Below are 71,278 nucleotides of genomic sequence, written 5' to 3'. Positions count from 1 at the left end.
GTGAAAGCCCAGGCCAGCTAGTCCTATCCCTTCACCCAGGGTTGGTGCCCAGGCAGGGAGTGCCCAGCTCCAGCCACTGGCGTCTTGGTCACTGCCCCACTCCCCTAGAACCTCCCTTGCCCGGTAAACGGGGAGTAGAAGCACCAGGACAGTGTTCCTTTGGGCAGAAGAGAGGATTTCCGCACCTGATTCCAGGCACCGGCAGCCTTCTCCACAGCTGCCTGCCAAAGGGGCACAGGGCACAGAACCCCAGGCAGGTGAGGCCATGCCCTCCACACTCGGGCTGGACAGGTGCTGGCTCGGCCCTCAGCCTTCGACCCTCAGACCTGCCTCCCTCACAGCCCTAGCCACCAGGGCTGGGACAGGGCGGCAGCTTCCCTGAGCCCTGAGGCGTTAGGGCCTGTAAGGACCCAAGGGCTCAAGTGGCCAGCAACCTTTGGAGGGCTTTCATTCATGCAGACTCACTCACTGCTGTATGCTGCATCATGGACTGGGGACACGGCCTGAGTGAGATGCACAAGTTCTCAGCTCTCAAGGAATATACAGCCTAGCACAAGAGGCACAGAAGTGGGTGGCGTCGGGCCTGGCGTGGGCTGTGATGGGGGCATGGACTTGGGCATGGCGGGGCACGGGAGGAGGGCAGCACTCCTCGAATAGTGAGAATGAGTGAGTGAGGCCAGTTGGGGAGATGGCGTTCCAGACTCCAGACGGGGAACAGCAAGTGCAAAGGCCCCGAGGAGGGGAGGAGCCCATGTGTTCTGGAGCAGCTTGGCTGGACTGAGGCCAGAGAGGTGGTGGGGGCAGGTGGGATGCACCGGGAGCCACTGGAGCCTTAGCAGGGCGGCAGGGCTGCTGTTTGCTTTCAGGAGCTTGCCCTGGTGTCTGTGTGCAGATGGCAGAGGCGGGAGAATGGCCGTGAAGCCTCCTGCTCCCCCTGGGATCCCCAAGGGGTGGCCTAGGCTTCGCTAAGGCCACATCTGCCTACCACGATAGATGGCGGAAGGCAAGCCTTGGCTGCCCTCAACTTATCCCAAAGGGCTGGCCCCTGCCCTGTTCTGCAAGATGCTCTGATGACAGCAGATGGAGCCCTGGGAAGCAAAGTAAAAGCGCTGGGCGGAATGTTTGCGCTGGGCCAGCGTGGGAGGTGGAGCAGTGATCAGGCCCCCGACCACCGAAGCACAGAGGGGAATGTGTCGGAGGAGTCAGGACCTGCTGAAAGGGAAGATGCGGGCCCAGGAGGGGAAGGCGCTGCCTCGGGAGACCCCATCTCTGACTCCTTACGGGTCTGTTTCCCTTCAGAGACAACCTGGTCAGCCTGGCTTGGGTCGAGAGTCAGGCCAGGTCCTGACTCCACCCCCGTCACGCACAACCCCCCACCCTACTCCCCCATTCCCCACACCGGCTGTTCTTAGCAGTAGCCCGCTGCCCAGCAAGGCCGCACGGGTCTGCGCTTTCCTCCCCCACCTACCCAACGGCACGTGTTGTCCAAGACTCTGGAGTTGCCCTCAGTCAGGGCCACGTGGCTGGCCCTTGCCCTTGGCCACCATGCTGTCCCCACACGTGGAGGAGGTCAGGAGTTCTCAGGCTGAATCAGTGCCTGGCTGTTTGTGGATGTTCCCTTTCCCCCAGGACGATGCTTAAGGTCTGGCAGCAGGGCTGGGTCTGCTGGGCCTGCGTCTAGGTCCTCTCAATCCCTCCTGAGGCTTCACTTGCAAGGCCTGGTAAGGGCACGAGAACCAACTGTCCTGCCAGCCAAGTGCTCCTGTTCACCACCCAGGAATCTTCCCCCTCAGCTGGGCGTGGACTCCACGGCCCTGCCAGAGGCTAAGCCTGCTAACAGGCTTTGGACGCTGGGAGGGGCCTGCCTTGCCCCTCCTTCTCAGAGCTGCAGATGGACGAGGGTCTGAGGACCAGGCCCAGGCGTTTGAGGGGCACTGTGGAGCCCCTACCACCTTAGCACTGCCTGAGGCACCCTTGCTGGAATCAGCCCAGACGGAAGTCTGAAGTCGCTCCAGGTGGAAAGTCAACTCACAACGGCGACCTCAGGGCATTTGGGGACTGACTGACAGGCAGGCCTCCCTTTAGAGTTTAGCCCACTCCTAGGCAGGGGTGCTATGTTCCTACAGGACTCAGCTATGAGGGGAGGCCTCCTCAGGCCTCCTCCAAGTTTTGTCTGTTGGGGTTTTTAGATGCTGAGTTTTCTTAAATAGGGCCCACTGCATGTGTGCTGATAACATTTGGGTGCTTTCTGCCACAGGCAGGCAAGGGATTCACAGGACCCAAGGAATCTTATCCCTCCTGGATGATGATGATGGTGGGTAGTGGTGCTGATGGGAGCTGTGGCTGCCACTTACTGAGACCCATCTGTGCACTGGTCCCAGAGAGGCAGACCCAGGTCACACAAGGCCATCCTAAGGCCCTCAGCACAGCTGTTTGATCAGGGAGGGCTTCCTGGAGGAGGTGGTGTTTGGTTGAGCCTCAGAGGAGGGCAGGACTTTATCATAGAGGGTGGTAGTCTCCATGAGGCCTGGGAGTCTGGGTCTTTTTGTTAACCATCCCCTCCTGTCCCTGGCATTAATTTGTTGACTGAATAAATGAATCAAGTAAGAAATAGGCTGGGGGCACTGGGGCAGAGGGGATGACAAGGAAACGGGAATTGGGCCTCACTCCTGGAGCCCCCAGTCAAGGCGCTGGATGAGAACCCTGGCCTCTTTCTGGAGGGTTGGAGACCAGCCCCTCCCCCAAGACACTGATTGTTGCCCTCTCAGGCAGGGCAGGAAGTACCCATCCACCCCCACCCACTCAGGCAGAGCTTTCTGGAAAGGTGTCATCACACCTGTTTGCAGGGTTCCAGTGGCTCCCTTGGGGATGGCATCCAGGTTGTCATCAGAGGATTTCTGGTGGCCTGGCCTCTTTCCTGCCCCAGCCTGTTCTCTGGGACACGGCCACAGAGAGGCTGCAGGGGGGGTCAGGGCCACTCTCGGGCTCAGCCACTGGGCAGGGTGAGAGTGGGTGCGAGGCTGACCCAGTTCTCAGCCAGGACCCAGGGTCTCTCAGGCCACAATTGCAAAGCAAGGCAGCTGCTTCCTCTGCCCTGGGCCTGCAGGAAGTGGCCTTGAGGGCTGTGGGCAGGGGAGGGGCCGCCTCTGTGTCTGGGGCTTTTCGCACCTGGCTGGCAGGCTCTGGGCTGCCTGAAGCCTCCCTCCTCAGTGCTCACCGCCTGGCCCGTGCCTCTTTCTGTGCCCAGGCCTGCAACTGTGACGGGGCCCCTGCCCTCCACCTAGGTGCCCTGCTTCAGCCCTGAGCAGACTCAGTGGGACCTGTGCTCAGGTTGCAGAATGTGGGGTGGGGGCCAGAGGTGGGGGAGAGGGGTCTGCCTCACTAAGACCAACAGAGCCAGGCTCTGGGCTTCTCTGGGCTACTTGCTATCTCTGTGCTCACCATTCCACCTCTGCCCATGAACTTAGCCCTCCTGTGAACGCCAGTGCAGCTGCCACCTCCACTCTGCTGCCTTCCTGGGATGCCCCAGGTCAGCATAGCTGTCCCATTTATGCTCCCAGAGCACCTGCAGCCCTGCTCCAGCTTCCCCACCCTCTGTCCTCCCGGAGGTGCCTGAGTGGGCCTGTGCCCATCAAAGCTGGCCCTCAAGTCTGAGCCACTCAAGGGCAGGGGGCAGCTCAGTCATCATTCATCTGTGGCCCCCACAGCTCCCAGCACAGGCCCAGTGCCCTTGGCCATTCCACAGATGCTTCTCTTCTAGGGGGAGGTAGCCTTGTGACTTCCCCTAGCTCCCGGGGGCCATTGGCAAGATGCTGGGTTCACAAGGACAGCCCCTGCGGTCACAACTGCCCCCATCGGCTTGGCCTAACCTGCTTGTCTGGCCTGCATTGGCGCCTGCACTCAGGCCTTCTAGCCAGACACTGGGGTGTCTTCTGGCCCTTCCCTTGCCTGTCCCCCACCCTTTTGCCCTTCCAGGCCACCCGGGTCTGAACTGATGGAGTCTGTGGTGCACTGAAGCACCGAAGGAGCTTCCTTAGGGCCTTGGAGGGAGCAGTTCACACAAGGCCATGGCGCTGGATGTGGACCAGGCTGGGCGCCCCCGTCCCCAACACAGACACCTCCAGCCCCTCTCGGCCTGCCTCCTCCTTTTCCCCTCCTGGACTCCCCATCTCAAAGCCTCAGACTGGCTTTGGATGAGTCTAGAAGGGAGGAACAGACAGTGAGGGCGCAGGAAGGAGAGGAGAGTGAGGCCCATGGGAGGCCCTTGGGGCTCCTCCCCGCCCCCTTCACAGGCCCCCAGGGCAGGCGTGTCCCCGACACTCGCGAGTCAGGGTCAGTGCCGCACGAGAAGCAGTGGCCAGATCCCATCTCCTGCTGGCTGCTCTCCACACCACAGAGCCCAGCTCTGACCGGAATGTTCCAACACTAAAGACAGAAAGGCAGGCGGGCAGGCGGGGGTAGGGGGGACAGAGGGAGGGCAGGCTGAGCCAGACGTTTCTGGGCAAAAACAAGAGGAAATTTCAGTCCTTGGAACGTCAGCTTAGGGATCCTGCCAGACATTCTGACCCCAAAGAACAGGCTTTCCAGAGACCGGTTCCTGCCCACCGTGGCTCCCAAGCAGGGAGGGGTGGGAGTGGGGGCCTGGGGCTAGCCATCCTTGCCACCCATTCTTTCTCAGTACAGAGGGTCCTCTGGCTGCCCACAGCAATGCCCAGGGCTGAGGAAATCAGGGTCCCAGGATTCTGGCACACACACACACACACACACACACACACACAAACTTTATGTAGTTTGTAAATTACCAACATTCTAAAATGCCAAAATGCCTTCCTTTGTATCTCAACCAAGGCTCCTGGGGTCCCCACCCCCCAAGTCAGGAAGTGGAAGAACCCGTCAGCCTTGGTCTTAGACCAGCCACTAGCTGACAATTTCTTTCCCCAAGACCTGAGCTGGATTAGAAGTCAGAGTTGAAGCAAAGGCACTCAGTGAGAGGGAGGGGGACTGGGGGGCCACAGCGGAGGCAGGGCTCAGGGGGCCCAGCACTGAGTGGGGCTGGCGTGCAGATCGTCACCCCAGGACAGACCCAGGATCCCCGTGCCCTTTCTGTTCTGCACTCATGCTGTCTCCTCACCTGGAAACACCACTTTGCTTACTGCTCCCTACCCCCTGCCGCTAGAGCGAGTTCACGGGGTGGTGGGAGCCCGTGGCTTACCTGAGTGCATGTTCCTCCCTCGGGCGGTCACACTCTGGTATTCCCTGGTGTGAAATAATACAAAAAATATATATTCGTCTCTGCCCCCAGTTCCTGGCACAGAGCTCCTAAAACCTTTGTAATTTCCCAAGTGATAAGAGCACTAGGAACATTTCTGACACAGAGCTCCTAAATCCCCTGGAATTTCCTGCATGAGAGCAGTGTCTCTTTTTCTAATGAAGCAACACTTGTAGAAAGACTCAGCCATGATTAGAAGCTTGGAACTTGCAGTCCCCCCCTACCTCCACCATCCACCCAGACGGGGAGAGATTGAGTTAATGATCAATCATGATGAAAGCTCTGTAAAAATCCCACAAGCGCAGCGTTGGGAGAGCTTCCAGGCTGGTGAACACGTGGAGGTGCTGGGAGGGTGGTGCACCCGGAGCGGGCACCCAAGCTCCACATCCCTTCCCACTCATCTCTTCATCTGGCTGTTCATCTGTATTCCTTATTATATCCTTTATAACAAACAAGTAAACAAGTATTTCCCTGAGTTCTGTGAGCTGTTCTAGCAAATTATCAAACCCAAGGAGGGGGGTCACAGGAACCCTGATTTATAGCCAGTCTGTCGGATGTACAGGTGACAACCTAGGACTTGGGATTGGCATCTGAACCGGGGGCAGTCTTATGGGACTGAGCCCTTAACACCAGTTAGTGCCAGAATGGAACTGAATTATAGGACATCCAGTCGGTGTCACAGAGAATTGCTTGGTGCAGGGAGGGGCGGGTGGGGTGAACCCCTGCACATCTTGTATCAGAAGTGCTGCGAGTGTGGTACTAACATGAGAGAAAATGAGATCACGGAGTGTTTTTCCCACGCCCCTGGGGAAGCCCTCTTCCTTACCTTTAGCCACATGTTTTGCTGCAGCTGACTCACCCACACCCTGGCTCTAGAAATGGGCACAGGACACGGGTCCGGACAACCAGTGCAACCGTGGGACTAAGTGAGGGGACCTACTGAGAGCTGCGAGGGTCCATAGCCACTTCCTCCACCTGCGCAGAGAGAGGAGTGGTCCTGAGTCATGTGACGGGGGTCTCAGCCCAGCTCTCAGGGCAAAGGACCAAGGAGTCTAGGGAAAGGGACCAGGTGAGGGTCTTGGGGCCCATATTCACACCCAGAATGAGGCCGTTGCCAAGACACTGTGCAGATTTCAATTCAGTTAAGGAGAAATCCACCCAATGATGAACAACTCCAAGATATGAAAAAAGAACATTCACAGTGATTGTTTCCTTTATTCAAGTCAAAAACAATGCGACATCTCACTCAGTCTGTCTCACAAGCTGATTATCACATGAGTGGAGGAACAAACATAATTCAGATGAAAATCTGATTTGGGGAAACAAAGCCTGCCCAGCCCTCCTCAAGTTAGGAGAGCAATGATGCAGAGAGACCAAGTTCTTCAAGGATATACTTTGTGGAAGCACCCGTGTCCTCCAGGATTAGGTCCTAGGTATTTCGGCACATCGACCTCCTCTCCAAAGGTCAGGTAGTGAGCAGGTAGGAAAATCAACAGGTCTTCAGAGCATTACAAGGATGAAATTAGCACAGGGTCGGATATAAGACAGAGCAGTCATCTGTCTGGGTTACCACTCTGGGACTTTTGTTCTCTTTCTTTTCTTTCTTCCTTCCTTTCTTTCTCTCTCTCTCTTTCTTTCGTTCTTTCTTTCTTTTTCTTTCTTTCCTTCTTTCTTTCTTTCTTTCTTCCTTCCTTCCTTTCTTTCTTTCGTTCTTTCTTTCTTCCTTCCTTCCTCCCTTCCTCCCTCCCTTCTTTCCTCCCTTCCTTCCTCTCTTTCTCTCTCTTTCTCTTTCTTTTTTTTCTTTCTTTCTTCCTTCCTTTCTTTCTTTCTTTCTTCCTTCCTTCCTCCCTTCCTCGCTCCCTTCCTTCCTCCCTTCCTTCCTCTCTCTCTTTCTCCCTCTCTCTCTTTCTCTTTTCTTTCTTTCTTTCCTTTCTTCCTTCCTTCCTTCCTCTCTCTCGTTCTCTCTCTCTTTCCCTTTCTTCCTTCCTTCCTTTCTTCCTTTTCCTTTCTTCCTTTCCTTCTTTCCTTCTCTCCTTCTCTTTCTTTCTTTCTTTCCTTCTTTCTTTTTTCTTCCTTCCTTCCTTCCCTTCCTTCCTTCCTTCTTCCTTTCTTCCTTTCTTCCTTCCTTCCTTTCTTCCTTTCTTCCTTTCTTCCTTTCTTTCTTTCTTTCTCTCTTTCTCTCTTTCTATCAAGGTCTAACCTTCATTCAGAAAAGTGCACAAACTTCAAGTGTGCAGCTCAGTGAGACTTTGCACACTCTCACACACACCTATAAGCACCACCCAGATCAAGATATAGAGCATCTCCAGCACCCAGAAGGCTCCCTCAGTCCCTCCCAAGCAGTACCTGCCTCCAAGGGTAACTGATGTTCTGCTTTCTGTCACCACAGATTTTTTCCTATTTTTTTAAACTTCATATTGATGAAATAAAATTCATACTTTATGGCAAGACCAGAAAAATTTAAACATAAAATTTTTCTCTGCCCATTTGGGCCTCCTCCCTTTAGTGTGTGTTGTGCATCTGCATTAACCAGACCTCCTTAGGAGATAACATTCCTCCTTAATCTCATCAAGGGTCACAACTCTTTAGGCGATAACCTTCTTTCTTAATCTTGCAAGGGGCCATGACGACCCATGACCCACTACTCGCTTTGTACTCAGAGATCTGGATTGTGTAAACTGTCAACAATACGTCATTTAATACACAGCCCTTTGTCTCAAAAACTTACGTAACTGTGCTTTGATCTCTAACAAGTGGAACAGTTCTTGGAGCTTTCTGAGAGGCTGTTCCTGGGTTATAATCCACAGTCTGGTTCGAATAAAATTTTCTATTTCTTTCTTAGATCGACTGATTAACTTTTCTTCGACAACATGAATAGAATCACACTGTATGTCTCTCCTTTTGTTCAGGCTTCTTTGCTCAACACTGTGTCTGTGAGATTCCCCTCTGTCTCTGTGGGTGATGTGGTTGTTGTTTTTCATCGTAGTAGAGTACTCGACTCTGGGAACCCTCCACAATTGTTTATTCATTCTGTCGCCAGGCATTTGGGTTGTTTGCAATTGGGGTTATCATGAATGAGGGTTCACGACCAATCTTCTAGATGTCTGCTGGTGGACGTAAGCCCTCATTTCTCTTAGGCACGTAACTAGGAGTGGAGTTGCTGGGCCATAGGAGAGATGTATACACGGCTTTAGCAGATGGTACCCAGCAGTTCTCGGCAGGAGGCAAACCAATTGGCATCCCCACCGGCAGTAGGTGAGGGCTCCAGTCGTCCCACGTTCTCACCAGCAGTTGGTGTTGTCTGTCTTTCCCACTGCTGTCATTCTGGAAGGCTACTTGGCACGTAGGCCTCAGACACTGTGCTGATGTTGAAGCCAGCCTCACCAGGCGCACGGGAGGCTGCCTTTTCTCTCACACTTGGGTGGAGTGGATGTGTGAGATGGAGATGGTATGGGAATTAGGCCTGGCCCGCGAGAAGCAGTCAGCCTGCATATGGGATGCAAAATGAAATGGGAGAAAACCTGCCTGCTAGCTTTTAAATTTGTGTTTATTCATTCAACAAGTATTGATTGAGTACCTGCAAGCACTGGGAATATAGCTGTGACCAAATCAGACAAAAATCCCTCCCCTCCTGGAGCTCACACTATAGTGAAGAGAGACAGGCAAATACAATTTTTTAAAGTATGTTATACTCTCTGTATCTCAGGTGTCTTTTCCAGCACTAGGGTGATTTCCAACCAAGAGGGACCACACTATTTGGAAATGCTCATGCCTGTCCCTTGTCAGTTCAGCTCTGCTGATGTGCTTTTTCTTTTGTTTTCTGAAAAGATTATCTCAACACTCTTCTTGATATAGATGGTCTCTATATCATCTGGGAAAAAAAGTCCATAATGGAGTAAATTTGTAGGTATCGAGTGCTGTAGATGATAACAAGGCAGGGTAGGGGACAGTGAGGGCTGGACAGCCACAGTTTCAGATCCAGTGGCCAGGCAGGGCTTCACTGAAGAGGTGGATTTAAGTTAAGACCTGAAGGAAACGAGGCAGATATTCAGGAGAGGGAAGAAACAAGTGCAAATGCCTTGGGGTGGGAAGGTCCCTGCCCTGGTCCAGGAGCATGGAGGAGGCCAGTGTGGCTGGGGCAGAGCCAGTGGCCAGAGATGAAGAGATGAAGAAGATGAGGGGTAAGGGGGAGGGAGGCGAAGTAGGGGCCTGGAGGCACTGTAAAGGCTCTGGTTTTTCTCTGGAGTCAGACAATGGGAGTCATGGGAAGGCTTTCAGCTGAGAAGTGGCACAAGCTGACTCATCTTTTAGCAGGATCACTGGCTGCGATGAGCTTGACTAAGAGGGCCAGGAGGGCAGCTGGGAGATCACCGAGGAGGGAGAGATGATGGTGACATGGACCAGGGCCCAAGTGGATGTGCTGAGAAGAGATTAAATTACGGATCTACTTGAAGGAAGAACCAACAGAATTTGCTAATGAGATGGATGTAGAATGTGAGAGAAAGAAAGACGTCAAAGCAACTGGAGGCATAAAGCCCTTTGTTTCTGAGATCCAGAAGGCTGAAGGAGGAGCCGCTTGTTATTGTTGTTGCTTGTTTGTTGTGGGTTTTTTGAGGAGTGGGGAGTATGGTATCAGGAACTCAGTTTTGGGATGTAAAGTTGGGAAGATTGAGTGGGCAGTTGTACTTAAGGGACTGGAGTTCAGGAAGAAAGTCTGAGCTGACAAACACACTTGGGAATCTTCAGTGAGTGAGCAGGCTGTGCACAGGATGAGATTTCCAGGGGGGTGCTATAGATAGAAAAGAGAAGGGGTGAGCCCAGACGTGGCAGCAATGTAACTGTCCATCGATGGATGAATGGATAAAGCTGTGGTGTACATATACAATGAAATACTACTCAGCCACGAGAAAGAGTGAAATCTTGCCATTTGCAACAACATAGATGAACCATGAGGATAATATAAGTGAAAAAAGTTGGAAGGTGAAAGAAAAAAAATCATATGGTATGATCTCACTCGTATATGGAATCTAAAAACAAAAACCAAAAAAAACCCACAAGACCCCCAAAACAAATGAATAAACAAAAAACCAGAAACAAACTCATAGACACAGAGAACAGACTCGTGATGACCAGAGGGGAAGGGAGTTGGGAGGATGGGCAAAATGGGTGAAGGGGGTCAAGTGTAAGGTGATGGATGGTAACTAGACTTTTGGTGATGACCACTTTGTAATGAACACAGATGTTGAATTATAGTGTTGTACACCTGAAACTTATATAATGTTATATACCAATTTTACCTCAATAAAAAGACAGAGGGAGCGATAGTGAGAGGCCCGCGCAGCGCGGTGAAGAGTGGCCCCCACTTGCCGCAACTAGAGAAAGCCCTCGCACAGAAACGAAGACCCAACACAGCCAAAAATAAATAAATAAAAATAAATTAAAAAAAAAAAAGTAAAAAGCTTGAGATATAATTTACATACCATACAACTCACCTATTTAAAGTGTACAATTCAATGGCTTTAAAAAAAAAAAAAAAAGAGAGAGGGAGGGAGAGAGAGAGGAGGGGTCAAACAATGAACCTTGGACATTTCAGTGTTTACAAGTCAGGACTGGAGGTGAAAGCAGCAAAGATCAAGAAAGAGCAGCCGGGGAGGCCAGAGGAAACCAGGAGAGCACAGGGTCGGGGAGGCCAAGCGGAGAGGGGTGGTCAACTGGGCCAAATGCTGCCCACGGGTCGGGTAAGATGAGGACTGAGAATGACCACTGGGTTTAGTAACATGGAGGACAGTGACATTGACAGGAGATCATTTAGTGGGGTAGTAGGAGCAGATGCCTGCCAGAAGGGGAAGAGACAGACTGGTGACAGTGAGTGTGGAAAACTCCTGTGAGGAATTCCACTGCAAAGAGAAAGAGAGAAATGGAGTGGCGGCTAGAGGGGGCAGCAGTGCCAAAGAGAGTTTTTTTAAACAGCTTTATTGAGATATAATTCACATCGCATAAAATCCACCCTCCCTCTTTAAAGTATACAGTTCAGTAGTTTTTAGTATATTCACCATATTGTGCAACCGTCTCCATTATCTAGTGTCAGAACATTTTTGTCACCCCGAAGAGAAACCCCATGTCCGTGAGCAGCCATTCCTCCTCTTCCCAAGCCCCTGGCAGTCACTGATCTACTTTCTGTCTCTATGGATTTGCCTATTCTGGACATTTCATATAAATGGAATCATAGAATATGTGGTGTTTTGTGACTGGCTCTTTCACTTAGCATATTTTCAAAGTTCATCCATGTTGTAGCATGTGTCAGTATATACATAATATAATTCTTCTTTATTGCCGAATAATATTCCATTGTATGTTATATACAATGTATATGCCACGTTTTGTTCATCCATTCACCAAGTGATGAACATTTGGGTTGTTAACACTTTATGGCTATTATAAAAAATACTGCTAATAAACATTCGTATACAAGTTTTTGTGTGGCCATATGTTTTCAATTCTCTTGGGTATATACCTAGGAGTGGAATTGCTGGATCATAGGATAACTCTATGTTTAATATTTTGAGGAACTGTCGAACTGTTTTCCAAAGTGACTGCACCATTTCACATTCCCAACAGCAACATACAAATGTTCCCATTTCTTCCCAATCTCATCAACATTTGTTATTGTCTTTTTTATTTTTGCCATCTGAATAGTGGAGAAGTGGTATCTCATTGTGGTTTTGATGACAAATGATGTTGAGCATCTTCTCACGTGCTTATTGGCCATGAATATCTTCTTTGGAGAAATGTCTGTTCAAATCCTTTATCCATTTTTAAATTGGGTTATTTGTCTTTTTATTGTTGAGTTGTGAGAGTTCTTTATATATTCTAGATAGTAGTCCCTTATCAGATACATGATTTGCAATTATTTTCTCCCATTCTGTGGATTGTTTTTTCACTTTCTTGATGGTGTCCTTTGAAGCATGAAAGTTTTTAATCTTAATGAAGTCCCATTTATCTATTTTTTCTTTTGTCACTTATGATTTTGTGTCTTATCTAAGAACCCATTGCCTAATCCAAGGTCATAAAGAGTTATTCCTATGTTTTCATCTTAGAGTTTCATAGTTTTAGCTCCTACATTTAGGTGTATGATCCATTTTGAGTTAATGTTTTATATGTTATAAGGTAGGGGGTCATCCAACTTCATTTTTTTATGTGTTGTTCCAGAACCATTTGTTGAAAGGACAATTATTCCCCACTGAATTTTCCTGGTACCCTTGCTGAAATTTTTGTTGTTTTTTTAATATGGGAGAAATCATGCACATGTGCACGCTGATGGGACAGGTCTGTGCAGCTGGGGACGTGGCAATGAGGGGGAAGGAGGAGAATGACTGGAGCAGTGCCCTCAGGAGGGAGGGGGTGGGATCTGGTGTCCAGTGGAGGGGCTGGCCTGAGTCAAGAGCAAGGGCGGTTCCTAATACCAGGAGGAAAGATGGGCACAGATGTAGGGAGTGAACATTCTCTTCTGGTTAATTCCTTTTCTCAGGGAACGAAGGTCATGACCTGAGGGAAGACACAGGAGGAAGGGTTGGGAGCTGAGGAGAGGAGGGGCAGTGGGAGAGGAAGTGAACTAGGAAAACACAGCGGTGCTGAGTGAGACCAGTCATTGTGGACAGGTGTTTTCTTTAGCCACATTCAGCTTGGCAGGTGCAGGCAGAGAGGGGGTAGAGATTAAGGGGTGCCATCCTCCAAGGCCTCTGAGGGCCACCTGTGCCTGGGACAGAAGGCTGGTTCTTAGTGGATGAGGATGTTCATCCAGGGGGGTCTTCACCCACACACCAGGTCGAGTTGTCATCTCAAGGCAGGGAGAAAATGCTGTTGCCCCTAAATCAGGTTAGAGAACAGGGATCTGGGAGGTCCCCAGTAAGCCTCCCCCTTCCAGCTTCCCACCTGCCGCAGTCTGCTCAGGCTGCCATAACAAAGCGCTGCAGACTGGCAGCCTAACCATGGACATGTATCGCTCGCCGTTGTGGAGGCTGGAAGTCCAAGATCAGGGTGCCGGCATGGCTGGGTTCTGGTGAGGGCTCTTGGCTTGCAAATGGCCCTCTCCTCCCTGTCTTCACATGGCAGAGAGAGAGAGAGAGAGAGGGAGCTCTCTGGTGTTTCTTCTCACAAGGGCACTAATCCCATCGTGGGGATGGGGGTCCCCACACCATGGCCTCACCTAACGCTTATTACCTTCCAAAGGCTCCATCTCCAAATGCCGTCACATTGGGGGTTAGGGCTTCTGCATGTGAATTTGGGGGAGAAACAATTCAGTCCATAGCACCATCCAACCTGATCTTGACCTCTAACAAGGACCACAAACAAGCCCAGATGCTGAACTTCAGAACAGAGAAGGGACAGAAAGAGGTTCCTGGCCCTTAGAGGGACATGTCTGTATCACTGGCAACCCACGGGGAAAAGAAAAATCTTTCATCTTTATGTTTTCTATTATGTATCTTACAGAGTGGTGATGCCTGATGTGGTAGCCACTGGCCACACGTGGCTTGACACGTGGCTAGTCAGATTTGAGATGTGCTATAATTGTGACATATACACTGAGTTTCGAAGAGATAATATAAAAATTTGGAAAATATCTCAATAATCTTTTCTATTGATTACGTGTTGAAATGATAATATATGTTGGCTATATTGGGTTAAAGTATACTACTAAATTTATTTTTTACTTTTAAAAAATGAGGTTACTAGAAAATCTAAAATTGTGTTTGTGGCTTGTATTATATTTGTATTGGACAGACCTTAGAGGGAAGACTCTGTATCCAAACAGCTCCCAACATGGCTGGCCCTCCTGCCTTGGTCAAGGGGCACATGTAACACCCCTCAGGGCTGTGCTTTGGAACCTTGCGCTGCAGTGGGACCTCGCCTCTGTGGGGGCAGGCTTGTGAGGACGCTGCTCGTGAGGTGGCCTTGAACAGTTCCTGGGAGAAGCAGCCCCAGGGAGCTGGGGACCAGGCTGGCTCTTGCCTGGTTTGCGGATAGGTAAGTAATTCACATTTTAAAACACTAGAATCCCCTCAGGCACAAGATGCCCACACTCTGAGATTCTCATCCACCTGTGCCGCTTCCCCTGAGCCACACCCTTGAGGCATTGGAAGCCCTTGGGGTCACCAGCACTGGTTACAGCTTGTCTTTTTCTTTATTCCCCCCAAGCACATAAGTATGAAGTTGCTGTAAGGCAAATAATGCGCATGGAGCAATTCCACTGACTTTCATACACCCATCCCCATTTACTACTTATTAAAATTGGCGTTAGTATTCCATTATATTGCCCACATACACAGTTTAACTATTTCCCTGTTGTTCAACATCGGAATTGTTTCCCTTTTTTCCTGCCATCATAAACAGCAGTGCTATGAATACCTTTATCTTTTTTCTGTTTGAATTATTTTATTGTAATGTTTTCCCTGAAGTGAAATTGGTTGGCTGGAAAGTATATACAATTTTATGGTTCCTGTGACTTTTTTCCTTTAAATCACTCTCCCAGAAGACTGTATCACTATGTATTTTCTCCAGTGGAGTGTATGTATGTGTATACATTGGTTTCCCACAGCCCTGCCAGCTCTGGGTTTGATCATGTGTATTCATTAATACTAACTAATTGGTGTGTAACAGATAACTCCTAGATATTATCCTTTCATTTGTAGAACGAGTAAAGTCCTCCCCTTAAGACCCACAAAAATTAAATAGCTTCCACCTCAATAATTTAGAAAAACATTTTTTAACTTCTTCCATTTGCCAGCATTTGGGGTACCTTAGCAGCCCTGAGGCTGCGATGCAGCTGGCCAGGCCCAAGCTTTGCCTCCTGACCCGCTGTCATCATAATGGTCCGAGATGCCATCTCCAGCGAATAAAGCCATTTATCTCCTCCCAACAAACTGAAAATATATCAGAGAGTCCTTCTTCCCTGTGTGGTTTAGATGAATCCTGGCATTGCTTAACTGCCATATGTTGACTGTTCAGGACTGAGAGACATTCTGGTTTATATGCAAAAAGGTTGCAGCAGACATGGCTGATCTTCTGTTCATGGCTTATTAAAACCGCAGGAAGGCCCCAGCCCCCTCCCAAGGGGAACTCACAAAACAGCATATCCTTGTGGAGCCACATCCTGGCCTGGCTGGAGACTCCGAGAAGGCTCGACAGGACTGGCTCAGAGGGAAGAAGAGAAAGGATGCACCCGCTTGCCCACTAGATGGCACCCCTCAATGAGTAACGGGGAGAGGACCCTTCCTCCACACCCTGAGCCCCAGTCCTCCCACATTGCAACACACCCCGGTGTCTACTTCCAAAACACAGAAAAATAGAAAAGTTCATTCTAGCTAAAAATACACCATCTGCCTGGAAAGATCTCGCTCGGCACTGTCACGTCAACACCCGAAGCAGGTTAATAACCGGCCCGGAGCAGAAGGTTTCTTTGTATAATTACTGGGTCCCCCACCAAGGATTCCTCCTCGGCTGCCTCCCTACGCTCCTGCTGTTGGCACTCCCCTGCTGCTTCCTGGCCACAAGCCGCCACCGCCCCGCCAGCCCTCTGCTCAGGCCAGGGCCCCCTCACTCTCTGCTAGGCCTGGGCCATGGGGGCCCGGGGGCTCTCAGCACCGCCTGGGTAGGTGGCCACCAGGAGGTCACCCTGGCCTTGTCAACCCCACTCATAATCCAAAGATAAATGACTCAAACCAAGATGTCAGTAATCACCCATCAAATTAACAGAGCTTTAAGACACTCTCATTCTATTTCTTGGTGAGGATGTGATGAGATGTGCACCCCCAAAACCTGTTGCTGGGAGAGCAAATGATTGATACTGCCCCTCTGGAAAGAGTTTTGACCGAATAGAACAACAGTCTTAAAAAATATTACATACTTTTTAATCCAGCAATTTCACGTTGAGGAATCTATCTTACAGACTATCTATCATAATCGAAAATATGAACAGAATATGCACACAAAAATGTTCACAAAAATGCAGCACTATAATAGTAAAAACCTAAAAAAGACACTACAGCAGGTATGTATATATGGTTTAGTGCAGTGGAATATTATAAAGCCATTACACATGTTTACAAGAGATTTCAAAATACATCACAAATGTTATTTAATGTTAATTGGTAAGAGTGTTCAAAAAGGTCTAAACACTAAAGATGCAAATATGTTAGAAATACACATACATAGCATTAAAAGGTTTGCACAAAATATGCCAAATTTGTTAACAGTGGTTTTCTAGGTGGTGACACTTTTTTTTTTTTTTTTTTGGCTGTGCTGGGTCTTAGTTATGGCACGCGGGATCTTTCGTTGCAGTGCGTGGGCTCTTCGTTGTGGCATGCGGGCTTCTCTCTAGCTGTGGTGCACAGGCTTCTCTCTAGTTGTGGCGTGTGGGTTTTCTCTCTTTCTAGTTGTGGCATGCAGACTCCAGGGCGCGTGGGCTCTCTAGCTGAGATGCGCGGGCTCAGTAGTTGTGGCACGCGGGCTTAGTTGCCTGGAGGCATGTGGGATCTTAGTTCCCCGACCAGGGATCAAACCCTCGTCTCCTGCATTCGAAGGCAGATTCTTTACCACTGGACCACCAGGGAAGTCCCATGGGTGGTGATACTTTTAATGGTTTTTATTTCATTATACTTTTCTGGATTTTTCTGTTTTCAGCAATAAACACTGACAAAGAAAAGAATACTATTCAATGACTATCTAAAAACAGAGTTAAAGGAATATACAAGAAATTGGTATAGTGGCTGCATCTGGAAAGGGGGCTGGAGCAGGGGTCAGTATAGGAGGATACCTTCCTTTTCCATTTTTATCTTCTGATGTCTTCTAAGTTTTGTACCAGGTTTGTATTACCTATTCAAAAATAAATAAATGAAAAAATTTCAAAGAAGATGCAGAAATACTAAAGCCACAGTTGCTGGGAGTAGAGTGTGAGGGGAAAGCAAGGAAAGTGCTTTCAGCTCCTGGGGGAGATGAGACTCGAGGCCTGGACTCCTCTTGGGCCTAAAGTCCACCGCAAGTCACCCAGGACCTGGCTAGGCCAATGACTTTATTCTGTAAGGCCTGCTTCATCTGACCCCAAATTGGTCAGGAGTCAGGCCATCTCCTCCCGAGAGTGGTTTTCCCAAGGGTAAAGCTAGGCAGGCCGGGGAAGGGACTCCAGTGGACATTGGTGCAGGACCTCCGAGCTGGAACCACCTGTGTCCCCTGGGCCTGGCAGAGTAGGACCCAACACACGAGTTGAATGGGTGGGGCCCCCCCATAACTACCCAGTCACCTTCTATGAGTCAGGATAATCATCTAAAAGGACTCCACCCTGCCCCCCATCAACCCAAGCAGTGCAAATGACCAAAGTGGCTTCATCAACCCCAGGAGTGTGGCCTGTAAAGGGCACCTGATGTGTGCTAGATGAGGCCAGATAAAGAGCAGCTTTTCTGGGCTTCCCTGGTGGCCCAGTGGTTAAGAACCCACCTGCCAGTGCACGGGACACAGGTTCGATCCCTGGTCCGGGAAGATCCCACATGCCGCGGAGCAACTAAGCCCGTGTGCCACAACTACTGAGCCTGCGCTCTAGAGCCCGCGAGCCACAACCACTGAAGCCAGTGAGCCGCAACTACTGAAGCCCGCGAGCCACAACTACTGAAGCCCGCGTGCCTAGAGCCTGTGCTCCGCAACAAGAGAAGCCACCGCAGTGAGAAGCCCGTGCGCAGCAACGGAGACCCAACACAGCCATAAATAAATAAATAAATAAATAAATAAATAATAAATTTATTAAAAAAAAAGAGCAACTTTTCTGAGATAAAAGCTTGATCCTTCCTTAATCACCCTGGGTTCTAATTTGCCCTGAAGTTTTCTTTACACACACGGAGGCGCGGGACACTGACTCTGCTCAGCAGGAGTGCCTTCCTCTGCACCCCAGGGAGGACGGTGCCGCTTCCTTCCAGGTCCCTGGGACCCAAGGGACATCCTGTGGTTGCTAGGGAGGCTCGGGGCAGTGTGTGCTCACCGGCAGTACAGGGAGCCACAGCAGCCTGGAAAGTCAGGTCGCGGGCCCTGCAACCCGGAGCTCTCATTCCTTCTTTAAAGTCACAAATCCGATACCTTCCCTTCCCTTGTGCTCCACGTGTACAACTTCAAATGTCAGAGATACTTTACACAAATAGGTGGAGAAAAGGACTGTTCAGAAAACATTTATTGTAGTTTGATGACACTTAGTCAAACTGTGGTTCTGAAAGCAAAGCAAAAACAATATTAGGAGAAATTTAGGGTGGACAGATTTCTTAGAGATAGTTTATGATTCTACCACTTCAGAAAGAGCAATAATTTACTGAAAATATTTAATTTAAAAAACAGAACTCAGGAACTACTATGACTTTTCAGATGGGGAAAGCAAGCCCCTGGGAGGGTGAGAGCCCAGTCGGGCAGCTACTGGGGGAGGGGCTGGGTGCCACTGACGTTTGTGGCTTCACTCAGCAGGCCAACTGCCCCCTCCCTGAGGCCACTCAGAAGTCACTGGGTGGGGAAGGGGCATTCAAGAGGTAAACATGATTCCAGCAGGGGACAGCCCCTAGGTCCCAAGGGAGGGCTGGTCCTGCAACGGCTGCCTGTACCGGCATCATCTTCACGTGATGAGATGAGAAGGCTGAACGTGAAGACCTTCTTCCAGCTCCTGTGTGAGTGAGAGGAGATTCAGAAAACTGCCACTACGTGGCAGCAGTCACGGCTTTACTGTTCACCAGCTTCCCAGCTGAAGGGTTGTCAGGGCACACAGGTGCACACGGCCACAAAACGCGGCATCTTCTCAAATAATTCCAGAACACGATATAGCACAGCCCCAGCCTCTCCAGCAGGAGATTTCGCTACAGTTTAGGGTAATATTCTGATGATGTGGGGCTTCCCGCAGCTCCCCAGTCACCTTCCACGAGTCGGGGGGACCCTGCTTCCTGGAGCGGAGGCCTAGTCGTCGTACTGCACTTCCGCCCGGAGCTCCTTGGTGACATAGTTGGTCAGCATCGCCAGCAGCTGCTGCTGCAGGGCTTCACTGCCCATGACCAGCATGGTCAGCTGCACGGCGTCCGTCCATTCCAGGTGCCTGACGATGGCAGTGGCTTCGTTAAAGAGCTTCTGCTGCTCGGCAGGTGGCAGCTCCATTATGATCTGAGGAACTGGCTTAAACTGTCCACTTGTCATCCACGCGCCTAACAAACCCCCGACGGCCCCCCCTAGAAAACAGGAAGGACTCAATTAGTCGGTCATTTATATTCATAAACGATAGCCACAGGTTCTCGCTGAGTTCACATCTACCGTCGTGACGAGTGGGCACATTCATGAGCGGGTCAGAATGGGCTTGGCTTCAGGCCTGCTCCGCCAGGAGGGCAGAGGGCAAAGGTTGACGTGGTCTTTGGTCGATTTGGCTCAGATAATTGTCACCCAAACATGCCCTCCCCTAAGCTCTGTGCTCACAGTGCAACACAAAGCATCTCCCCTCCTGAGAGCTGTGCTAACTAAAATCCTCTTCGTGGGCGGAAGGTTTCCATGCTTCTCATAAAAATCTCTCTCATCTCAAAGAACAGGGCTGAGAAGCAAATGCATTTTCAGGGAGAACCATCTCAGTGGTGAGGCTGAGTTTCCTCCACTGGCTGGCTAATTTGAGCCTTAGCCCTGAACTTTGAAATTTCCAGTGGAACCACGTGGTTATAAAGGACCCTGCGGACAGATGAGGAGGTATTTTCTCTTGAAGCAATGTTTTTCATACAACCCCTCCAAAGTTGTATGATGATAAATAACAAATTTAATGTATTCAACTACTTCTCTTTCTGCTACCCCAAAAGGGCACAAACATTATTTTTAAATGTCAATTTATTATTATCAAAGTTAAAGCACACTATTTTGGAACTTGAAGACCTTGTATCAATGGAAAGTTCTATTTAACCAGGTCAGGTGCAGTCTGCTACAGGAAGATGTCCTAGGGCAGGGGTCTCAAACTCAAGTGCCTACAGGGGCCAGGCAGGTAGCTGAAAGGAGTGAAGTGAGCTGCGTGGGACTGTGGTGACCTGGAGAGATAGGTCGCTGTCTAAAGGAGACGAGGTTACCCTACGCCAGCCAATTGCTGCCGCATGGAATACCAAGTACGTATCTTTTTAAAGTCTTATGATTTTTAAATATGGGCAATCAGATATTGAAAAGACGCAGCCCAGCTGGACTTGGTGACTTTCTTCAAAAGAGTAGAGTATGGAAAGGGGAAACAGTAACTTTGCAGTGGAGAAACCTGGCAGACATGACCTTAACCAGTTGATCAAGGCAAGCATCACAAGAGAGGTCCTGTGGGTGTCATGTGTCCTTGAAATGTGTGACAAGAAGGACTCTGCACCTCCACGGTATTCTTTCCAAAGATCCATAACCACAGTCTACTCAGGAGAAAGACATCAGGCAAACCCAAATTGAGAGGAGTTCTCCAAAATACCTGACCAGTACTCCGCAAAAGTGTCAAAGTGGTAAAAAAACAAGACCGGAGAAACCCTCAGAATGGGAGAAAATATTTGCAAATGAAGCAACCGACATGGGATTAATCTCCAAAATATACAAACCGCTCATGCAGCTCAATATAAAAAAAAAAAAACAACCCAATTCAAAAATGGGTGGAAGATCTAAATAGACATTTCTCCAAAGAAGATATACAGATGGCTAAAAAGCACATTAAAAGATGCTCAACATTACTAATTATTAGAGAAATGCAAATCAAAACTACAGTGAGGTACCACCTCACACCAGTCAGAATGGCCATCATCAAGAAATCTACAAACAGTAAATGCTGGAGAGGGTGTGGAGAAAAGGGGACCCTCATGCACTGTTGGTGGGAACGTAAACTGGTACAGCCACTATGGAGAAGAGCATGGAGGTTCCTTAAAAAACTAAAAATAGAGCTACCATATAATCCAGCAATCCCACTCCTGGGCATATATCTGGAGAAAACTATAATTTGAAAAGATACATGCACCCCAATGTTCATTGCAGTACTATTTACAATAGCCAGGACATGGAAGCAACCTTAATGTCCATCGACAGAGGAATGGATAAAGAAGATGTGGTACATATACACAATGGAATATTACTCAGCCATAAAAAAGAATGAAATAATGCCATTTGCAGCAACATGGATGGACCTAGAGATTGTCATACTGAGTAAAGTAAGTCAGACAGAGAAAGACAAATATCATATGATATCACTTATATGTGGAATCTAAAAAAAGGTACAAATGAACTTATCTACAAAACAGAAAGAGTTACAGATGTAGAAAACAAACTTATGGTTACCAAGGGGTAAGGGGGAGGGATAAACTGGAAGATTGGGATTGACATATACACACTACTATATATAAAACAGAAAACTAATAAGGACCTACTGTATAGCACAGGGAACTCTACTCAATACTCTGTAATGGCCTATATGGGAAAAAAATCAAAAAAAGAGTGGGGTAAAAAAAACAAGACAGGGGAGACTAAAGAGACATGATGATTAAGTGCAATGTGCTGTCTTGTGCTGGATCTGGGACAGAAAAAGATCATGGATGCAGAAACTGATAAAATCCAAATACAGTCTGAAGAATAGTTAATAGTAATGTTAGTGTTGGTTTCTTAGTTTTGACAAGTGTACCTTGGTAATATAGGAACTGAAACTGGGTGAGAGATATATGGGAATTCTCGGCATTATTTTTGCAACTTCTCTGTAAATCTAATATTACTCCAAAATAAAAAGTTTATCTAAAAGAATGCAGCCCAGGCCAGAAAGAACCCATTTGCAAGCTGGACTCAGCCAACAGTAAGTAAATCTTGCACCATCTCAGGAAACCAAGTGTGGAGGCACCTGGTAGCACACACCTTCTCTGGGGACCAGCCAGCCTCATGTCCTAGAGGCTGAACACTGCCCTTTGACAGCTTCCCCCCAGTCTGAAAATAAGGAGCATTCTAGGGAGGGAGGGCCAGTCATTTACAAGTTTTACTGAACTTTGCCCCATGACACCAGTGAAACACTTAAGAGCTGATAAGAGTTGCACTCATCTGCACTAAACCTTTATGAGAACATCAATATTTGATTTAGAGCAGCACTTAATGCAAAAAGTCGCCAGGAAATATCGACCAGAAAATTACCAACTCTTTGGAAAAGAGAAAATTCCTTTGTTTTCCGGGTAAAATGATGCTCCTGCCCACGACCAGGGGCTGCAAGTAGCGAATCCCTGGGGTTCTCTTTGCAGACATCCTGTTCTCTACCAGCTTTTACTCAATCTGAATAAAATATGTCCTCCCCAAATGGCATTTGGGCACAGGTATATGATAAATGATCCCAGCTAGCCTTCCCTGAGCACATTAGATGGGGTGGGACAAAGATATAGGATGTCACTGAGGAAGAAGGCAATGGCCTTGTCTCCTCCCTCCTGGGCTGCTTCCTGGATGGCAAGAAGCTGAAGTCAAGACTCGCTAATTCACAGAGTTTAGAAATGGAAATGCATAGATGGAAGGTCTGGGGACACCCACAAGCTGATTTTTCTCCCCGGTGTGGGCTCAGCTTAATACAGTGTCCTTGAATGTCAATCCTGCTATCAGAGGGAAGAACAGATCAGGAAGCCTTACTGGTGAGCTGGGACACAGAAACCAACCTCAGCAGAAAAGCAGTCACCTCTCCAGCCTGTATTCATGTGAAGACTGCAAGCCATATAGAAAGGACTTCCACCAGACTGTGAGCTTTCCCAGGCCCTGTATCCCAGCACAGGCTGCCTGGCACAGAGGAGGCATTCAGTAAATATTTACTGAGCCCAATGCAGCAGACCATGCCTTAAGCCGATGCCCCTGTGTTGCAGGGTCCATCTGAGGCACCTCGAGGGAGGCCTTATCTGGCCCCTCCTCAAGTCAGGCCTGGACAGCAGCCAGCTCTCTGACACCACCCCTAGCCCGTGGTTTGGGCCACAGAGGAATTCTTCCTGCTCCTAATCCAAAGGAAGCAACTTCATTCTAGCAACAATGAATGATGGGAAAATCAGCCAAAGTTTCATTTATTGCCAGAAACGGGTTCCCAAATAGAAGCAGGTGGTAAAAGAAGGGGACAGGGATGACCACCCTAGGAGTTTGCTTATTGCTTTTCCTGCACTGGACTGCTTGCTTTCAGAATGGGGAAGCGCTGTGGGAAAGAGCTTATGTAAAGTGGCTCTATAGCCTCAGCCCCCAGTAGGTGCCTGGCAAATCTCAGCTTCCTCTCTGGATGTGTAATGGTGATGGGGGGAGGGAGACTGTCCAAGGGACCCAGGACACCCTGAAATCTTCAGACTCTAAGACACATCCCTGGGGGGAAAGGTGTCCTCCAGGTCTGCATGACACAGATGCCATTTGAGAGAGCCCTGCACTTCTGAGACATTCACACAGAAGCTCGTGTTTTTAACAGGATGAATTACGTACCCAAAGATCATTTCACAGAAGCAACCTCAACTCAACAAACTTCTCACACAGGACAGAGGCTTTTATGAGGTCTCTGTGGTTTCAAAGGTCTTTTTTTCCCAACAACTGCACTGTCCCTGTGAGGCACTTGCACTTACCAACGGCTAGTCCTGGTGGACCGCCCACCAAACCACCAACGAAGGCCACGGCCCCTGTGACCAGGGCACCCCTCCCGGAGTGCCTGACGGCCGCCCTCATTTTCCTCTCCTCGGAGATGGAGCACAGCAGCCTCATGATGTCCTCCAACGCGACGGGCATCGCAGCAGACCTTGAAGGAAGCATTCCAAAGGAGAGTTGTAACGAGTGAAGCGTATTTCTACCCAAATGTTACTCTTCCTAAAGTTTTAAGGAAGGTTCCCCATTTTTGGTACAGAACAGTATCTCTGCTGTATGCACAATGACAGCACCCACCGCAGTCATGTGCCAAGTCCTTTGCCAAAGAGAAAGCAGGACAGCTTTCAGTTAATAAGCAGACTGAATCAGCAGAGTGGATAAAAGGTCTTCTCTGCCCTCTGATTAACTTCTGATTTACAACAGGTTAAGGAGCAACCCTGCCCACATGTTCCACCAGTTCATCACAAGTGAGGCAAGTCTGAGCTCTCTTGCATCAGGGCCTTTCAGCTGGCTCAGGCAATCCCCGAGCACAAACCTTGGCCGAGTGCACAAAGTCCCAGCCCCCCGTCGTCTCCTGTGTGACAGGGCATCTCAGCCCACACCAAGCCAGAGAAGGGGAAAGCACAGGACTCTGCAACCACACAGCCTTCACCCACTGGATGACCCTGAGCAGAATGGCAGATTCCTCACCTGTAAGATGGAGATAAACCACCTACAGGCTGGATTCTTGCAAGGTGTAAGTAGAATGGAAGCAAAGTGCCTGGAGCGAGTCTGGAGCACTGCAGACTCTCAGACATGATGGCTCTAAATGAACGTTTGGTTCCTAACATACACCACTGGCTTCTATAAGCAACCACTCATCGAGACAATCCAGTTCTACTCATGAGACATCAAAGGCAAGGACAGGATGATGTAGTAAGATGAAACAACCAGAGAATAAAAGAAATCAAAGAATTCCAGGGGTCTGCATATAGATGGACAGATGACAGATGGATGGATGTACTTTGGAACAATGACCTTTAGAACAATTCTCTGGGGTCAGGAAACTGTTTGCCACACTAGCAGGAAAAGGACAGGCAGGGGCAAGAGTGAGGGCAGGGCAGGCTCCGCCCCAAGGTTGGTGGGAATGGAGAGCTTTGGCACTGATGGGCCACCTGGCAGGATAGGAAGTAAAATCAAAGCAGCAATGAGCAGGTGATTCTCCTTCCAGCTTCGGCTAGACCCAAGGCTTGGTGGGCACTTTCCTTTCTCACCAACACTCCCCTTTTCATTTAAGGCTGAGACATGCAAATATTCACTAAATGAACTCGACTGTGAAACTTTGGAGCAGACCCTATTACTCACTATCTTTTGGATATATGAGGTTTTTTTTTTAAACCCAAGGATAATCTAGAATTAGTCTCTAATGTAAAATTATCCTCCCGATCCCGAGAGAGAATTCTGAGCCCTTAGAACAAATCTGTGGATCTCCTGTATCACCAGTCAGAACGTCTTTGTAGTTCCAGGAGAGGTAAGAGGGATCCTGTGCTCCAGCCCCTGTAAATTTCCCCTCTTTTTCTTTTATATTCTTGACATCAGTGATTCTCCACCGGTGCATAGGAAGTCACTGAAGATCTTGTTAAACACGGCCCCTATGGGCAGGGTGAGATTCTGTATTTACATGCACCCCCAGGTGATCTTCTGCCCTCACTTTGGACAGCAAGAGTCTATGAGAGCATGACTCAAGATGTCTGACGTCTGTTACTCAGTCCTTGAGTTCAGAAATGCAAAGAGGCATCCCCCAGATGTGTCTGTTCACCAGGGGTGTGAGAGGCAGTGGAGGGGCAGTCCTGCAGGGTTGCCCAAGGGACTAGAGGAGAATTCAAGTGTGTTTGTCCTTGTTCTGGCTCCCAAGTGTCCTGGATCTGCTAAAATGCCTGCTAGCTTCCAGGCCCCTCTTCTCACCAGCGGTGACCACGTGTAGACAGAGCACATGCCCCCTCCTCCTCCCTGCGAGAGAGCCCCCTTCCACCCTTCCAGAGGTCAAGAATTTTCCAGGCACAAATGTCAAGATAACATTATAGCATTATTAACAGCGAAGGAATTGCACTCAGAAATGGGGGGAGAGAGAGTAACCTGATTTACACAATAGCCATGGTCCTGTAAAGCTATGCAAACAAAATGTTTAATTTCAAGTACATATTAAGATAACCAAAGGAATTAATTTCATGGTAAAACCTTTCAAAAAGCTAAAAATCCTCCTGTAAAATATCTAGTCACCTTCTAGCTTAGCTCTGGTTTATATCCAGCTTTTTATCTGTCACTTATGCTGAAAAAAGGGAGATGAAGCGCAGGTCCCTCGAAGGCCCCTCTGGAGGCTGCGATGAGCCTCCCATTCCCAGAGGCATGAAGACCCTGAGCCTTGCCATGCTTGATCTGCAAGTCTGGTTTCTAGGCCAGTGTACTCTGCCCAGATGCCACTCCTAAAACAGGTTTTCTGCAGAATTATGGATCTGTACTCTTGAAACAGTTTCTGCACAGTAAGAAAAGGTATGTAAAAGAGGCAGGAAATAGACATATACCCACTTCACCCTCTACTGTCTATTTAAAAAAAAAAACCCACAAAACAGAAAACAAAAAAACAGCTTCCAACCTGCTCTGAATGACTTTAAGTCGAAACCCACAGGAGCTAATGAGGCATCACTGTGCAAACGCCACTTCCAACCTCCACTTAGCCCAGTTGGGCCAGCACAAGGCACAAGCCCACAGCTCTATAGGACTGGAGAGCCAGCAGGTGTCATGGTGTGTGGGAGGGGAGGCAAGGAAGTGGCCTGATTCCAGCTGGGTTCAATGGTTCCACACCATGGGTAGAGAGGTGGCATTGTGGCTGCCTCCATCCAAGGGAATGCTGGTTTAATTTCCTTGTAAGAATCATTTTAGAAGTTAGAGCATCAATAGACTCTTGTTGTGGAAGAAAGGTTTGCAGCCCCATCTCCTGAGCCCTTGGTAAAAAGTTCAGCCTCCCAACTTCTCCAGGCCTGCCAGATTGAGGAGGGAAGCCAGTCCTGCTTCTCCTTCTCCCACTCCAGCTGCCTTTGTCTGTAAGCGGTAGAGAAGTGGGTGAGGAGGGAGGAGACAGGAGCACTCTGATGGGGACAGACCTCAATGGGGCGGGAGTGTGCCTCCCCCCATATCACACCTATTTCAGAATCAGATTTGTCTACGAAACAGGCTCCGGTCACAGGAAGCCCATCTGCCAGCCACAGGGAAGGCAAACGCCAACGTGAAGCCCTGGTTTCTTGTGAGCACCCAGGCTGGTCTGCCGATTACCGCAGGGATCTGGGGGAGAGGGAGATGAGTCCGTCCCTGGGACTGCAGCCTGGCTTTCTGAGGTGGACCAGATTGTGAGAGATGAGGAGAGGAAGGCTGCAGAGCTAACACAGACCTCCATGCACACAGCTCTTTTTAAAAATTAGAAAAGCAGGGCCTCTTAAGAATCACCTGCAATCCTCAGTACTTTCTACTTTGCTGGTGAAATTTACAAAGCTCCAGCGTGCCCACTGGCTCCTATAAACCGTGTCTTTCCACCTCTCTATGCCCCAGGGCAAAGATTGGATCCCATCAGCAAACATTGTCAGATTAGCCCACAGACTTTGTAAAAACGAATTAGTTGCCAGAGTTTAAAATCAAGAGATTTCACATACACCTCAGACTTCTGATTTCTCCTGAAAAATCAAAAGCACAAGGCACACTGGGGCCGCCATCTGCAGCAACCCAGGCCAGAGCCGAGCAGGACCCTAGCGGAGCACACCTTACCTACCTACCTGGCCCACGAGCAGGTCTCTTCACACCCTCTCAAAATATTCCTATTTCTTTTTGTTTGTTTGTTTTAAAGCCTAAAGAAGCTACCAGTCCCCACAAAGCTAATCTCCCCCAGCCCCTAAATCAGTAACATCCCTTCCTGATCATCTCTAAACTAGCGTCCAGAGTCTCTTCCCAGAGGGCAAGGCCAAGGGTGCTCCGCCCTGCGGATATAACACCAGCCACACGCACCGCGGTTCCTGCGGGAAGTGACACGCGCGGGCACACGCACACACAGGAGTTCCTGCGGGAGGGGACACGCACACACAGCCCTCCGTGTCCCCCCGTTTCGCCATATGGAAAATAAATGCACGAAGAGCGTGCGCCCGGCACGGGAGGGCCACGCCCGCGGCCAGCCAGCACGCCAGCCGCTCCGGGCGCCCCTCCCCCTCCCGGCTCCAGCAGCTCGGAGCCCTTTACCTGCGGAGGCGGCGCCGCGAGGTCACAGGCCGGCAGGCGCGGGGACACCAGGCCGCCCCGCCCGGCGCGCAGGCCCCACCCTCCCGCCTTCCGGCTCTTCAGCGCTGGGCCTTCCGGGGCACCACCCACCTGGTCGCGCAGCCGCTGCCGCCGCGCTCCCGGCCCAGACCCGGCTCCGGGAGCGGCCCTCCCGGATGCGGCACCTGGAGTGGGGTCGCTGGGCCCCGAGGCCGCGCGCACCCCGGCCCTCCACCCCGCCCACACCCGTTTTAGGTCGGGGTTCCCTTGGACCTTGCTCAAGCCCAGGCTCCTCCTGGGAGACCCTTTCTCTCTTTGGCCCTTCGCTCAGGACCTAGGGACCCCTCCCTTCCCCCCACTTCCGGCGCGGGAGAGAGCACGGCAGCCTTGGCAAGTAAAGGCGCTGAGTTAATATTCGGTGAATATTCGGGGCAGAGTCAAACATCAGCTTGCCGCAGTGCGGGCACCGGCGGCATCTGGGCCTGGGGTTTTTTTTTTTTTTTTTCCATTTTTTTTTTTTTTAAACATCTTTATTGAAGTATAATTGCCTTACAATGGTGTGTTAGCTTCTGCTTTATAACAAAGTGAATCAGTTATACATATACAATATGTTCCCATTTCTCTTCCCTCTTGCATCTCCCTCCCTCCCACCCTCCCCATCCCACCCTTCTAGGTGGTCACAAAGCACTGAGCTGATCTCCCTGTGCTATGCAGCTGCTTCCCACTAGTTATCTATTTTACATTTGGTAGTGTATATATGTCCATGACACTCTCTTACCCTGTCACATCTCACCCCACCCCCTCCCCATATCCTCAAGTCCATTCTCTAGTAGGTCTGTGTCTTTATTCCCGTCTTGCCACTAGGTTCTTCATGGCCTTTTTTTTTTTTTTTTTTTTCCCTTAGATTCCGTATATATGTGTTAGCACACTGTATTTGTTTTTCTCTTTCTGACTTACATGCAGCTCAATAACAAAAAAACGAACAATCCAATCCAAAAATGGGCAAAAGACCTAAATAGACATTTCTCCAAAGAAGATATACAGATGGCCTACAGACACATGAAAGAATGCTCAACATCATTAATCATTAGAGAAATGCAAATCAAAACTACAATGAGATATCATCTCACACCGGTCAGAATGGCCATCATCAAAAAATCTAGAAACAATAAATGCTGGAGAGGGTGTGGAGGAAAGGGAACACTCTTGCACTGTTGGTGGGAATGTAAATTGATACAGCCACTATGGAGAACAGTATGGAGGTTCCTTAAAAAACTACAAATAGAACTACCATATGACCCAGCAATCCCAATACTGGGCATATACCCTGAGAAAACCATAGGTCAAAAAGAGTCATGTACCAAAATGTTCATTGCAGCTCTATTTACAATAGCCAGGACATGGAAGCAACCTAAATGTCCGTCGACAGATGAATGGATAAAGAAGATGTAGCACATATATACAATGGAATATTACTCAGCCATAAAAAGAAATGAAATGGAGGTATTTGTAATGAGGTGGATGGAGTTAGAGTCTGTCATACAGAGTGAAGTAGGCCTGGGGGTTTGAAAAGGCCTAGCGCCACCTTTGCTCCTGGGGTTCCAAGGGAAGAGGAGGCGCAGTTTCGGGGCAAAGCTGAGGTTGGGGAGCCTCTTGGGAGGGTGCAAAGGCTGAGAGTAGTGGGTAACAGAAGGGCCAGGGAATACTTTAGGGGGCATATGGAGAAGGCTTCCCCCCATCTCCTCCGAGCCCCCCACACAAGATCTGGCCTGGAGCCATCTCAAATCTGAAAAAGACTTCTGGGGGCTTTCCGTGCACTGTCTCACTCAATCCTGACAGCAATCCTGCAACGTAGGCATGGTTGCCATTGCCATATTACAGACAAGAGAAGGGAGGCAGCAAGGCGCAGAGAGATTGGTCTACCCAAGGCCACCAAGATAGGGAGTGTCAGGGTCCAGACTCCATCTTGGGTCCACCTGCCTCAAAGCCCCTGCTTGTAACCAGCACTCTGCCTTGTTTTCCCGGGTGCTGTGGGCATCCAGAGGGTGAGCCTCTTTCACACTACCAGAACAATTTTGTTACTTTTTTTTTTTTAAATGGGAAAGTACTTTGGGTATGTTTGTGAACTATAGATATATAGATACATATCTTACTTTACTGAGGTATGATTGACATACAAAAAGCTATACGTATTCAATGTATACAAAACCTGATGAGTTTAGGGATGAGTTTATACCCGTGAAACCATCACCACCATCAAGGCCATAAATACAGACATCGCCTCTGGACGTTTCGTCTGGCCCCCTTTATTATTATTATTATGATTTGTGTTTGGGGATGTGGTAAGAATACTTAACATAAGATCTACTCTCTTAGCAAACTTTAGTGTACAGTACGGTATTGTTAGCTATAGATACTATTCTGTATAGTAGATCTCTAGAACTTATTTGTCTTAGTTAACTGAAACTTTGTATTCTTTATCATCATTTTGCCACTTCTGTTTCCCCTCTGTCCCCATTGTGAGAAAGGGCCTAAAGCATTAACCAGAGTTCCCCTGGCCACAGTGAAATAACCCCATCCGTTTCTGAATAGGACCTTTTGTATGAGTTTGGGTAATTTTCAAGAGTGAAAATTAACCAAAGTTAAGAATAGCCCAACTCCCTGGGGTGTCTCCAGGCATGGGCCTGGGTGAGATTCTCCTGTTTCTCTGCAGGCAGCTCCCTCTGGCGGCCCATTAAGGAATTGGGCCTGCTCACTTCCCCAGAGATGGGGAGGAGAGGACAGTAGGGAAGGAAAGATGCTGGAAGGGAAAGAAACTTCAAGGTTGGGACCCTCTAGAGAAGGTTAGCTATAAGAAGTCAGGCAAACATACAACCCATCAGCAACTTGGGAACTTCATTCTGATATGAATAAAGTCATAAAATGCACACACCAAAGCCCATAAATACAACACATGGTACCACATTCTCGTAATAGCAGCTGGACCTCCTGCGAAGTGGGTCCCATGAATGAGGTGCACAGTGGGGTCTCCATCATGGTGTGGTGACTGTGCACTGACCCAGCATCCAGCTAGTGCTTTCATAATGCTTATGGTCTTAAGGTCTGGCTGGATGACCTTGGGAAACTTCTCTGTGCCTCAGTTTCCTCATTTGGGAAATGACAGTAATAATAGTACCTGTCTCAGAGGATTGTTCTGAAGATTAAAGGAGGTAATGTGTAGGAATCTAGGTCATTCTTGTTTACATCATAGGTTATGAAAATGAACCTCCAAATTCCCAAATGTGAGCCTCATATGCCCAGAGTGGCAGGATATTCAATTCCACCCCAGCCTTCATAATGCACCCTCTTCCTGATAGGCCCAACAATCTCCCAGGGTGCTAGGTTTTGTTTAAAGAGCCAGATGGAGCCAGAACTCAGGTGGGGTCCCCTGAGGCCAGCGCCCTCATCCTCTCCTTTTCCAGAGGATGAGTGAGGCAGCTCCCAACTTACACAGCTCTTTCAGGATAACCCTGCCCAGACCCAGGGCTGGATGATCCATGCACAGGACACACACATAAACCCCTGCAATGTCTTTTTTTTTTTTTTTTTAATTAATTAATTTATTTATTTATTTATTTATGGCTGCATTGGGTCTTCGTTTCTGTGCGAGGGCTTTCTCTTGTTGCGGCAAGTGGGGGCCACTCTTCATCGCGGTGCGCGGGCCTCTCACTATCGTGGCCTCTCTTGTTGTGGAGCACAGGCTCCAGACGCGCAGGCTCAATAGTTGTGGCTCACGGGCCTAGGTGCTCCGCGGCATGTGGGATCTTCCCAGACCAGGGCTCGAACCCGTGTCCCCTGCATTGGCAGGCAGATTCTCAACCACTGCGCCACCAGGGAAGCCCCCCCTGCAATCTCTTAATAAGAGCATACAAGTAAAGCAGATGTCATTTTCAAAACTAAAACGTGTTCTTTTTATTTTAAATTACCTCTAAGGAAGCACCATAGTCTGTCTGGTGCTTAAGGATTCCTGGGGATCTTGATCTAGCCTCGCAGACAGTCATTTGTCCCAAGGCACTCACAGAGCCAAGGTTTTGGGTCAGGAGAGGTTTCAGCCCCACTGAGTCCTTAGCCCTGGAGGCAAAGAAGGTCTCCTCACCTCCCAGTCCTTCCCCCAGGATGCATTCCATTCCTTTCACCTGTGAAGTGTTCAGCACACTTTTTGGCACATATCAGGTGTATTAGTTTGCTGGGGCCCCATAACAAAGTACCACAAACTGGGTGGCTCAAAAGGGAAATTTATTGTCTAACAATAATATACATCTTTGTTTACTAAATAATTAGCTCTGTTATGTAAACCATAAAAATCACGATTCTCAGATCATTATATCAGAGGAACAAGAATGTTTCTGAATTCTTATAATCTGAATTTTGATTGAGGATCATACGATGGATTGAAAGGCTTTACTTAGACTATATGTGAACTTAACATTTGTTAATTAATAAAAATGAATGGTTTTTAATGTGTTAAAAAAAAAAAAAAGAAGTCCAAGGAGTTGGCAGGGCATGCTCCCTCTGAAACCTGTAGAGGAGGATCCTTCCTTGACTGTTCTAGCCTCTGGTCGTGGCCACCAATCCTTGGTGTTCCATGGCTTGCAGCTGCATCTCTGCCTTTTTTGTCACATGATGTTCTCCCTGTGTGTCTGTGTGAGTGTCCAAATTTCCCTCTTAGTATATGACACCAGTCATATTGGAGTAAGGGCCCACCCTACTGACCTCATCTTAACTTGATTACATCTGCAAAGACCCGATTTCCAAATAAGGTCATATTCATAAGTACCAGGGGTTAGGACTTGAACATATATTTGGGGGTGACACAATTCAATCCATAACATCAGTTATTCAGCAAATGCCAGCTACGATGATGATCATCCAAGCATGCACAGCATGCACATGGTACCTGCAAGCATGCTACAAATACCAGTCTCAGCCATGCCTTGTGTCGAGGCTGTTGTATACAGGGGACCATCCAGCCGCCTGCCTTTAGTCTTGGGAGAGCTTAATTCCGAAAGGGTTGTTGAGGGACAAGGTGGCTTTGGGACTGGTAATGAGCTCCTCCTGGGCTTCATCATTGTTCTTCTAAATAAGTAATTCATCTTCTTCCTTGCTGTTTACATCCTTCACATATTTGTAGACGGTTATCCTGTCCCTTTAGTCATCACTTAGCACCACTCTACATATTTGCCATGGTGTTGAGTGTGTGCTGTCCTCATTGTCATGTTTAGTATTATTATTTCCTCCTGGCCCACTCCCTGGGTCCCTCAGCCACCATCACCACTGTGTGAATCTCCTTCAGGTCCCCAGCCTTTCAAGTGCCAAGTTCCTTGGCATGGAACATTAGAAGTCAGTAGTGGTGACAAGGGATGCTTGCAGGCCTTCTGGCCCCCTGCTCCTCTGTCATTTTTGTCAGTTTCCCCAAAGCCACATCAAATAAATAGACAAGCTAAGTAAAAACAGTATGCTTACAGTGCAAATACTGTTTCCAGACAAATCTCCCTGTCCCTGCTTTCATCCAGATAATCTCAATTTCTTCAACTATAAAATAAGGATAAGAATTCCCGTTCTCAGCAAACTGGGATTACTGTGAGGACTACATGAGGAAGAGAGTGGAAAAGTGCTTTGTAAACCACAAAGCAGGGGGAGTGGCAGTACCAGCAATGCTTTCAACATACGATTAGATTTCTGTAGAAAGTTCCAGGGGTCAGCTGTTCTAAAAAGCTAGAAATTCTAAGTTAGAATTTACAAAATGAACTCGATAGAACTGAGATTCACCCTAAAATCTGTTTGTTGAAAGAATATAGAGATGCCCTACTTCAAAATCTACTATTAGATTTTAGTATTCCAAAAAAAGTGTGGAACTCAGAGCCGGATGGGCCCTTGGAGACATGTTACAGATGGCCCTGAGAAGGCTTTGGAAGGTTATGCTGCTATAAAAGATTTTTTTTTTTTTAATCCACTTTGTCTTCCATTTCAGATCTCACTGAAGGGTTCTTCTGTACCCGGAAGACTTACTTTCAGTCTGAGAAGAATGATTTTCAATGGTTTTGTTGAACATGCAATTCTCATGCAAGTATTTCTATAATTACCCTGTTTCAGTTATAATACAGTTTCTGGAACAATAGGACTTTTATTGTATTGCCATATCTGTTATAATAGATGTTTTATTACAGAAAATTATGGTAGAGTCACTATTATGATTCTGAAGTTTTTATTTCAAATTGTTCATAGGATGGAAATTCTTTCTCCCAAGTAGTTTTTACTTTAATGGTGCTTTGGATTTTTTTTTTTTTTAACTTTTTTTGGGATTTTGTTCAATGGCAGAATGTGTTCTTTTGCTACAGTACATACTGTGGATGAAAAGTTACCCCTGGTGTTTATTTGTTTGTTCTTAGCATGTGGTGCACAGAATTTTTTTTTTAAATGCCATCTAGATTGTTCTATATATATCTGCATACATTAGCCTGCTCAGGCTGCCATAGCAAATACTGTAAACTGAGTGGCTCAAACAACAGAAATTTATTTCTCACAGTCTGGACGCTAGAAGTCCAAGAGCAAGGTGCTGGCAAAGATAGGTTTCATTCTGAGGCCTCTTTTCTTGGCTTGCAGGCAGCTGCCATCTTGCTGTGTGCTCATATGACCTCTTCTATGTACGCAGGGAGAGAGAACAAGCTCTCTGCTGTCTCTTCTTATGAGGTCACTAATCCTATCAGATCAGGGCCCCACCTTTATGACTTCATTTAACCTTGATTACCTCCTTATGGGCCCCATCTCCAAACACAGTCACATTGGGGGTTTGGACTTCAACACATGAATTTGGGGACACACAATTCAGTCCACAGCACTGCATAACTTTTATTATTATAAATAAAAAGAAATTCCCAGAGCCCTTGTATTAAATAAAGTTAATAAACTATATTTGAGAAGGAATAAATAATTTTAGTGAGAATGACAACAGAGAAGTTGAGACTTCAAGCACAGAGTAGGTAATAGCCTATTTCAGATGGTAGCCCCACTGGGGGAGAAGAATGGGGGCTAGAGTTTTTCTTGATAAATTCACTGGCCTCAGACCCCCAGCTGGGGTCTGGAAGCATGTTTGTTGGCTCCAATGTGATGGTTTTGGCCCATAGGAAGATCCCACCTCAGGGGAAAAGGTGATTCTGAAATCTCAGACGTCAGGTCAAGCTCTAGACTCAGTGGATCTGTCCACATGGTAGGATTTAAGAACTATGAAAAGTCCCAAAATATCTGTGCACAGGTCCAGCACCATCAGGACCTGCCTCTGAGTTTAGCCATCATTTCCACGTGCCCCTGGTAGAGCATACTCCCCGGCTTAGAGTCCAGAACTATTGATGGAGGGACAAGTCCTGGGCCCTGGGGAAAACAGAGGATCTCCAGTCATGGTCTTTAACTAGACAGACCTTAATTCATCTAGGCTCCTGGGTTTCCAGATGATTTCTTAGGCTCCCCAAGAAAGAGAGAGGAAGGGATTTCCCATGGTTACGGCATTAGTAACAGAATCATAACAAAGGTCCAAACCTCTTGGTTTCCCAGCCTCTGTTCTTCCCACAGCACACGCTCCAACAGGGAAGGGAGGAGACCCTGGAGGGTACTGGGGGTGGGGATGCTGAGCATTGGGTGCTGAATGCCTTTGAAGCCTGGGGGGTGGGTAAACACACACACACAAACACACACACACACACACACACACACACACACACAGTAAACGTGGAGAAAATCAGAGAGGAGACCGTTAGGGAAGTAGAAAACAATCAGGTAGTTTGGAGCTCCCAGAAGAGAGGGACTTTGGAATTCAAAGCATTCTTTTGAGGCTCAGAGGCACTGGGAGGTGGGGTCTCTGGGGTCTTACCTCCTCTCCTCCCCCCACTCCCATCCCACAGTGTGGTTGCCCACTGCAAAATGTCAACTGCCTTGTGGGAACAAAATCCTGACTTCAGGATGGAAACCGGTGAGGAAAGGGAACTGCTTTGCACACATTTGGCCCCTATTTCTGTTAAGCAAGCAGAGACTCGTCCTGTGTTCCCATCGATGCTTATCCGCTTGCGGACCTCAGGTAAATGATGCTTCATTCACCTCAATGTTCAAGCCCTGATAAGGCAGACTTTGGGGCGATGGTTTGGGGAGATAAACATATATTATTTCTGGCAGTTTCTGTAAGTTAGGATTTCAAGCATGCGGAGAGGGCACCCAGTAGTCATTTCTACCAGGGACCCCCTCCCCTGCCCGAGGCTCAGGCAGGTGCCAGGTCCTAGGCCCTCGCCTCTCCTTGGTCGAAATCCCCACAGTAGGATTGCCTTCCTCAGTTGCCATCACGCTTTGCTGTCGCGGCCCAAGGCGGGAGACAGCCACGTTGGCTGGGATCACATGCCCACGCCTTGGTGATGGCCCTGCCGGTGCCAGCGGCTAGTGGAGAGTGATCCGAGCGAGCCAAGAGATTCCACCCAAGTAAGCTCCTCAAAGTATCTCCTGAAACCTCAGAGATTACACCGCCCACACAACGCGAGCAAAGCGGCTTCCGATAATGCGGCAGACAGCGGGGCGCGGGGCCGCGGCAGGGATGATGGGCGCCCGCACTCGCGCGGGCCCAGGTCGGCTGCACGCCGGCTCACCCAGTGCCTTGCTCCTCCCCGAAAACAAAGGCCCGGGGCCAGTCTTTGGGGGGCGGGGAGGGCCGTACTGGCTCCGCTTGAGCGACAAACAGAGCAAGCAGACAAAGGGCGCGGCCCGCGGGTGTGCGCGGTGGGGAAGCAGTGCAGCTCGGTTGGAATACCATGTGTGGATTGGAGACCAATGGGAAGCGCTCCCAACAATGCCCGTTGTTTTCACCGAGCTGATTTTTGCTCAGTTTCATGAAGTAATTTGCATGTCATTTAAATAAAACAAATGAATTATGGCCGAGTTTTTGTTTTATTTATATTAAATAATGGCTTCCTGTCCTTTATTATTGAGATAGTTCGTCCTGAGCAGGGTGCACAGTGGGCAAAGGGAAGCTCTCCCGCTGGCCAGATCCCAGCTTCCTGTCTGCTGAGCCGGATAGTCAACTCCCAGGACGCCCTTCGTTTGTTCTGGCTGTCCCGCGTGGCAGTGGGAATAAACTAGAACATCAGCCCTCTCCTTTCTTAAGCCTCCCTTTCTTGAGGTGGAAGCTCCAGAATCTCCATGTAGGAGGGGCTCAGAGTCGACAATGTAGTCAGAAAGAGCTGGATGGTTAAAGGGTTTCTCTTAAAGTGGTATTTGCAAACTAAGCACACTGTTTACTAGGGTTTATGTTGCAACTTTTAAAAAAGAGAATATTCTCTAAAATTCCTTTTCTAAAATTTTCATAAGACTGAGGAAGTGTCAATAGTTGGATTAAGGAACAGCATAACATCACCGTATTTGTTATTATTGCTGCATAACAAATTGCTTCAAAACTTAGTGGCTTAAGACAACAATAAACATCAAATATCTCTCACAAAATTCTGGAGTGCTTTATCTGGGCAGTTCTAGCTTGCGTTCTCTCATGAGGATGCAGTCATTTGAAGGCTTGATTGGGGCAGGAGGGTCCATTTCCAAGGCCTCAGTTCCTTGACACCTGGGCCTATCCACAGGGCAGCTTGGGCATCCTCACGACTAAGCAGTGGGCTTCCTTCAGAGCCAATGATCCAAGAAACAAAGCAGAAGCCACAATATCTTTATGATCTAGCTTTGAAAGTTACACACCATCACTTTCTCAACATCCTATTGGTTAAGCAGTCCAGCATTTGTCCATATGGGAGGGGATTACCCAAAGGTACAAATACAAGCACTGGAGGATCATTGAGGGCCATCTTAGAGACTGGTTACCACAAGTGATTATCACTGATATTGTTCGGCAGGGGTTTTTTGAGGGTCTGGAGGAGAATACTATATACCTAAAGCCAACATTTCTTATTTGTCTTTCTAGTCAATGCAAACTTAAAGGGTCCATCACCTTTAATGCTCTTCCATGTCAGCCCAGCCAGTTTATTGTGTTTATTGCACAGCCAGTTTATCTGTGCAATAAACATGGACTCAGGGTCCTCTCAGTGCTGGCCTCACCTCCAGATTGGGGAATAGAGCAGTAGTCAAGGGAGACAAGAGCCCCCTCTTGGCTGCCTGACGTTCTGGAGAGAGGAGACACAAGGAGACAAACACATGGCAATTAGGGCTATAATGCTATACGCAGCGCTGTCACATGGGGGATTCAGGAAGAACACTAAGCCCTGAATGCCATGGTGGGCGGTCTGTGTACCTTGGTCCTCCCCAAATTGGAAATCTCCAATGACCCAGGCATTGTATTCAGGTGGCTGCAAGCCAAACCTTTTAGTAGAATAACAGCCTAGATAAAATGGACTTTTGATATCATCACAGCCCTCATGGACCACCCCTCATGTATACAACACTCTCCCTCCCAGAATGTGAGATCCACAGGAGAGGAAATATGTCTTATTTACTCCTGGGTCTTTAGTGCCTAAAGAATGACTAGTATGTAATTGGTATTCACTAATGACTACTGTTAGTAATAATTATTTAATAGTTATCAGCCTATTGGTTCCCCAAGTCTTTCAGTCTTAATGGAAGTCACCCATTAATAAATAAAAGTGACTCAAGCTCTCAATCCACTTACAGTAGAACAGCAGCACTGAATCCTAGAGACTGCTGATAGGTGTGGGGAAAACAAACTCCATTTCTCCTGAGCAGAAGTCCCTGGAGCCTGACTCTTCCTGGCTCCTCTCCTAGCCTCCCTTCCCAGCTCCTGCGTCGGCAGCCCTCTTCCTGCTTAGCTTCCTGGGACTGAATGAACGGGGAATTCCAGAGCTTCCCAGGAACTTCCCCAAAGCATCTCTAACGCAAGGTGCTCTGTGCTGCAGACTTTGACTAAGGGCTTGCAGCCTCCAGAGAGAGTTACATGAAACAGCATGGTCCATCAGGGGGCCTGAGAGGGAATACTGAGTCATCCAGATTCTTTAAAGTTACTGGGGCCCAGCCAGGCTCTCCTCAGCTTATTGGGTCTCTTACTACTCTCTTCCCAATGGACCAGCCTCAACTCACTTCCACACTCCTCCTGGACTCCCGTTCCCATAGCCAATGTCAGTAACATGCTCATCCAGGCCTCAGTAGTTAGGGGTCCAAAGCTCTGAACTAAGGCCTTACCTTTAGCATTGTCAACATTTTAGGCTTCATACCCAGCATTCTTCTAAATGGAGGGAAGCCATGGGTATAAAGATTTACTCTGTTCCCATAATGAATTACACCCCCCCTTCTCTTTAGAAGACACAAAATTTCTGGTTTTTTTAACAGCAATTTTTCATTCTGGTTATACTTAGATATACATACATACCCACAAGACTGCTGATTACAGTTTTTCGAGATCTTCTGGTGTACTGTCACTTTGCAAAACAATTTGTTGTCCATGCAGTGACTTTAGAGGCTTTCTAAGATTGTCTGTTCTCAAAGACTATTTATCAGAGAGGTGGCACAACTGAGTGAATCCCAGCCATTCTGTAGACAGGAGGACTGAGGACAAAGTTCAAAGGGCATTCTGGAGTGATTTGCAGCGTCTCAGACAGAAGTATAACATCTTCTTTCATCCTCTGCAGAGTCTGGAGTGAAATTCACACCTTTTTTTTTCTTCCCGTCACTTAAAATCAAATTCTCGCCGTTAATACTTCCTTTCAGAACTGCACCCAAAATGATGATGTCTTCTCATGCATATGAATTACCCGAAGTGTATGAGAATCAACCCCACTGGAGTGTGCTAAAGCCTTAACTCAACTCCCTTGAAAGCTGCTAAGCCCTGATTAAGGCAAAGGTGTCTTTTTATTTTATAAGACATTTAGGATAGTTCACATCACCGTGCACAGATGCACTGAAATCGATTGTGGGGGGAACTATAAAGAGAGCATATGCTCCCTGTATCTGTTCGTGAGCCAGGTAGGATGCTGAATTCTGATGAGGGATTGAGGCAGACAGCGGCATCTGTCTCCTTGCAAACACCTGTTTGGACACTGGTCTGACACCCTTCCTCATGTTCATCCTGGGAAGGTGGTGCATTTTCAGTTGAAACCTCACGATCTGGCATGGTGTCTTCTACAGACCACACGGGCACTCAACAATTAATTGCCGGAGAAGCAAAGCATAAAACATGACTTTTTTCTTTTTTGGCTGCGTTGGGTCTTCGTTGCGGTGCGCGGGCTTCTCATTGCGGTGGCTTCTCTTGTTGCGGAGCACGGGCTCTAGGCACACGGGCTTCAGCAGTTGTGGCTCGCGGGCTCTAGAGCACAGGCTCAGTAGTTTTGGCGCACGGGCTTAGTTGCTCCGCGGCACGTGGGATCTTCCCGGACCAGGGATCAAACCCGTGTCTGCTGCATTGGCAGGCGGATTCTTAACCACTGTGCCACCAGGGAAGCCTGACATTTTATTTTAAATAAAGAGGTGGAACACATTTATCCTCCAAAGATTCAAACACCTGATGATCTCTCCTTAGAGAAAAAGCAATGAGAAGTAGCCTCTCCTGCAACAAATTCCCACTCACACGGCTTTTGCCGAAGTCAAACTTCGGTGGTGAGCTCAGGACATGAATTGAAGATACCACTAGGGGGTGCTAGAGATCAGGCAATCCAGGAACCACTGGCTCTGGGGAGAGCTCAAACACAGCCGGGTTTAATCTAACAAACTAAGCATTTCACTTCGTGAGAACTGTACATTGAAAACGACCTATGTCTTCACTGTTTATGTTATGATGAAATTTTTCTATATGTTCTCAATTTGATAAATTTGTGTACCCTGTGATTACCTGGAATTTCAAGACTGGCTGCAAGTTACAGAACCCAGGTCTCTATGATAAACACCAAGTATTTTAAGTACTTCATGTTTTTATCCTTTTAAGCCTGACACAGACAGAAATCCCACTCATGGACTTCAGTTCTTTTCCAGGGGAAGTCAGAGTTTGGAGACACTGTCTTTACCTGGGTCCTTCCCAAAAGCAGAACCTGAAAAAAAAAAGACTTGGAGGAAGATAGCTTATTTGAGAGGTGATCCCAGGAACAGGGATGAGGAACCAGAGGAAATGACAGGGAAGGGGGAGATGCATTATTAAGGCTAGTTGGTCACTGCTGTGGGCAACCAGGACTGGATCCTGTGGGGACATATAAAAGGCCTCTCAGAAATCTCTGCTTGCCCTCCATTGGTTGACAATTCCCAGGGAATGTTAATTTCCTGTACTTCCAGGCTGCACATGTGATGTACAGGCTAATGGGGTCTTTCCGCCATCGCATGCCACAGCATAAGGAAACCCTGGGGCCAAAAGCAAAAACACACTTGGGGCAAGGTGAAGTCAGGACCAGGTAAGCTGAAACTTGCCCAAGACCATCCACCACAGTCGTAGCTGTAGCAGAATTGAAGCCATGAGGATGTGGAGCAGAGCACAAAGATATGTCTGATACAGTCCATCCCTTGTACCAGTCAGATCCATTCATGCCCTGCATTAAATCCAATCTGTCACCAAGTCTTCAAGGCAAGGGCCAACCAGAATCTCTACTGTAAATGGTCCCGGAGCTGTAACCGATAGTCATTATCTCCCTTCCACAGCAGGCATCCTAGACTTCCCTCACTCTTGGCCAGCCTTCAGCTTGTCTAAATTGTGTGCCCGGTGAGGTGACCACACCTCCACCACTGAGAGTTCTAAGTCCTTAGCTGATCTGTCTTGGGGCCCATGGCTGCTGTGATGCCCATTTACCTTTATTGCAGGACACAGACTCACCGAGATGCCCAGTGGATCCCCTGAGACCAGATGTACCCGGTCTTCCCTCCCTGTAGAGCAACAACTCTATCTCTTTATGATAAGCAGGATCACACTGTAATCACAGCCTTTATTTTTATTGTGGTAAAATATACACCACAAAAAAATTTGCCGTTTTAACCATGTTAAAGTGTACAATTCAGTGGCATTAATTACATTTACAATGTTGTGCAACCATCACTATTTCTAAAAGATTTTAATCACCCCAAACAGAAACTCTGTACCCATTAAGCAACAATTCCCCATTCCCCCTTCCCCACAATCCCTGGTAAATGTTAACCTACGTTCTGTCTCTATGAATTGGCCTATTCTAGATATTTCATATAAGTAGAATCAGACAATATTTGTCCTTTTGTGACTGGCTTACTTTACTCAGCATAATGTTTTCAAGGTTCATCCACGTTGTAGTGTGTATTAGAACTTCATTCCTTTTATGGCTGAATATTCCACTGTGTGTCTATACTACATTTTGTTTATCCATTCATCTGTTGATGGATACTGGGTTGTTCCCACCTTTTGGCTATTGTGAATAATTCTGCAAAGAACATTGGCATACGAGTATCTGTTTGAGTCCCTGCTTTCAATCCTTTGGGGTGTATACCTGGGAATGGAACGGCTAGGTTGTACAGTAATTCTATTTTTAACTTTCTGAGGAACCACCATACTTCATTTCCAATAGCAGCTCCACAGTTGTGCATCACCACCAACAGTGCACAAGGGTTCCAGTGTCTCCACATCCTTGCCAACACTTGTTCTTTTTTTTTTTTTTAATGGTAGCCATTCTAACAAGTGAGAAGTGGTATCTCATTATGGTTTGATTTGCATTTCCCTTGTGATTAGTGATGTTGAGCATCTTTTCATGTGCTTTGGACATTTGTTTATCTTATTCAAAGACATGTCCATTCAAGTCCTTTGCCTATTTTTCAGTTGAATTGTTTGTCTTTGTTGTTGATTTATAAGAGTTCTTTATATATTCTGGATATTAAACTCTTATTAACTGTATGATTTGCAAATTTTTTCTCCCTTCCATAGGTTATATTTTTAAGTTCTTGATAATGTCCTTTAATGCTCAAATTTTAAAATTTTGATGAAGTCCAGTTTATCTTTTCCTTTGTTGCTCATGCTTTTGGCATTATATCTAAGAATTCATTGCCAAATCCAAGGTCATAAAGATTTACCCTTATGTTTTCTTCTAAGAGTTTTATGGTTTTAACCCTTATGTTCAAGCCATTGATCCATTTTGAGTCAAATTTTGTATATTGTGGCTCACTTACATGAGAAGCTCAAGGTGACCAGGCAGTAGTTATGTTTTTAAGTTCAGTGGAATCTGTGATGTCCCCTAGTGGAAGAGTCCACCTTCCTTCCACTCCCTCCACTCCCATCAAGAACCATGACTGCACATTTGCCAGGGCTCAAACCACGGTGGGGACATGAGCACACATTTCTCCAGTGGGTCACTGAGAGCGATGGGGAGGGGAGCCAATCTAACTCCCATCCCTTGGTTCCCAGACCCATATGTTTCAGCTGTTGGAAACATAGGGCCAATGTGTGGTAGAGCATACATGCTACAGTCTAGAGGATAGCACCCCAACTATAAGGGTACTGTTCCTAAGCTTTCACCTTCACACAGCCCTGAAATAGGTCATTCTGATGTTCTATTAGGCCAGCTGCTTCTGGATGAAACTTGTCATGAACCCATTGTCTACTTCCTTTGCTGTGAAGCAAAACAGATCCCTTGGCTTGAGGCAATGCTGCTTGAATCCCATGCCAATGAACCAGGCGTGTGTAAGTCCTTGGGTGGTTATGCTGGTGGATGCACTATGGTAGGGAAGGAAATCCTTATCTAGAGTAGGTGGTGAGAACTAATCACTGTCTCCTCTATGGTAGAGGGATCTGATGTCATTAACTTCTCACCAGTGGCTGCCTGGTCTCCTTAAGAAATGGTGTCATATTGAGGACTCAGTATTGGTCTATGTTGATGGCAGGTAAGGCATTCAGCAGTGGCAATAGCCAGATCATCCTTAATAAGAGAGAATTCATGATGTTGGTCCCATGCATAGCCCGATCTTTGTCACCATGGCCACACCATTCATGGAACTATTTATTGCCCAAGCATGAGGTTGCTGATGCTGAATCCATAGGACGAATTATCTTGTCTACCTACTTGCTGAATGCCTCCTCTGCAGAAGATGCTTTCTAGGGGGCCTTTGCATAAGTCCAAAGACTGGTGCACTGGTGCCCATTTCCACAGATCAGTATCACTGATTTTCCTTTTGCCTCAGCCTCCAGTGTGGCTCAGCACAGCACTGTTACTGATCCTGTCTTTACTTAAAACTTTGATATTTTGCTCATCATGGATTTTTTTGCATTATTTTTGACTTTTTAAATATTATATTAACATATTATTTATCTTGACTACTGATGAATTTTTCACCCAAGATGAGTGCCACCCTTGTTCCAGCCCTGAGGGCAGCAGTTACTCTTAGTTCCGCTGGGCATGGGGACACCTCTCCCGCTCCCCTGTCATACGCTCTTAAGGCCATATTTTAGTCCTTTCAGGCAGTTATAAGTGGGTGGTTTATAAACAACAAACATTTATTTCTCATGGTTCTGGATGTTGGGGAGTCCAGGATCATGACACCAGTGGATTCAGTGTCTGGTGACAGCCCTCTTCAGGGTTGCAGACTGACAACTTCTCCCTGTGTTGTCACATGGTGGAAAGGTCTGGGGCGGGGGTCTCTTTTATAAAAAGATCACTAATCCCGTGGTAGAGGGCTCCACCCTCATGATTTAATCACCTGCCTAAGGCCCCACCTGCAAATTACCATCACCTTTAGGGGGTAGGATTTCAGTGTATGAATCTGGGGGGAACACAAACATTCAGATCATAGCAGGCTACAGCATGAGCTGAGGGGGAAGTGTTACTGCATCAGAGATAAATGATTATGGGGGTCTAGGCCACCTGTTCACGTAACTTGTATGTATGTTCCCCTTGGACTTCCTTGGGCCTGATCCTAAATGCATCATCTTGCATGATGGATTGCAGTTGTGCCGTCTCGGTCTGTGACTCGATGGGCCTGACAATGCCCAGCTCACTATGGTCAGTTCCAATAGCAGTCACTACTCTCCTAGGGGTAGGCACTAAGTCTCTACCAGGACCCAGTCGCACGCACACCACAAGCTGGTTTTCAAGCTGTGAGTAGTGCTCTGCAGTAGAAGGAATGGCCTTACTCCAGAATGCTAAAGGTCTACACTGTGACTCTCCTCATGGGGCCTGCCAGAGCCGCAATGTGGCATCTTTATCCATCATAGTGGATATGGAGTCTGTCGCCATCAGTTCTGCCAGATCGTAAACCTGAGTGGAAAAGCAGATTGTTATTGAGCCTTCTCTGGCTCTGGGCTCCCTCAGAACTCTGATAAGTGGGTTGGAGAAATATTACCAAGTGTGCATCTCCTAAAGTCCCAGGGGGTGGGTGCACCTAGCACTGTGTTTCTTTCTTGGTAGTAGATGACACGATATTTCTGCTACATGTGCTTTACCTTAGAAGGTATGTCTGGCCTGTCCCAAACCAGTGGGACCTCTGGAAACCTTGCCAATGTGGCAGCGCCCTGAATAGTTCTAAGTTTACCTCCTACCGTTGGCATGTAAGTGACTTCTCACTAGGACATCAGTGTTTGCCGCTCTGCTTGCAGGGTCCTCTTGGCAGAATGTCATAATGGGGTACCCCCGTGCTGTTCAGGCTACATTGTGATGGAGAACCCTGAGGTATTATTTTATTCACGATAGTTTGATTCTTAGTTTAAAAAGTCATTTTAAGGACAGGGTCTATGTAGGAATCCTTTCTGGCCACCCCCCCTACACACACATACACAGAGTCCCTGGCACATGGCAAGGGGTCAGTAAATGTTGGTTGGATAGATAGATGAATATAGGAATGGATTTTTTTCCATCTCCTTGGAACTTCTCCCAAAACACCAGTCAAGTTGCCCATGTAAAGTAGGTTCCCACAGGGTAAAAACAGCGACTTATGGTGAAATTTGAATAAGATCCATAGATTAGATTACAGTACCAAATCAGTGGTTATTTCCTGATTTTGATAATTGAACTGTGGTTGTATAAAATAATGTCCTTGTTTTTAGGAAATACACACAGAAATTTTTAAGAAGAAAGGGAATTACATCTGCAACTTATTCTCAAGTGTTTCAGGAAGGAAATTATCTCTCTATCTATCAAGAGAGAATGATAAAACAAATGCGGTAGTATGAAAACATTTGGAGAATCTGAGTGAAGGATATATAGGAATTCTTTGTTTTATTTTTTCAACTTTTGTGTAAGTTTGAGATAATTTCAAAATAAAAGTTAGAAATGAATGCATTAATAATTTTAATTAGCAAATCATTTATAAATTAGTTTCATTAAAATCAAAAGCAAAAAACAAACAACATATCCTTGAGAAGAATATGTTCTCTCTTGGATATGGATATCTCTTGGATATCCATATCCAAGAGATGTTCCATATGGTGGATATGGAACATCTTTGTTCGCTGGGAACTAGAAGTGGACACAAAGCCCAAAAAGAATCCACTTAAAATAAATACAAAACATGATTTGGTTATTATCTTCAAAATTGAACTTATCAACTATTGAAAATAAGTTTATTTTCAATATTTTACTTAAACTAAGATCTAGATTATACCTCCACTGTGCTCTCTAAATTTTAGGGCAAAGAATGAATCAACTATTTTTATTTCTTATTTATAACTTTTATATTTTGTCTTATATATATATTTTATTCTATTTTATTTACAACTTTTATATTTTTATTTATAACTGTTTTAGGGGTAGAATGCTTTTCTGGCAAAGTATAAGATGACATGATATCGCATCCTTTACTTTTGACTACCACAGGACAATCGCAAAAAGATCATTTTTCTAAAGATACGTGAGGCTTCGACTGTTTGACATTCAAATAATTCTCTTTTGAATTCCTATCACATCAACATCCTTGTCGATTTTCTTTCTTTTGGTACTTATCTGGTCTAACTTAGTCAAATGCTCAAAGGCTTTCGTATGTTTCCAGAAACTCTCTACCATCATTTTCATCAACTTCATGAAATCCTTCATCTTTGTCAAGATTTTCAACCTTCCCTCGTAAATTATTTGCATCCCATGTTCATTTTATTGGTGTACATTTAGACCAAGATGCTGGCATGTGACAGGGAGAGACTCTGGTGTTATGAAAAAAAAGAAGTTTGAGTGGTGTGTGTGTGTGTGTGTGCTGTTCCCTTGTGTATCTGTGGACCTCTGTGGTCAGGAGGGCTCCTCTCTCTAAGCAGATTGAGCCTCAGGGTTGTGGAACAGTGGAGGAGACTTTTCTCCTGAGGAGCTGGTAGGAAGTTTAGCATTCACCCAGTTTCCTTGTAATTCTAACTGGAATCAGGGACCCTTAGGTCTGATGGCCTCTGTTTTCTGCTGGAGGGTGATAGGAGAGAGAAGCGGAGACTTTCATAAAAGGCGAGTTGTCTTCTCTCATCTAACGGTTCGAATTATGTAGTCAAAATCCTCCTACTTGGTTCCTGGGAGTTCCTCAGTTCTTAACACTCAAAACAAGGAGTGTTAAATGAAGGTTGGGGCTTTTTAAAAAGTGGTTTTTAAAAGGGGGGCAGGGGAGGGATGAATAGGCAGAGCACAGAGGATTTTGAGGACAGTGAAAATACTCTGTATGATACTCTAATGGTAGATACATGTCACTATACATTTATCAAAACCCATAGCGTGTACAAGACCAAGAGTGAACCCTAATGTAAACTATGGACTTTAGGTGATAAGGATGTCAGTTTAGGTTCATCAATTTTAACAAATGGGCCACGCTGGGGGTAATGCTGATGATGGGGAGACTATGCACATGCAGGGGCAGGGGGTAAAGGAGATATCTCTACCTTCGATCAATTTTGTTGTGAGCCTAAAACTGCTCTAAAAGAATTGTCTTTAAAAATGGAAGAATTTTTTAAAAGTTATGTCAGTACTTGAAATTGGAGATGATCATGAGAGCCACCACTTACTGTGCGTTGCCAGCTCTGGGCTGTCAGCTTTGTGTCTGTGATTACTTCTCTATGGCATCTCATCTCATGAATGTACAAAGTAAAATTACTTCATTTTACCAAGTACTGCCTTCAGCCATTTGATGCTGAGTTTCTCCTTTCAATCCCTTGGGGCGTCTCTATAGTGGACAATATATCAACATCACCTTGGCCCCTTCTATACCTAAAGACTCCCTCTGAGGGGTAATCTAGGATCCCTTCTGCCCCACAAGGGCTGTCTTCTACCTACGCATCCATCCCACGCCCCCCTGCCCCTCCTCATCCTCCATGTCCCTTTCCCTGGTGCCTGAGGACCTGATGAGATCCCCATTCTCAGAGGGCTGCAGGGAACTAGGGTGGGCGTGTGCCCCCATCTTTCTTCGCAGACTTGCTCCACTTCTCAGGACACTCCAACGTCTTCCACCTTTAGACAAAGATTGTACTCCATCGCTGGGTCCACAGAAGCTCCTGGCTCCCAGGAACACATACCAAGCCCTTGGAAGGGTTCTTCAGCTCGCTTCCTCTGCTGGGCCTGCAGGTCCTGAATTCAGCAAACACCTCGGTGGGAATGAGGTGCCGGCCCCCTTTGCCTGCTGGCACCCTGATCTCCCCTTCCTTCCTTCCTTCCTTCCTTCCTTCCTTCTTTCTTTCTTTCTTTCTTGCTTGCTTGCTTGCTTTCTCTTTCTTTCTTTCTTTCTTTCTTTCTTTCTTTCTTTCTTTCTCTCTTCCTTTCTTTCTTTTCTTTCTCTCTTTCTTTGCCATGTGAAGACACAGCAAGTAGGTGGCATCTGCAAGTCAGGAAGAGAGTCCTCACCAGAATGCTGGTGAGGCGCGCTGATAAATCATGATGGCGCCCTGCTCTCAGACTTCCAGCCGCCAGAAACTGTGAGAAATACATTTCTATTGTTTAAGCTGCCTGGCCTGTGGTATGTTGTTGTGGTAGCCTGAGCTGATAGAGACAGGAGACTGGCTAGGGGTCTGGTCGAGTGAGAGATGAGGGAGGCTTAGGGCACCGTGGCAGCAGGGTGGGGAGGAGAGCAGACAAGGTATAAGACACATGCTGTAGGGTGCACCCACCTGGTGATGGTTTGGACGAGGAGATGGGAGGAAAGGGGCATCAGGAGTGACTCCTGGGTCTGGGCTGGAGCCATAGGGGAGGTGGACATGCCGTGTTCTGGGGAGGACAGCAGGGGCCGTGGAATCTGTCGTGTAGGGTTTGGCTCTAGAGCAAGGAGGGTCCTGAGAGGCCGGGGGCCGTTGGGAGGGTGGGGAGTCACTGAGGCTGACACGCAGAGGATCTCCAGGAGAAGGCAGCAGTCAATCACCATGGTAAGGCCTTGCTTCTCCGCCTGTTTGTTCAGTGCATTTACCCCACCTACCTTCCCCCCGACCCGCGTTGCTGCTCAAGCAGCCTATGCTCTGGGCCAAGGGACCCTCTTGGCTGTCCCCGTCTGTGAGGAGGGTCCCTCAGTTTTGAACCATCACTCCCAACTCCACAGACCCATGCTGCCTCCTTGAGGCTTTCCTCAGTGTCCCCAGTTCTTTCCTCTGCACTCCCCAGCCCCTCCGTGCCCCTCTTCTGTCTGTGTCCCCAGGACGTAAGCTTCTCACAAACAAGGGTCCATGCTCTGAACAGAGGGTTTTGCTTCTGAGCAAAGGGTCAGGCACCTGGTAAACGAGTGAGGAAAGTTTGCTGAATGACTATGTGAATGCATGCCATCAGCACACGAGATTGGCAGACTGGGCTAAGTCACCCGAAACATGGCTTGCCAGTCAGAACAGCCCCACAGTGCAGTGCTTTCTGCCCTTCTGTAGTGAGCAGCCCATCCCTGGAGGTGTCCAAGCAGAGGATGCGTGGACACTGTCCAGGGCTGGGAAATGAGTGAGGAGATTCCTGCAATGGGGGGAGGTCAGACTGCACAGGCCTTCCCACTCTGGGGACCTCCCAGCATAAGAACAAAGCAAGAATAATGATCATGGAAAGCTGAAGGATTCACTGACATAATTCCAGAGTTTGGCACTTAGCTTAATCTGAAAATATTTGCCAACCTATTATGAATAACAATATTTGCAGCTTAAAATGCTTAACCTCCATACTCCAGAGTGTGAAGATGAGCCTCTACCCAGACAAAGATGTGCTCGCTGCCATCGGTGCAGATTGATAAGGGGAACCTGGGGGCCTGATTGGTGGTGTCTCAGGCACACTGCTTCCCCCGGGGCCACGCTGAAAACCTGGCTGACAAAGACAGTAGGATGCAGGTAGGGGAAGGTTCATAGGCCAGAGGGCTTGGTGGGCCTGGGTGTGGGGTGCTTTCTAGCCCCCCAACTCCTCCTCATGCCCACACGCATCCTTTTCATTGTCACGAGGTCTCTGGACTGTTTTCCCTTGGGCATCTATAGGGTTCAGGACATCCTCACAGCCATGTCCAGGGTCTGGCAAGGCTCTGTGGGTGTGAGCTCATGGCTGCTGGCTAAAATGGGCGGCCAAGGTCACCGAAGTTCTTAAGTAAAATCACTCCGCACAGCTGTAGAGGTGGGGGGTTCTCTCCCCTCTGGGGAATGGCCAAAGGACCACGGAGCTCTGTGTCTACAGGACACGTCTGCACAGGGCATGGGACGAGGGGAGGTACGTCTCCACCTGGGGCTTTCGGCAGCACGTGGCAGAACGTGCACCCCAAGCCGGCTTGAGCATGGAAGGAAGCTCATTGTCCATCGCAGCTGAAGCCCAAGGCTGGGCCGCCTGAGGGCCTCGTGCCTTCTGCTGGCACCCTCCTCCCATGCCACAGCCCCACTCTGCCGCCAACACCCAGCACGGCCAAGGCCAGAGCCCCTTCCTGTGGCTCCAGCTCAAATCCTGGGGTCCTCCCTCCCATGGGCCCAGTTTGTGGCACCTCAAAACCTTCACTGTGGCCTGGGAGGGGGTGTGGAATATGACAACTGATCCCCAGGGCATGGTCTGGGAGTGGAAAGAGGGTTTCCTTCCCCAGGAAAGCTGGGGAGCTCTCACCAGAAAGAGAGGAACAGAGGCCAGGCAGGAAACGTGTTCAATTAGGGGAGGAGAAGAAAGAGAAGGAAGAGAAGGCTGGCTGCTTCGGCCAGTGCAACCAACTGGCTGGGAGACCAGGGCTGGCCGACATGTCAAAGGACGGGCGCAGGCGGCCACGTGGACAAAGACGTGGAGCAAGAGAGACCTGAGCACTCAGAGACCAGAGAACTAGAGAAGTAAGGCAACCACAATGAAAGCAAGTCTTAAAAACTACCCTCGGGGTTTCCCTGGTGGCGCAGTGGTTGAGAATCTGCCTGCCAGTGCAGGGGACACGGGTTCGAGCCCTGGTCTGGGAAGATCCCACATGCCACGGAGCAACTAGGCCCGTGAGCCACAACTGCTGAGCCTGCGCGTCTGGAGCCTGTGCCCCGCAAGAGAGGCTGCGCTAGTGAGAGGCCCGCGCAGCGCGATGAAGAGTGACCCCCGCTCGCCGCAACTAGAGAAAGCCCTCGCACAGAAACGAAGACCCAACGCAGCCAAAAATAAATAAATAAATTAATTAATTAAAAAAACACAAAAAACTACCCTCCACTCAACACTTATCCTTCAGTTAACTAGATTTTTTTCAGGGAGGAATTATCAGCGTAATTTGGAAAAGCATCTCTTGTGGGGAGGACCAGGGGAGGGGAGTCATCTGTGTAACGGTCCAGGTCCCACGGCCTGGAGCCTCGGTTTCCTGGCTCAGCTGCGGGCTCGGCATGGCTGGCCCCTGGAGCGAGAGTTTCCTTCATCCTGCTCATTCCACAGACGGCTACCAGGTCCCTGCTGTGGGGGCCGGGCCCCGTGCTCACCAATGTTCTGAGCAGAGACGACAGAGAAACGTCCCTGCTGTCACAGAGCCCAGGCTCTGCTCAAGAGAGGAGATGGCAGGAATAGAGAAGAATAATTCAGATGATGATACAGGCAGGGAAGAAAAGAAAATAAGGTGAGAGAGCAAGGCACTTTGGGGCAGGATGTCCAGGAGGGCCTCCCTGAGGAGGTGATACCTGTACTAAGCACCAAATGACAACAAGGAGCCGTGCAAGGAGGATCTGGATAGAGCGTCCAGGCAGAGGGAACAGCCAGAGCGATGGCACCGAGGACAGAGGCACTGGGCTGGAAGGTGGGGCTTTCTGGGGAGGCCCCTGCTGGGTCTCTCTCGAGGGGCTCTCTGGCCCTCGGCTGACCGTCCCTGACAGTGGCTCCCTGAGCACACGGGGGCACCTGGACCCACACGCGGGGAGCCAGAGATAGAGTCTAGGCCGGCTCCCCCAGTACTGTCCTGAGAACACACAATCCGTTCTGTTGTTGTTCCTCAAACAAGAAAGTAGACGTGTAAGGCAGACAGACAGTAAACCACCCAGAGCTGTCAAGTTGGCAAAGCTCGTCATTTCTTGCCCAGAATATCCCCTTTAAATCCTCAGCAGGACAGGGCAGGACCCTGGGCGTCTTGTCAATTCTCTGACTTTAGGAAAGAATCTGACCAGCCCAGGCACGCTAACAGGCTTGAAAGTGGCCTCTGGTCAGGCCAAGGGTCAGGTGGGTGGTGGAGTGGGACCCTAACAATGTCTTCTCTTTGTTGTTGGTGGCTGTAACCCGCCTGGTGTTTTGATGCCCACACTTACAGAACAAAAGCTGCTGAACAGCACAACCATGATTCCTGAGAGAGAGGAATACTGGAGAGATGAGAGAGGAAGGGAGAGAGAGAGAGGGAAATTGGAAGCTGTCTTCTGAAAACGACCAGGCCTCCACCAGGTGGTACCATGATGGTACAGGCTGGAGGGTGGATTTTAAAACATGGGCAGGCAGGCAGGGAAGGGCCTGGGGGTCACAGAGCCTTGTCCAGGCCACTGGCATCCCCCTGCAGGCCACCGGCATCCCCCTCCAGGCCACCGGCATCCACCTCCAGGCCTCTGCTCACCGTCTTAACACTGAAGGTCATGCCCACTGACAAGCCTGACTCCGACTGCAGTGAAGGCTTGGGCTGTGCTCTCAGGGCCCTCCCAGCGTGCTCACCTGCTCAGGAAGCCAGCTGTTCTGTTGCCCTAAGGAGTCACCAGGCACAGGACCCCAAGGCTCTGGAACATCGGCAGAGATGGCGGCAATAAAGGTAGAAGATGTACAGGGACGCAGCAGGCTGCCGAGCCTTGTCCCAGGCCACCGGGAAGAGATGTGGTGGCGGGCCCCGGGCAGCAGCATCTGTGGCCCTCAGGGCAGGGCTGGGCAGCTGGGCCAGGGCCACTTTGCAGGTGGTCCTGCACAGCTCTTAGCATGCCCTTGCTTGCCCATCTGTGAAGCGGGCATGCCACTCTGCGCCCTGCCTGCCTCACTGGGTCTGTCCATCACTCAACATTCAACAAAGAACACCTACCACATGACCACCCTCTAGGTCATGGGAGAAATGGGTGGATGAATGCTTCAAAGAAGTTGATAGCGGCTGGCTTGTGACACAATGTTCCCACCTTGTCACTGTTGGTCTGTTCATCTCCCTCAGGACATGGACCCCACTTTAGGGGCAGGGACTGAGCACAGTTTGGAAAAGGTGTGTCATCTCCAAGCCAGCACAGGGCCTATCACATGCTTAACTATTTATTTCTTTTATAAAGGATGTGTCAGTGTTTCTGGAATGTGAATGCGTGCAGAGCAGGCGCAGGGCCTGCGTTCCTAGGGGAGACCCAGGGGTTCAGGAGGAAACTGAGGCTCTGATGTGCCACTCAGTTCTTCATGAACAGATGGGCTGGGTCAACATGTGGGCCCAGCAAATAGGTCACCTCTGATCACCAGCCTCAGGGCCTCTGCTGAGCAGGGCCTCGGGAGAATAGGACCTCAGGACCTCACAGGTCTTTCTGGAGTCCAAAGATACCCCAAGACTCACCTGCCCTTTCCTATCTAGAAAGGCTCGTTCTGGATGGTGATGGCTCAGCCTTGCCCACTCCCTCCCAGGTAAGCTCCAGGCCACAGTCATCCACGTAGCTCTCAGCCCCGTCCCCATGGACAGAGTTCCCATTTCCTAGAAGGTCACTGATCTCTGGCCTCTAGTCCCAGCTCACTGCCCCTCAAGCAAGGACAGAGAAAGAGCAGTGAAGGCAGCGAGCCTGTGCCTGGGGTGGTGTCTGCCCCTGCGGCCTCCTCCTGGTGGGTTTGGGCAGCCTGGGTCAGGGAGGGGCAGTGAGCTCACCTGGTCTCTCTGTGTGGGCAGAGGGGCCTGCTTTGCACACTTTGGTCAGGGGGCCCTCTGATTTCTGTTCTGTATTTTTACATCCTGATTATTTCATATACAGCCTTCTGATGGACTCATTTACTGGGAAGCTAAAGATACTCTTAAATGCCTAAAAATAAACCTGAACTACTAAAAATTCAGCATTTCTCTCCCTCGCCTCCACCAGCTGGGCCTGTCTGCTTTCACTCCAACACCATCAGGAGCTACAAACAAGATTTACAAAAGTGAACAAGTTTACATGGGCCTGATTAGCAGATTCTATTTTATCTTCAATTTGCCAAAACATTTTGGGGATCTTATTACTGAGACATACTCTTTCTTTTTCTCTTTCTTTTCCTTCCTTTCTTCCCTCCTTCCTTCCTTCCTTCCTTCCTTCCTTCCTTCCTTCCTTCCTTCCTTCCTCCCTCCCTCCCTCCCTCCCTTCCTTCCTTCCTTCCTTCCTTCCTTCCTTCCTTCCTTCCTTCCTTCCTTTCTCTCTCTTTCTTTCTTTCCCCTTCCTTACTTCCTTTTTTCCCCTAATCACTTCAGTTTTGTGACTTGTGCTCTTTTCATTTTAGTATTTAGGAAAAGTTTTTTCTAAATGCATGCTTCCAAAATTCTCCCCATCTGGTCAGCTGCACTTCCTTTACTTACTTCAATTATTTTAAGAGACTCTTGGTTTCTATGAATACCGTGCCAATTGCCTGAAGGCCAGTTAAGAATAAACCTGCTAAACCAATAAATTACACTCACCCTTATTTCCAGAGGAACCCTTTTACATAAATAACTGCCATAGAAATAAATCAGATAAATTAATAAGAACTCCCTCCTCCCCTCAAACCAAACAGTGAACAGTAATGGTTATCAGACCAGTTAAAAGAATAAACCTATTAAATAAATAAATTTGCTCTACACCAATTTATGTCACCAATGTACTTAAGGGGAAACCTTTTAAAGGAGTAGATTTACAGTGCACACACACAGATCTCCACTGGCTATGTGTAATTACGCATAAGAAAGGCATTACTTTTAAAGTGGATGAATGGGCCATACTTTTTTTGATTTACTGTTAGAAACAGAAAAATGGTAATGGCATGAAATAAGCATTTGCAAACCCATTTCGGAAGACAGGAAATGCTTGATTTACCTAGGGCACCCATCATGTTCTGTATTTCAGATCGAAGTAGATAAATGGCAAGGCAAATGGATATTTGGGGGGAAATCTATAGCCTTTCTGTCAACTCAGCAAGTTAAATGTTTGGAATAAAAATGCAGAGAGTGTCTATGTGTGAGGAAGAAGTCATGATTTATCAGCAATCTGGCAGATGGAAAGCAGGCAGTGCTTACCTGGAAAGGTGAGAATTTCACACACGGGAGGGGCCCCAGGCCCTTTCCGCCATCCCCGATGTCTTTAGCTATGAAAGCTGGTATCCAACTTATCCTGCTTTCCTTCCAGGCCACCTAAATGGTGCCCCCAATGCTCTTCTTGTTCTGATCTCTTTCTTGCACTTATAAACCCTGCCTGCGCCTCCACCCCATCAAAAGAAGAGATGGATGCCCTATGACGTGGTTGGGCATTGTTTTCAGGGAGGCCACATGGAGCTATGGGCCTTAGTGTCACTCACTGATCAGTACTATGTACAAGCCTTTATTGAATGCCAACTGTGTGCATGCACCTGTGTCAGTGGCTGCTTACAGATGCCTATATGATTTCTGCACTTCATACAACTCAGTATTTCCCAAGGCAGAAATCAATATCTAGAAATTGGCCCAGTATCTCAGGAGCCATGTCTACACTCAAATAGAGGGTTGAAACTAGAGTCCAAACCCTAAATATTTCCTAAATAGCAGCCCTCCCTTCCTGAATTACCCAAGTCATTTCAGGAACTATTTCCTCTGTTTGTTTTACCCTTTTGCACGCAGCCACAGAGGAAGACCTTCAAGCTGGGCAGGATGGAGGCCCTCATTTCAATCCCAGCTCGGCTAGTCACTAGCTGGTCACAGTCTCTCTGAGCCTCAGTTTCCGCATCTCCAAAATGAGTAGAACCCTCCCATAGCCTCTGATGGTTAAATGGAATCAGGATTAAATGAATTTACCATGTTGGGCAGGCAGTAAATAGTGACAATACCTGTTTGTTGGTAATTGTCTATTTGTTGGTTTTCATCATCGGAGAGACAAACAAAAAGTATGACCAGGTGACAGGCTGCGTGCCCAGCTCTGTCCCAGGTGCTCTGAGGGCCGAGAGATCTAAACCCCAGGCCCTGCCTCAAGGAGGTTACGCTGGTTCTCTGGTTCTCGTGCATGAGAAAGAAGGAGGAAATATTCAGTGGTATCATTAGTGCTCGGGCAGCTCAGAGAGAGAGGAGGGAGACGAGTGAGCACAGGCAGAGGGAGGAGGGCGTTCTGGGCAATGGGCACAGCCAGGCAAAGGCGGTGTCTGGGGGATGGAAGGACGATGTCTGGAGGTGAAGCACGGGGGTGTCGGGGAGCCACAGGGCTGCTGCTCAGGAGGCACTCTGGTAAGAGCCGACGTGAGCTCTCTCTCAGCCGCAGGGGGAAGCCTGGCTTCTTCCACGCCGTTCCATCAAGCAGTCGGATCCAGCTGGCCTGTCCCCTGCTCTCCCAGACCCCTCCGTGTGGAGGTTTCCGCTGACTGGGCCGGAGCCTGCCCTGGTTCTGCCTGCAGGACTCAGCCACCAGGCAGGTGCCCCATTCCTGCTGAGCGTGGGGTGTCCTGCCTGCCCGTGTGCATATGGGAGGGCACGCCGAGAGCAGGAGGGGGCTCCGGAGCTGGCAGATTTACACAGTCAGACGTGCTAAGAACTTTTGACCGGCTTAAGAATAAATATGGCCCAACAAATTGTCGTTTTTATGGATATTTACAACCAAGGCACTTTGTAAACCTAAGAACTAATATTTCCCAGAGGAAATCTGGCTCTCAATTCTTGATAAATTACTGGAAATTCAAACAAGCCCCAGCCCAGGGGTTTCTCTCTCTATTTTTTTTGGCTCCAGAGGTGAGGCCTAAGACCAACTAAGGCTTGTCTGGGGCTGAACCACAGGAGGGCATGAGCAGCCTCGAGACACCTAAATGGTAACACCAGGGATAATATAATCACAGCAATCACAGATAATCTCTTGTAGCAATTACTATGCCCCGGCATTCTTCTAAGTCCTTCCAAGTATTAACTCATTTAATTGTCCCAACAAACTACGTTGTAGGCGCTGCTATCATCCCCCTTTCACAGATGAGGAAACTGAGGCAGGTTACAGTAAGATTCAGGCAGAGCATAGGAATCCAATCCGGTGTATTGCTGGGTATGTGTTCTGTTGCAAGTTAGAAAGCCCAAATAAAACTGACATTTAAGCAAATTAAAAAAAAAAAAAGAAAAGAAAGAAAGAAACATATTAGCTCTTGTAACTAACTTCTGGGGAAGTTCTGGCTTCAGGCAGTTTTGGGCAGACACTCCACCAATGTCATCAAGTTTCCTAATACCTCCTGGCTTCGCTCTGCTTGCCTGGCCATTCTCACACAGGCTGCCTGTCTTGCTGCAGGGGCCCCAGAATTTAAAATCCCCTCCCATTCAAATGGAGAAGGAAGAGAAAGTGAAGCCCTTGTGTGAGGGTGGCATGGACCCTGGGGCTGCCCATACCAGCAGATGTCCACTTGCCGGGGACAAAGGGCCCAGAGTGGAGTCACTATCCCAGGAGGCCTGCCATCGTCCCAGCAGTGCAGTCACCTCCAGCATAGGGGCAGGGCTTGGGTGCTGTGACCCTGCATGTCTGCCCCCTTCCCCAGTTTGGGGGTCAGCAGTCTTCCCAGTCTTAGCTCTCCCGCCTACTAACAGCAGCGGGGGGCCAGGCCAGCCTCCCCGTTTACTTCCTGGGCTCCTGGGGAGGGCAAGGCAGGCACTCCTGAGGCCAAGACGCCGCAGCGGCCAGCGTGCCCCACAGCCATGTGCGGAAGGAGTTTGTGGGGCCGCTGGGACAGGCAGGAAGCAGTGTATCCTCTCAGCTCTGCGGGCACCTGGCCGTGGGGCCTTGAGCAAAGAGATTATTACCACATTTCTCTGGTTATAAACTCTTTCCCACCCCCTTAAATGTTGATATCAGAGTGTATCTTAGGATCGATGTGTGCCTGGTTCTCCCAAATCTGGTGCTGTCAGTGGTGTGTTTTACAGCTGATGACACAAAGTGTCACTTTAAGCCCAGGTGCCACACGGAGTCGGGAGATGGATGCAAGTGGAGCCAGAAAGAGAGCAGTGATGAGGCGATGCCCACATGGTGGGGCTTTGCCTGCAGGAGGCCGGGGCCACTCGGAAGCCAAGCACTGCGGGCTCTGCTCGGGCCTGCGCGTCACACCCCGTCACCAGGCCCAGGCTGGGGGCCATGCACGGGCACCCGGTCCCTCAAGCCCGGGGGCTGTGCTCCATGGGCACAGCGAAGGCAGCCAGCCCTGGCAGCGCCGGCCGCCCCGCGGCTCACTGCCCGCCATCCCGGCCGTGCAGGGCAGGCGCTTCCTCCCCTTCAGTGTTGCTCCAGAGAACAACAATGCAAAACAAACACCCAAGCTCAGCAAACATACTTTTTTGACAGCTTGAACATTAAAAAGAAAAAAAAAAGCCAACAAACGTTTCATCAAAGCAAAGCCCTCTCCCCACGGCGCTCAGGGTGCAGACGCCCTCTGTCCCTGGCGGGGGCCGTGGGACCCTCAGTCCTTTGAGGCCCTGCCTGCGCAGTGGCCCCCCAGCAGGCCTGGCTCCTGGGGGGTCTGACACCTGGGCCCCGCACACCCCAGGTGGGCCTGGGTCTGTGGCCCTGACAAGAGGGCCTGGAAGAGCCATCCTTGCTCGGGTTCTGGCGGGCAGAGGAGGAGATAGGCAGGGAAGCGAGGCCATGGCACCTTGCCTGGGATGGTGGCAACTGGCAGGTGAGCCACAGCCCCGCAGTGCCCGGAGGACCAGAGTCGGGGCTGCCCAACGCCGGACCTCTTCCTGCTCCAACTGAGAGGCAGCAAGGGCTGGACTGGGGGCCGGGGCTTGCTGGGGTCCTGGGACTGGTCCTGACGTGACCCAGAAGGCAACGTGCACGGACGCAGGGACCGACTGGAGGAGAGGAACAGCGTGGAGAAGAGGATGCTGCCCGGGGCTCTGGGCACAGAACACGACAGGAGCAAATTCCCAGACCCAGTCCTGCCTGGTGACGAGGACATATTGGGGGGCCAGCCCCACATTCAGGGTAACGTGGTTGGGGGCGGGCTGAGGCTGTACAAGAACGTGGGCTGGGCAGTGCCCGGTGGTGGGTCTCCCTCTCTGAAACAAGGGGAGTTTCTCCACACAGGTCTGTCCCTGGGCTGGCTTAGGGCTGAATTGTGTCCCCTCCAAAATCCATATGTTTAAGTCTTCACCCCCAGTACCTCAGAATGTGACTGTATTTGGAGATAGAGTTGCTTTCAAGAGGTAATTAAGTTAAAATGAGGTCATTAGGGGACCAGAACCCAGTATGACTGGTGTCTTCATAAGAAGAGGATGTTAGGACACTGACACACAGAGGGGGACAACCGTATGAAGACTCAGGCCATCTCCACGCCAAGGTGAGAGGCTTCAGGAGAAACCAACACTGTTGACTCCTTGATCTTGGATTTCCAGCCTCCAGAATTGGAAGAAAATAAATTGCTGTTGCTTAAGCCACCCAGCCTGTGGCACTTTGTTATGGCAGCCCTAGCAAACAAATTCAGAGGCTCCACCAAGGGAGCCTGGAGGTATGTACTCCCTCCACATACCCCCTTCCTTCCTCTCACCACCCCCTCGCCTGGTAGCAAGGCCAGAGCTCTGCGAAGGCCCCAGGCTGTCTCAGCTAACGCCAAAGGAGCTCCTCATTTCCCATTCACTGTGCTCCCCTCTGTGCAAGGGGTAGGGCAGGGGGCAAGCAGGCTTCCAGCATCCCTCAGTCCTCGTCCATAAGGTCAACACCATCAGGACCTGAATACCCTTTGTGCCAGAATTCAGCCATGCTTTGAGGAACCCAGCAGGGAGAAGGCTTTCACCTCCCTTGTCTCAGACACTGTGCTTCTATTAATGCAACCAAATTGAGCGCTGGCTCTCTTGTCGGTCCTTGTTCTGTAGCCCCACATTGGCTGCTGTGACTGAACACCCCGCACTCCACTTTACACATGCCTCTGTGTCGAAGCATGTCCTCCACTCTGTGTCACACACTTGGGTTTGGGGCCCAGTTGTTGGGCTTTACATTTTGTCCTAAAGTTTGTTCGTGTGACCTTACATCCAAGGATGTGAAGCTCATCTTTACAGCTGTGAGCTTCAGCATGGGGGGAGGGGAGGGCAGGCACTAGAAGGCCCTTGCGCACATGTCTCATGCAAAGCTGCATCTGCAGGGTCAGTCAGTGTCTCTTGTACAACCTCAGCGGCCCCCACTGGGGCTGGCCCCTCAGTGTGTCTTCATCAGTAGGAGGGCCTGGGCTTCTTGAGCTTATTTGCTTTGTGAAGCTGAATTTGCTCCTGTTATGTCAAAAATTACTTGGTTCCCCTGAGGTCCAGTTTGGAGAGGAAAGGTAGAATAATGCTGCATCCATTCACTTTGCCAGTTTTCAAAATAATGATTTAGTTAGACTGCATCTGGCAAAGGCAGGGGTGACCATATAATTTATCGTGACTTTATTGTGCAAACTAGGATATCAAGTAAAAGGGCAATGGGTGTAAATCAGGACACTCAGGGCAAACCTTAATGCACGTTCAACCTATCCAACGGTGACCGTGAGGCTTCGTTTTGTTTTAAGTGTCATTATAAAGTCACAGATTTAAAAATAGTTCATTGGTTTCAATTCACTGCAGTCATTATTCTTACTGATACTCACATTGCACCGTCTTTGGCCAGTAGGAAATCAACACTTCTAAACTCCCATCCTCTCCCTAGGATACGAGTGAAACCATAGGCCTGATGTGCTATTATGCAAAGCACTTGGAACTATCAGAATAAGCCTTGTTCCCCCTGCACTGCCAAAACTTAGCTACTCGTCACCCTGGGGGATCACTGAAGGAATCAGGGACCTCTGTGAGGTCAGGAGCCGATTTGAGGGGTGAGCTGGGGGCTGCACAGCCTTAAAGACCCCACAGGCAGTCAGGGAGGAGGGAGTCACTTATTCTCTAGGACCCGGGCAGGCTGCTGGGGGATGGGTCAGGGGAAGGGTTTCAGCTCCATTCTGACAGCATGCTGAGCTAGTCAGCGCTGGGCCATGAGGGAACCAGCTGTCTCCATGACTCCCCATCACTGTAGCTGTGCAGACAACATGGCCTCAAAGACAGCCTTCCTCTGGCCAGCCTCCCAGGGCGAGGATTCTACCTGGCCAGGGGGATGTGTCCACCCAAAGCCTGGCCCCTTCTTGACCACACCCTGGGACTCCCTGCCCAGATGGCCCTTGGCCTGAGTGGGCCTCAGGGCTGCACGCTTCTAGGTCAGTGGTTCCCAAGGGGGTGGGAGGAGTGATTTTGCCCCCCCCGGGGACATTTGGCAATGTCCACAGGCATTTTTTGATTTTCACAACTGAAGGATTTTCACATCTGGTGGTTAAAGGCTGAGAGTGTAAGGTGCTTACATCCTACAATGCACAGGATTGCTCCACAGCAAACAATTATCCGGCCCAGAATGTCAGTAGGGTCCAGGCTGAGAAGCTCTGCCCTCGGCCCCAGGGATGTTTGTGGGAGAGACAGTCAGCACTGGGACACCCAGACTCCCCAGCCCTCGCACACGTAAGTGGGAGAACACAGGGTAGAGTGGAGGGTGGGAAGGGGAGGGTGGGTGAGAGGCAGGTCAGGGTCGCTCTCCCAGCTGCCATGCTCCAGTGTGAAGCCCCAAAGCCTGAGATTTCTAAAGTGGAACCTGGCCTTCCAGGTCTTTGTGAAGCTATACTCATTAAGGCAGAGGGGTAGAACACACCTTATTTTAGCATTTTTTCATCTTGGCTTATAACTTAAATATTTAGATATGCGGTATATGGCTTCTGCTTATACTCTTGCTCTGGGTGAGGACCTGTGAAACACTCGTTCTCAAAATCTGCTCTGTCAGGGACCCAGGGAGAGTGAAGAATGGGCCCTGCAGCGGGCCCCATGGTCTCTTTGGGCAGGAGTTTGGCTGGGATGACTTTGAGATTCATCACTCCCCAGGATTCATCACTTGAACCCCAATTGTGTGCAGGCAACTTGCTGGATGCAGGGGCAGCTTACAGTCAGTCTAGGACAAAAGCCCACCAATGATGGTTGTCATCAGGTACGTGAAGGAGATGGTGGGACACTGTCAGATCCCAGGACTGGGGCCTGCAGCTCTGGGGAGCTCCAGGCTGCCTCCTGCTGAGTCCTTACCTCAGGGCAAGTGGGCCTTCACATGGCCACTCTGCCCTGCTGTACCCACAGATGGAGTCTCCCCCCTTTCAGACCAGACTTGGGCCCTGCCAGAATCACCCTAGAGAGAGGTGTCCACTGAAATCTGAGTCCAGACGCACAAAGCAGTGAGTGACCTCTGAGATCACCAGTGTGCCCATTTCACAGATAAGGAAACCAAGGCTCCAACTCGTACAAGGCCATGCACAGTGGGAGTGATAGGGGCCTGGTTTAGCCAGATTAGCCGGTTCGCATAGCACTCTACTGCCTGCTACATCCCTTCCCACCTGGGCTGCCCCCAGGACATGGGTGGGAAGGGCTTTCCCAAACATCAGCATTCTTGAATCTCCAAGGGCTGGTCCTGGTTCTGCTTCACTAGACTAAAGAGCCACCGTTAATGTCCCCCTGTCCTAGCCTGGCCTATTACCTACCACTGGCCCCATGAGGGATGGCCCTAACCCACAGAGGGCACAGGGGATGGGCTTGTCGGGGGCTTTACTCCCCAGTGGGCAGCCTGGGGAGAGTAGGGGGAAGTGCTCACCTCTCCACCAGGCCCTTCTCTCCCCACTGGAAGGCCCTTCTTTGCCTGATGCCCACCTACCCCAGGTCCCAGCTCTCCTGGAGCTGAGGTCAGCTGTGTTACCACCGCTGACCATCAGAGGGCACCCAGCCCAGAGGCTCCTAAAGAGGGTGGCGGGCTCAGGGAGGGCCCTTATTCCAAGAAGAGCCCATGGCATCTTCAAAAAGAAGACAACTAAGACTTGACCCTAGACCTCTGAATGGAGCCACCCCCAACCCACGCCCTCACACACGGTGGCCTGCTGGGAGCTGGCAGTTCTGTTTGCCAGGCTTTCTGCCATCACTCCTGTTAGGTGTCAAACCTCCCTGACCAGGTCCCCACCTTGATCACCATTTTGCAAAAAATTAAAACTAGATTCCTCACAGAGAGTCCCATTTCAAACCATGAAGATTCACGGAGCCCCTGCTCTGTCCCTGGGCCCAGTCTGGGAGTCAAGGAAGAGGCAAGAGTTGCACCCCTGCCCCTGGGATAAGAATGTGAGCTGACTATGGATGGGGGGCCCAGGAAAGGGAGGGTCTTTTTGGCCGGGGGTGAGAAGCTGGGAGCAGAGAGGAGCAGCTGAGCTTTGCTGTAGGAGTTAGAGACTGACTGTGGACCCCTCTGTGTGGACTCAAATGCCAGTTCCCAGCTGTGTGGCCCGGGCAGGTTACTTAACCTCTCTATGCCTCATTTTCCCTTCTGTAAAGTGGGGGCAATTGGAGTGCCTCTTGGGGGATTCAGCAGGGCCAAGCAGGGAAGTGCTGAGCATGGATGTCAGCATGTAAAAAATCTTAGTTCTATTCATCATTATATATGGGCGTATGTATCATCGTTATATTTGGGCTGAGCCTTAATAAAGGGGTACTAGAGGGACTTCCCTGGTGGTCCAGTGGTTAGGACTCCGCGCTTCCACCGCAGGGGGCACGGGTTTGATCCCTGGTCAGGGAACTAAGATCCTGAAAGCCGAGCGACGCTGCCAAAAAATAAAAAAATAAAAATAAAATAAAAGGGTACTAGAATCCGCCAGCCAGAAGGAAGGAGGCACAGCCTGGGTAAAGGCACAAAGGTAGGCTGAGTGTCTCTGAGCCAAATGGCAAGGGCATTAGCGTCGGAGATGGGGCTGCTTTTCAGCATCCTGGGCGCAAGAGGAGGCAGCAAGGGGCTTCCCAGCACACCCACCCTGGCTGGCTGCTGCTGCTTCTCCTTCTTCAGAAAAAAAAGCTCATCTTGCTACAGTATGCAGCAGCCAGTAAAAGCACGTTAATCTTTAACGTGTTAGCAAAACAGCCTCCAGTCTGAATATTGGCTCTTCCTCCCATCTGTGGCAGTTTGCACAGATTTTTTTTAGAGTGGCAGAATGCCTCATCTATGTGCCAGCCGGCTGCAGACGCCCTCCACTGTCACAGAGTAAACCAACCCTCGCCTGGAAGGTGAGGACCAGACCTCTCGTCCCAGCCCCAGCCCCATCCACTGCCTCTGCAGAGTGTGAATCTGGCAGAGGGGCTCAGCACCCACCTCAACTTTGCACAAGTGGCCAGATTCGTGGATTCTACAGACCAGTAAAATTAACCCCCCAAACCAACTGGAAAATTCATGATTTTGCCAAGGAAAGCTATTTGAGAGACAGAGAAAAGAAAACTACAATCCAAGATCTCCTTCAATTCAGCAAAGAAAGGAAAATTTGACATCGAAAGGAAAGAAGGACAGAATTAAGACTAAAAGGTTTTTGAGCAGATTTAGCTTTATGAAGACCCACCACATTGCCTTCATTTTTCTCCTTTGGGGATTAGAAATAACCCTGGAGAATCTATAGCCAGCGAACCCAGTGGGGGTTGGTAAGTCCAGCACCATAGGGGTGCCCAGTGGCCTGAACCTGAGCCATCTTGGCTGACCCCTCCCAGCCCACTGTCCCCACCAGAGAAACAATCAAAATTTAGTCCTTGGGAAACATAAGTTGCTCCAGCGCTTGTCAAGTGGCAAAGAATCAAAGAAGGAATAAATAGCAATATTTTATAAGTTTTAAAATGTTATTTTAACACAAATACCAGAGCAACTCTAGCATAAATCAACAGAGACACACAAAAGTATGTTTGTACAAGAAATGTAATAAGCTGGTATGAAAAACAGTGTCAACTGGTGCAGATGGCAGAAAAAGCCAATATTCAAATGTATGCTGTTTTACTAACACATTAAAGATCAACATTTTGCTACCTGCTGCTCATGATAGCAGGATTAAAAAAACACACAACACTCACATATACTCACGCGCGATATTCTAACCCAGAGAATGAAAGATCCTTAAAGAAATTGTCAAGTACTTTCTATCCTTCATCTGGTGGTTTTAAAGCTTCCGTGGTTCAGAGAAAAATTTGCATCTGAGAATGCAGCTTTCTTCATATCTGCCTGATGTTTGAGAAAATTAGGCAAGGAGGATGAGAAAATATCAGTGCTGCAACCCTTAACGCCCTTCTGGATTAGTAACAGGAATAGCGAGGACAGAGCTACCCTAAATGCAAGCTGACTCTGCTTCCCTCTCCATGTACAGCGCAGGCTATTTTCAAGGTGTTTCCTTAGGCACTGTAGCTCTGGGAGCCTCCAAAGAATTCTATGAAGTGGGCAAGCTTGGGAACATTAGCCCCACACTGCAGCTGGGCAAACTAAGGCTCAGAGATGGTGAATAGATGGACAAGGGATCACAGAGCCTAGAGGAAGTAGATTAGGGATGCAGATGGAGCACATTACTCAGCAAGGAAGTTGCCAAGGAATTCTCAACTGTCTTGTGGTGTTTGCTCTGAAACCCAAGGATCTGAGAATCAGGCAGCCTGAGTTCAAATCCCAGCTCCACCTGACCTGACCTTGGACCTGACCTTGGATGCTCACATTTGAGCATCCACTGCTTACTCTGAGAAATGAAAACAATAAAACTGTCCCTGTAGGGGTGGTGTCAGGTCGGCAGGGGCCTAGGCTTAGCCTGACCGGGATAAGCGGGGTCTACAGCGTAAAGCTCTATCTAGAACAGAAAGAGCACAGCAACCATCTGGGAGACAAGAGCCAGCCCACAGAGGGTTTGTTTGGTGTTTTTAAAAGTTATGAAACCATGTAAAACAATCTAGCCTTTTCACTTAAAGACCTAGAGTGCTCCTTATCTTGACGAATCCCCACCTGGCAACAAGCAGCTGGGCTGTGAGGGAGATGGTTGCCCTGCTTCCCTGGGTCAGCTGACCTGGGCAGGAAGCGTTGAGGGCTGGGCAGCTGCTTCCTTGAGCTCTCAGCCCCACTGCCGGGCACAGGCAGGGCAGGATATGCCCCATGGCGGGCTTCACAGCCCTAGTGGGCGCTGTGCTGGGTTGAATGATGGCTCCCCTAGAAGACAGAGAACCTGTGAACACAACCTTGTTTGTTAAAAGAGTCTTTGCAGATGTAATTATGTTAAGGCTCCCCAGATAAGGAGGTATCTTGGATTAACCAGACAGGCCCTAAATCCAATGGAAAGTGTCCTTATAAGAGACAGAAGAGGGGACGACATGGGGAGGAGACCACATGACGACAGAGGCAGAGACTGGAGCGATTCTCCCCTAGAACCATCGGAGGGAACGCAGTCCTGCTGACACCTGGCTTTCCAACTTCCAACCTCCAGAACTGAGAGACTACGTTTCAATTATTTTAAGCCACCAAGTGTGTGATAATTTGTTAGGCAGCCTCAGGAAACTCACATGGGCATGGCCAGCAGCTCAGACACTCAGGGGCGAGTGGCCCCGACCTGTGCCCCTCTGGCTTCATCTGTGCCTGACCCCATTGGCTCAGACTCTTAAGAGGCTCCGGGGGCTCCCAGCACAGCCTGCCAGCCCCTCAGGACCTGGGCACTTGCTGCTCCTGTATGTCTGTGCTTCCTAAGCTCCTGCCCTACTCACGAGTCGCAGCGCTCCAGGGCACCGGGCTCCACTACCTCCCAGCCCTGGCCTGGAACACGCTCCTTTCCCCACCCCCACCTCAGGGAAGTGGGCCCTGACTCTGACCCTGGCCTCTGTGCTGACCCGCCTCCAGCAAGAACTGTTTCTGCTTTCTAGGTGTCATAGCCCCAGAACCCAGCAGAGAGCCTAAAATGTATGGGTGTAGAGCTGATTAACGTGCAAATAAACCACTGTGCAAGCACTAGCTGAGCAGAAAAGAAAGGGGGAAAGAATGTGATACAATGCTTTACCCATTAAATTGACGAAAATGTAAATGTATGATAGTATCAGGTCTTGGAGAGGATGCGGGAAAATACTCTCACATGTCAATGGTGGGAGTATAAATTGGTACCTCTCTGATGCAATTTGTGGAACATTTTAAACACACATGCTCTATGACCCAGCAATTTCACTCCTTTTTTTTTTTAATTATTTATTTATTTTTATTTATTTATTTATGGCTGTGCTGGGTCTTCATTTCCGTGCGAGGGCTTTCTCTAGTTGCGGCAAGCGGGGGCCACTCTTCATCGCGGTGCGCGGGCCTCTCACTATCACGGCCTCTCTTGTTGCGGAGCACAGGCTCCAGACGCGCAGGCTCAGTAATTGTGGCTCACGGGCCCAGTTGCTCTGCGGCATGTGGGATCTTCCCAGACCAGGGCTCAAACCCGTGTCCCCTGCATTGGCAGGCAGATTCTCAACCACTGCGCCACGAGGGAAGCCCCAGCAATTTCACTCTTCATAGCTACCCTGTAGAAATCTTAAACAGAGACCCATGCAATAACCTCACTGCAGCCCTATTATAAAAGTGAATGATTGGAAAGAGCCTAGATGTCGAGAGCGGATTAGTTAAATAGCCAGTGCGAGGTCCCTGTGAGGGAACAGGATGCAGCAGCGAAGAAGCATGAGGTATACCTCTCTGTACTGACACACCACTGGGCTGGGAAACAGTTGAAAAATGACATGCACATTACAAGACTGTGTTTTTTTATTAATTTTTTTTAAACAAAACCATCCCACAAAGTAATACTACCAATCATCTGGGCAGTGGTTCTATGACAATGTGATTTATAATAAGAAATATATATTTGATCTCTCCCCTTGTCTGGCACAGAGCTCCTAAAATTTTCTAAGTGTGGAGAGCTATAAAGCTGTCTTTTGTTGTGTTAATGAATGACTTTTGGAAGGCCCCTAGGTCACTAGAGGGTGAGTGCTGACGGCCAAGGGAACCAGCCAAGTGATTAGAGGGTTGGAACTTTCAGTCCCACCCCCTGACCTCCAGGGAGGGGAGAGGGGCTGGAGGTTGAATTAGTCGCCAATGGCCAATGATTTAATCAATCTTACCTTTGTAAATGAAGCCTCCATAAAACCCCTAAAAGGATGGGTTCGGGATCAGAGAGCCTCCGGGTTGGTGAACACGTGGAGATGCAGGGAGAATGGCTCCCTCAGAGGGAAACTCCGCACCCTTTCCCCAGACCTTCCTCTATGCATCTCTTCCATTTGGCTGTTCCTGAGTTATATCGTTTTATAATAAACTGGTAATGTAGTAAGTAAAATGTTTCTCTGAGTTCTGTGAGCCGCTCTAGCAAATTAATCAAACCCAGAGAGGAGGTCGTGGGAACGTTGGATCTATAGCCAGTCAGTCAGAAGCACAGGTGACAGCCTGGACTTGTGATTGGCATCCTAAGTGGTGGGTGGGCGGGGGGAGGGGGCAGGAGGAAGGGGGGTGGTTGTGGGATGGAACCCTTACCCTGTGGGATCTGATGCTATCTCCGGGTAGATGGTGTCAGAATTGAGTTAAATTGTAGGACACCCAGCTGGTGTCAGAGCACTGCTTGTAGGTGTGCAAACCACTCCCCACCCCTAACCTCTAGACATTGGGAATTGGGCAAAGAACTTTTTATGTCCACAAGGGGGAGCAATTTTGCCCCCGAAGGAACATGTGGCAATGTCTGGAGATATTTTTGGTTGTCACAACAGGGCAGGAGCTGTTACTGGCACCTAGCAGGTGGAGGCCAAGGTTGCTGCTAAACATCCTACAAAGCACAGGATGGCCTCCAGAACACAGAATCATCGGCCCCAAATGCCAATAGTGCCAGGTTGAGAAACCCTGCTCTAAATGCGGGGAAATGTCTGGAAGGACACAAGTCAAACTGATGACAGAGGTACCCTGGGGGGTTTGGGTGCTGGTCAAAGAGAACTTTAATCCTGTGGGTAATATGTTCACTTTATTTCCTAGAAGAATACATTTGTGTACTGTTGTGTAAGTGAAAAGACAGAGAGAGAGGAATAAAGGAGGGTCAGAGTAGACCAGAGTGGACCTGGGTCTGTCTTGTCCCCCCGTGTCTCCAGGGCAGCAGTGGGGTTCAGGGTGGGGGGGAGTGCCAGGGGCTCATTTTGTCACCACTGTCCCACACTCCTGTCCAAAGGGCCTCGGCCTGGGGCAGGCTGGAAGAACCCACTCTGCCCCATGCAGTGACACCCCAGGGAGTGCCAGTACTGCAGCAACACCAGCCACATATTAGGTTTTCACTTTCCCATAATGAATGTGACTTTCAGCAACTTTCCTGAGTGTTTTTAAAAACAGCCTCTTTCACCAAAGCATCTTTACCAGCAAATTTCTAACAGCTTCCAAACAAACTTCATATAATCACCTACAGCTCATGGTAACAAAGCTCCTCCATCTTCACAGGCAGCTACAGAATTCTCCTGACAATTAGCTGAGAAGGAGTGACATTTGTGGTGTCATTTGAATGCTCAGCACAGACTTCTGTTTCCAGCAGCTACCAAGACCTGGGGCTGGGGATGGGCCAGGGTGTTATTATTGTTTAAGCACCTGGTTGATACCTGAACTTGGCAGTGAAGCTAAGATCCCTTCAACCCCATTGTACCCCAGAAGTCTCTGCTATTACTCAGTTTGGGGTGTCACTACCAGACCTTTATCCTATGCATTTACATAGATAAATAGATAGATAGATAGATAGATAGATAGACAGACAGATAAAGTAGATAGATTTGCAGTCACAGAAATTGTTTTCTGGGGCTTTTTTCCAGCTATAAATGGCTCCATTTTGTACATACTGTTCCTCAAGTTGCCTTTTTCCCCCATCTTGTGCCTTGGAGGTCCTTCTTTGCCTGCCATGTACTATTATCACATTGTGTCCTGAAGCAAGGGGCGAGTGAGGGCTAAAATCAGGCTTGCTCACTAGCCAGACCTGGCTGTGTCAGCGCAGAGGCAGGGATGCCTCTTTGTAACTCACCTGCCGAGAAGGGGCGCCTTTCTGGGCTCCACACAGGTACCTCAGGGGCTGGCAGATCTTTGAGTGCTGCCCAGTGCCCAACAGCAAGTGGGGATCCCACTTTGAGCAGCTGAACATTTAGGGGGTTTCCATTTGTTGGTTGTGCACAAATCTACCACAAGCATCCTTGCCCTTGCCTCCTTGGGCATACGTGTCTCCAGGCAGACACTCTGGGCTTGCCAAAGCAGCCACAGAGTGGGTCTTTTTTGAGTCTCCCCCATCCTGTGAGGAAGGCAGCTTGGGGTACTGTAACTTGTGGACACCAAAGGGGACCTTGGGACTTTGCTGAAGTCAGCTGGTGAGCGAGCAACAGGGCTGGGACCAAGCCCCAAGCATTAAGCTCGCTAAGCTCAGGGCTGGAGCACAGCTTCTGAACAGCGGTCCTTGTTGTCCATCACAGTCCCAAGCCTGGGACCCCTGCACTTGGCTGCCACGGCCACTCTCTCAACCTAGCTCACCCCACAACCCCATCCATCTTTCTCTCTCTCCCTCTCTCTCTCTGTCAGTGTACCCATCCACAATCCACCAACCATTCATCCACCCACCCACCCATCCGTCCATCCATCCACCCACCCATCCGTCCATCCATCCCCCCACCCACCCATCCATCCATCCATTATGCATAATTCACTGAATAAATAATTATCAAGTACCTACAATGTACAAGGCATTATTCTAGGCACTGGGGACAGAGCAGTGAACAAAACAGTCCAAGATCCCTGAATGGAGCTGAACTTCTAAGGGTAGGGAGGCCACA

At 48.8% G+C, this 71,278-nt stretch overlaps 1 protein-coding gene across 2 annotated transcripts; it reads right to left on the bottom strand.

Moving 5' to 3' along the window:
* Positions 1 to 16,288: 16,288 nt before the first annotated feature.
* C19H19orf12 (chromosome 19 C19orf12 homolog) lies at positions 16,289 to 28,224 on the bottom strand. 2 transcript variants are annotated; one of them, XM_059904020.1, is made up of 3 exons: positions 28,148 to 28,224; positions 23,872 to 24,041; positions 16,289 to 19,509 (listed from the first exon to the last, which is right to left on the bottom strand). In XM_059904020.1, the coding sequence occupies exons 2-3, from the start codon at positions 24,029 to 24,031 to the stop codon at positions 19,244 to 19,246; spliced, it is 426 nt and encodes a 141-aa protein (XP_059760003.1). In that variant the 5' UTR covers positions 24,032 to 24,041; positions 28,148 to 28,224; the 3' UTR covers positions 16,289 to 19,243. The 2 variants fall into 2 exon arrangements, with proteins under 2 accessions (XP_059760003.1, XP_059760002.1); XM_059904019.1 differs by lacking the exon at positions 28,148 to 28,224 and adding an exon at positions 27,920 to 28,100.
* Positions 28,225 to 71,278: the final 43,054 nt, after the last annotated feature.

The sequence above is a fragment of the Balaenoptera ricei genome, chromosome 19 (assembly GCF_028023285.1).
Source record: "Balaenoptera ricei isolate mBalRic1 chromosome 19, mBalRic1.hap2, whole genome shotgun sequence".
NCBI classification, from domain to species: Eukaryota; Metazoa; Chordata; class Mammalia; order Artiodactyla; family Balaenopteridae; genus Balaenoptera; species Balaenoptera ricei.
Note: the sequence above shows the minus strand (reverse complement) of the source record. Positions and strands in the feature narration are given on the sequence as shown.

Bases quoted from the DNA above. Each gene is read 5' to 3' on its own strand.
- C19H19orf12 (XM_059904019.1), bottom strand. From the start codon at position 28,023: ATGGCGAAACGGGGGGACACGGAGGGCTGTGTGTGCGTGTCCCCTCCC. The intron at 24,042-27,919 runs GTGCGTGTGGCT...GCTTCCTTCAAG, and splicing joins CACTTCCCGCAGGAACCGCG to GTCTGCTGCGATGCCCGTCG. The intron at 19,510-23,871 runs GTAAGTGCAAGT...CCTGTTTTCTAG, and splicing joins TCCACCAGGACTAGCCGTTG to GGGGGGCCGTCGGGGGTTTG.